This window comes from Panthera leo, chromosome D2 (assembly GCF_018350215.1).
Source record: "Panthera leo isolate Ple1 chromosome D2, P.leo_Ple1_pat1.1, whole genome shotgun sequence".
Classification (NCBI taxonomy): domain Eukaryota; kingdom Metazoa; phylum Chordata; class Mammalia; order Carnivora; family Felidae; genus Panthera; species Panthera leo.
In genome coordinates, this window is record NC_056689.1 from 23,565,017 (window position 1) to 23,621,438 (window position 56,422).

The 56,422-nt window shown below is 41.4% G+C and overlaps 1 protein-coding gene and 2 pseudogenes across 2 annotated transcripts; 2 read left to right on the top strand and 1 right to left on the bottom strand.

Moving 5' to 3' along the window:
* Nucleotides 1-6,868: 6,868 nt before the first annotated feature.
* LOC122201796 lies at nt 6,869-9,943 on the bottom strand (annotated as a pseudogene).
* A 630-nt stretch (nt 9,944-10,573) lies between these two features.
* On the top strand, nt 10,574-11,127 carry LOC122202416 (annotated as a pseudogene).
* Nucleotides 11,128-26,314: 15,187 nt separating this feature from the next.
* ZNF365 (zinc finger protein 365) lies at nt 26,315-49,643 on the top strand. Of its 2 annotated transcripts, XM_042908998.1 has the most exons (4): nt 26,315-27,060; nt 40,376-40,556; nt 47,436-47,473; nt 48,211-49,643. In XM_042908998.1, exons 1-4 carry the CDS (start codon nt 26,318-26,320, stop codon nt 48,470-48,472), a joined length of 1,224 nt encoding a protein of 407 aa, XP_042764932.1. In that variant the 5' UTR covers nt 26,315-26,317; the 3' UTR covers nt 48,473-49,643. The 2 variants fall into 2 exon arrangements, 1 of the variants encoding a protein (XP_042764932.1); XR_006194741.1 differs by lacking the exons at nt 26,315-27,060; nt 40,376-40,556 and adding an exon at nt 44,018-44,296 and having other exon boundaries at nt 48,211-48,259.
* The last annotated feature ends 6,779 nt before the right edge of the window (nt 49,644-56,422 follow it).

Consider the following 56,422-nt stretch of genomic DNA (forward strand, 5'->3'; position numbering starts at 1 on the left):
GCTTGGAGGTGCTTAAAAGAAGTTCTTAAAATGGCCAATTCATAAGTAAAGGAAATATGTGATGCTAAAACCCATTCATAATTTAAGGATGCAACTGAAAAACAATATATTTTATTAATTACATTGTTTGTAGTTAGTAACTTTCAGGATGAGAATTTGTGTGTGGAAAGGGATGGGACTCAGGGCACTATAAGCTTGTGGGAATATACATTTAAACAACTTTTTGGACAGCATTTTGACAATATTATCAAAACTTGAAAGGCATATTATTTAAGTCAGCACTTCCACTTAGAGGAATTTTATCCTCATTCCAATTAGTTTTAATTTTTTTTATTTAAGTATAATTAACATACAGTGTTATATCAGTTTCAGGTCTACAATATAATGATTCAGCAATTTTTTTTTTAATTTTTTACTGTTTATTTATTTTTGAGAGAGAGAGGGAGTGTGTGGGGCGGGGTGGGAGCGAGCAAGGGGCAGAGAGAGGGAGGGAGACACAGAACCTGAAGCAGTCTCCAGGCTCCAGGCTCTGGGCTGTCAGCACAGAGCCTGATGCGGGGCTCGAACTCGTGAACCCTGAGATCATGACCTAAGCTGAAGTGACCTAACCCACTGAGCCACCCAGGCGCCCCAGTGATTCAACAATTCTATACGTTTCTCGGCGCTCATCAAGATTAAGTGCATTCTTAATCCCCTTTATGTATTTTATCCATCATCCTCCACCTCCCCTTCTGTATTTAAGAGTACATTTTTATTTTTCTTTGTTTGTTCATTTGCTTTGTTTCTTAAACTCCACATGTGAGTAAAATCATATGGTATTTGTCTTTCTCTGACTTATTTTACTTAGCATTATGTCCTCTATGTCCATCCAAATTCCCCTTTTAGCACACTCCCTGTATTTAATGATCTTTTTGTCTCTTGAGAAAAAAGAAATATCGAGTTGTGAGATAAGAACTGTTTGCAAGTAAGTCATATTGGGAGAGGCCATGCTTCCTTCTTAGAAAGAACTTCACATGTTTGCCACAAATTGAACATTCAATGATTATAGAGTTTATGGAAAATCTCTGTTCAAGAAACTAATCCAGCATGCAGTTTAATATAACTTTAACAAATTATAATGTGGGACTTGGGACACCCCAATGATTCCGACCTCAGGAAGGTAATTAGAAGAATGAAAACCTACTTGCCCTTGGAAGGTACCATTCGCCTATAGACAAAACCTTCCGTGATCATCTTGGTAAAACATGGTGAGTCCAGATAGCTCAGATATTTGAAAGAATTCTGCTCACCCAAGCAGACTGAAGCCAATGTAGAAATATCTGAATGTTAAATATGTTGCTTTGAGTGGAAAATAAAGATGTTGTATAGTAACTCTTTTTTAACTCACTGTTGAGTCTCTTGGGTCTCTGAAATTTATGTCCCATTACTTATTATAACCAAAATTAGGACTGACTTATAGGGTAATCCTTGATTATAATTCGGTTTAAATTCATGTAAGTATGAACAGATATTGGTACAGGACTGATCATTGCAGTATTGTTTGCAATAAAAAGGGGGAAACAGCTCTAATCAGGATTGGTCGCCTGAATGATATACACCCATAAATGGAATGCCAATGTACGTGACCATTAAAACGAAAATGTAGACGTACATACTTGTATGGAAAGATGTGTAAGTTATGTTAAGTGAAAAAAGAAAGATGCAGAACAGTATGCAAAATATGGGTTCATCGAAGTAAAATAAATCTATGTGTGTATATTTGAATACCGGCAGAAATTTTCTGCAATGGACTATGTGAGAAATTTAACAATGGTCACCTCTACAAAGAGTTTGGGGGAGTTTTACTTTTAACTATATTTTTCTTAGTATTTGATCTTTTTTAAAACAATACAAGCAAGCATTGCTTTGCTAATGTTTATTTATTTATTTTGGGGAGAGAGAGAACATGCGCGGGAGAGTGCACAAGTGGGGGAGGGGCAGAGAGACAGGGATACAGAGAATTTGAAGGGGGCCCCAGGCTCCGAGCTGTCAGCACAGAGCCCAACATGGGGCTTGAACTCAGGAACCATGAGATCATGACCTGAGCCGAAGTTGGATGCTTAACCGATGAGCCACCCAGGCACCCAAGCATTACTTTTTTAGTTTCTAAAAACGAATTTAATGGCAAAGAAATAAAACCATTAGCAAAGAAAACAAAAAAGAGCATTTTAAAGATAATATGTCCTAAAGCAATCCCATATGAATGTGGTTAAATGATCATTTTAATCTGAAGCGCATGCAATTGATGACTTTATTATACAGAAGAAAGAATGTAGAGTTTGGAGCCAAACTAAATCCCAGCTACCCAGCACTTAGAGTTTAGCTTTAGGCAGGTCACTTAAGCTTGCAGAAACTCAGTTTTCACATCTGTCTAATGGATATAATCATACATTCCTTACAATTATGTTGATAGAATACCTGGTATTCTGCTTGCCAGTATTTCCCCAGTTAAGGGTTGCTCCCAGGCTGTAATGTCTTAAAGTCTCAACTCTTGTTTCCACATCTGAAAACAGGAAAAGTTAGTACTTATTATATGAGCTATAAAGAGGTGGGCTCAGGCAATTGGAAAATGATACTTTTAGTATCTCTGCCCTAATGTCCTAAATACTGCTTGGGAGTGGTTTCAAACTCATGAAATAGAGGAAAAATATTAGTTTACATTTCATCCATCACATGGTCAGTCTCCAAAAGCCACATCTAGTTGAATGTCCTCCCAATGGCATTTTCTTCTTATATTGTGTGGCTCACAGCCTTGTTAGCTGATTCCTGTGTTGAAGCTGCTGGCTCACATCCCTGGGCACTGATGACAGCTTACATCTTAGCAAACTTATTTTAGTCAGAAATCTCACCTCAGTCAGACCGTGTGTTTTGTGGGTTTTTTTTTTAAATAAATAAACAAAAATTTTCTTATGGGTTTTATTAGTCGGGGTTCTCTAGAGAAAGAGGACCAGCAGAATATATATGAATATGCATAAGAGATTTATTGTAAGAATTGGCTCATACAGTTATAGAGGCCAAGAACTCCCACAGTCTGCTGCCTGTAAGCTGGAGAAGGAGGGAAGTCAATGGTGTAATTTAGCCTAAGTCAGAGGCCTGAGAATGAAGGGAGCCAATGGTGTAACTCCCAGTTTGGAGCCAAAGGCTTCAAAACCAGAGGGCCACTGGTATGAGTTCCAGAGTCGGAAGGTCTAAGGACCAGGAGCTCTGATGTCTGATGGCAGGAAATACGGATGTCCATGCTCAAGAAGGGAGGAGGGACATCATCCATCCTCCTCCTTTTTGTTGTATTTGGGCCTTCAATGGATCAGATGATGCTTGCCCACGTTGGTGCAGGTGGATCTTCTTTACTCAGTCTACTGAATCAAATGCTAATCTCTTCCAGAAACACCCTCACAGATACACTCAGAAATAATGTTTTATCAGCTATCTGGGTAACCCTTAGGCCAGTTAAGTTGACACATAAAATTAACCATTACATGGATTTTTTTAGTTTATTCTGAAAATGTTTCCACCCATCCACAAGTATATATACTGGATTATTTTTTTTCCCAAAATGTTTGTTAATGTGTGTAGAAATAAAAGGAAAAACTATCTATTAGTGGTTTTTTAAAAAATGCAGGTTTTGTCTATGTTTGCCCAAGGCCTGTCAGAGGCCAGCTCTCCATGTCAACCAACTTGATTTATTTATCATGTGACAAATCATATCTTCGCCAATCATGTCTTCATCATACCTTTGTAAGTAGAGGTCTTGGTATAAAAATCTTAAAGGAAATATATTTCTCAGTCTTCACGATTTACTCTATGAGAAATTCTATAAAATGTTATAAAATTTAACCCATAAACCCTTTAGTCGGTATATCTAGTAGATATTACCACATCCAACAAATTTAACAATGATTTCTTAATATCATCCAACATATAGCCTGTATTCCAATGTCCCTGGTGTCTTAAAATATATTTTTTCAATCAGAGTAGAAACAAGATCTGTATACTGCATTTGGCAATATGTCTCTTAAATATATAAAACAATACTTACAGACCTAAAAAGAGGAATATGCAAGTCCACAAGGATAATGAGAAAATTTACATACTTCTTTCACTGAGTGGTAAAACAAGCAGTCAAAAATTCATCCCTGTAGAATGTTGGTGAAAATGTAAATTGGTACACCCGTTATGGAAAACAGTTCCTCGAAAAATTAAAAATAGAGCTACCATATGATCCAACAATCCTTCTCCTGGGTATATATTCAAAGGAAATGAAATCAGTATCTCAAGAGATATCTGTACTCCCATATTTACTGCAGGATTACTCACAATAGCCGAGATATGAAAGCAACCTAAGGTCCATGGATAGATGAATGGATAAAGAGGATTTGATATATATATATACAATGAAATCCTATTCAGCCATGAGAAAGAAAGAAATTTTACCATTTGTAACAATGTGGATGAAACTGGAGCGCATTTTGCTAAGTAAAATACGCCAGAGAAAGACAAATACTATATGGTATCACTTACAGGTGGAATCTAAAAAATTAAACTCATAGAGACAGAGAAGAAGCTGGTTTCCAGGGACTGGCAGTGGGGAAGAGGGGAGATGTAGGTCAAAGAACACAAACTTTCAGTTATAAGGTGAATGAGTTCCAAACGTCTAATATATAGCAGTGACTATTGTTAGCAATATTGGATTACATACTTGAAATTTGCTGAATAGGTGTCAAGCATTCTTACAAAGAAAGAAAGGAAAAAAGAAAGAAAAAAGGAAAGGAAGGAAGGAAAGATTAAAACACTCATTAAATGTAAAGATTTAAGTAATAGGATTAACAGATTTGACCTGAATGACATCCATAGCATACATAGAATACTCAGCCCAACAGGGAAAGAATTCACATCTTTCTGGATGTGTGTGGAATAAACCTTTATGCTGGGGCATAAAGCACGTCTCTACAAATTTGACAGGATTGAAAACAGAGAATATGCTCTTTGATCAGGGTGAGATTAAACCAGAAATCAATAATAATAAAAAAAAGAGGAAATTAGAAAATAGCCCAGATTTTTGAAGATTAAGCAAATACATTTACATAAATTATAAGTCAAAAAAGAAGTCACAATGGAACTATCTGAAATGTAATAACATGAAAGAAGAGTTTAGTAAACTTGAGGGGGAAGATTTCTTGAATAGGAAACAAAAAGCACTCATTACAACCGAAGCAATGAAAAATCAAACTACATTAAATTAGAAGTGAAAAGTGTGGCTCGTTTTGGGCCAAGGGTGGGAGTTGGTGACTGGGGAGAAATACAAAGGAAGCTTCTGGCAGGGGTGTGCTGGCAATGTTCTATTTCTTGATTTGGTTAGTATTCTCTGTGTATTCTGTGTTAATTCATCAAGCCACGCATTATGAGTTATACTCTTTCCTATATATGAAATTTTACAAAAACATTATTGTAAAATGTAACATGTCTAGGAAAAAATCTAACAAAGAAAGCAATGTCTTTAAAGAGCAAAAATTAAAACTAAAGTAAGTAAAAGGTGTAAAGACAACTTAGAGAGCTATACTATGTTAATAGTTAATCAGTTGAAAGATTTACTATGTGCAGATATCAAGGATATTGACAGGTTTATTTAAAAATTGTATTTGGAGTCGGTTAAAGGTCCAACTTCAGCTCAGGTCATGATCTCACAGTTCGTGGGTTTGAGTCCCGCGTTGGGCTCTGTCCTGAAAGCTCAGAGCCTGGAGCCTGCTTCTGATTCTGTCTCTCTCTCTCTCTGCCCCTCCCCTGCTTACAGTCTGCCTCTCTCTCTCTCTCAAAAATAAACGTTAAAAAAAATTTTAAATTGTATTTGGAGAAACATGACCTAAAATGAACCCAGACACTATGTTTTCACTTATTTTTTTAATTGCAGATAAATACACAGAACATAAAATTCTTCATCGTAACCACTTTGACATGTACCGTTCAGAGACATTTGGTACATTTGCATTGCTGACCAGCCATCATCATCACCTATTCCAGAACATTTTCATCACCCCAAAAGGAAATCCCAAACCTATTAAGTAGTTAATCCCTACTCACCTTTCTCCCACCCCACCCCCCAATCCCCCACAAGTGTTAACCTGCTCTCTGTTTCTATAAATTTGCCTATTCTGGGTCTTTAATATAAATGGAAATATAGAGTATGTGGCCTTTTGTGTCTGTCTTATTTCAGTTAACATAATGTTTTTAAGGTTCATCCATGTGGTAGCACGTGACAGGGCTTTTCTTACGGCTGGATGATATCCCATTGTGTAGGATATGCTGCATTTGTCTGTTAGTTTCTGGGTTGATAGTGCTGCTGTGGACCCTTTTGCACAAATTCATTTGAAGATCTGTGTTGAGTTCTTTTGGGTATATACCTAGGAGTGGAATCATATGGTAATTTCTGAGTCATACAGTGATTCTATTTTAACTTATTAAAGACATACCAAGCTATTTTCCACACTGGCTATACCATTTTACATTCCTACTGACAAGGTGTGAGAGCTCCACTCTGGGCACACATGTAGCCTTCTAGATTCTCAGGTGTATGTAGAAGATTTTTGAAACTCTTATTCCTCAAAGTATCTCACTTCCCAGCCTTTCTCTCAGGCTTTTTTTTCCCCCCCAACAAAAGTGACTCAACTTTATTGCAGGGACACTAGGGAAGAGCAGAGCTAGTGAGGGTCTCAGCAGGAACTCCCATCACTGAGCAAGACTGCCAGACCCCAGGTCTGTCTGGAAGGCAGAAAAGGATTAGTGTCCTGCCCTCTTTGGTCCATCTTGGGCCCAGGGGTCCACACCCTTGCCCTCGCTACTTAGGGCAGAGGTAGGAAACAGCCTTTCCTGTTTTCCCCATGGTCTCCAGCAGAGTGTCTATGCTGTGCTCAGAGTTTATGCAAACCTTGTTGGGCAGGGGAATGTCAGACTCAACTCCTCCCAGCTAGTTGAGCGCCCGACTGACTGCATTAGAGTAACCTTCACAGGTCACGTCCACAGACAACTCGTGCTTCAGCAAGACTGTGGATGTGGTGGTGGAGGCAGCGGCTGCAATGACGCCTCTGCCAGTTCCAAGCGCAGGTGCGGCTCTCTCCCAGGCTTTGTGGAGTGTCAGTTGTTTGCCTCAACTGATATCCTTAGTGCCAGAAAGTAATAATTCTGCCTGTAAATGTTTTTGAAAAACTCCTCCATGTTGCAGCTTCTTTGCCCTTGAGAGAGTTCCAAGTCAGGCAAAGGAAAGGCAAACTTTTGTCTAGACCTTCAAGAACAACCACAATTCTTTGAGAACGAGGTCAGCTCTGCTCTCTCCATGGGCTGAGTCCTCCAGAGCACCACCGAGCAGGGGAAGTGGGGCAGTTTTACCCCAGGGGCAAGGGTAGGTTAGAAATGCCGCAAAGATTTCCTACCAGGTTTCAGTTGCTTTTTCCTGATTAAGTGTTTGCTTGGTTGCTGTAAGCCGTTGACTGCTTTCCAGAGTTCCTATAAACTTCATTCTGACATTTTTTGTCAGTTTTCAGTGTTTCCGTTGAGGATCAGGGCCTTGAAGCTCCTTACCGTGCCATTATCCCTGATAGAATACAATAGAAATAGAATAACATGGGGGCTTTCCATAAGTTACGAAGAGTTATTATAAAGCCAGAGTAATGAGAGAGTGTGGTTTTATTTTAGGGTTGGTCCAATTGATCAGTAGAAAAGAAAAGAAAGCGCATAGGTGAGCGTTAGTGATATTGTTAATGCTCCACTTTTTAGTTTTGTTGATGGGTGCTGACTCTTACGTAGAGTCTATTGAATGTATCAGATATTACATAATGAAATGTGTTTACATTCCAACCACTTGGACACTGAGAAATACACTTTTAAATAATCAATGGATTTCAAAACAAATTATGAACTGTTTAGACAGCAATACAAGGAGACCACTTTACATCAAATCCTATGATGGGCACCTGGGTGGCTCAGTCAGTTAAGCATCCACCTCATGATCTCAGCTCAGGTCTTGATCTCAGGATTATGAGTTCAAGCCCAGCACTGGGCTCTGTGCTGGGCATGGAGACTACTTAAAAACAAAACAAAACAAAAAACAAAACAAAACAAAACAACAACCTATGAGACACTGCTGCAAAAGCCACAGTAAGGAATGAAAGTATAAACCTTAAATGCTTTCATTATTAAAGAAGAAATAACAAAAAAGGAGTAGATTCTTAGCATACATCTTAAGAATATTAAAAAGTTCAGCAAAATTAACAAGAAGCACTAGAAAGATGGGATTTTAAGGTTAGGAAAGAAAAAATTAATAAATGTAAAGCTAAAAGTTTTTCAAAGGACAAGTCTTTCAAAATAGAAAAGATCAATGAAATTAAATTCCTCTTGAGTCTAATTGAGAAAAAATAATGTAGATAAATCAGGTTATGCTCAATTCTAATAAGGAAGCAAACAAGGTCCTGTGATGAAAAATTAACTCACTTGAACTAATAATGATAGCATGGGGGGGGGGGGCAGTTTTCCTAATTGAAGGATGAGAAGGACTCAAATGGTTTAGGACATTTGGGGATGGCGATGGGAAGACTTCTAGACTGTTCTCAAGGTTAGATAAGAGCATGGTATGCTGAACTCTGTTTCCATATCCAGGACTCAGTAAACCAGGAGTAGTACACGGGGTAGTACAATGCCCAAGAGAATGAATGATGTTACAGAATCTTTGTTTGCAAATAGCCACAGGTTGGTAATAAGACGGAAAAATAAGAAATACATTTCATTGTTAAGATATATACTATTAAAATATTATATGTAGATACAACTGGATAATCGAACCCTGGAAAATACCCGAAAACTTATTCCAAAGGGGAAAATTTTTTCTTTATTCCTTGTAAGTTTTCAAATCAGGGAAATTCTACTTGCTTTGCTTATTTCTTCGTGCACCTTAACCCCTGTGTTAGTCACTTCCTGTGTGTCCCATCAACTGAGTGGATAAATTGGATCCCCAGCAACCAGGAAGTATATGAATAATTTCTGTGAAGCTCTTACTCACCACACATTAGCAATTTGAATACTAATTAGTGTTTGTAAAGTAGGAGGAGAAATACAAGTGAAGTGGTGGTTGATTTTCATTACCTGATAGTAATGAACATACCATAATATTATTGTAAAGAATAACATCCTACTGACCTTTAATCTTACCAATTTAAAGAAAATGTCTTTACCTACTCTACACGGAAAGATTTGGAACAGACAAGGATCATTAGAATGTGGCCTTCAAAAGGCATAAAAATAATAGTTAAACCTATACTTCCACTCCTAATATTTTCCTAATTGTCAAACCTGCATATATAAGGACTTATTCAGTAGATTCTGCTAGATGTCCACAACTCAAACATGTTCAAAATGCTAGCCATCATCCTACTCTCAGCTCATCAAGTGCACCATGGAATTCTCCCTCTTGCCCTTCAAATGCACTCTTCCATGTTTTCTATCTTCATATTCAACACAAACATCTACCTGCTTCCCCAATTCAGAAATCTGGGAGTCATCTTATCTCTTCAACTCCTGCCACATCTGTAAAAATTAAATCTCCCTGTCCTGTTGGTTCTTTAAGTCCCATATTTCCTCCATCTCTGCTGCCACTACTTCAGTTTAGGGGCTCATAACAGCTTTCAGATTCCTGTGATAACCTCTTAATTGTCTCCTGACTCAACTCTTACCCTTATCCAATGTATTTGGTACATATTAGTGCCAAGTGATTCTTATAAAATGTAAATCTCATTGCCTTTCTCCCTGGTTTAAACTTCATCATTGTTCCTACAGTATGTTGGATTATATATAAAATTTTTAGTTTGGTTTCTAATGAACCGACCATTGCCTTTCTCTGATACATACCTGACACAACAGCCATGCTGAGCTACTTGTATTGACCTACATACCACACTGTTTTATTCCTCCTGGCCTTCTGACATGCTGCTATTCCCTTTGCTTGAAGCACTTTCTCCCTTTCTTCTCCTCTCATGTCTCCAACACTCCCCAAGCCTGGCTAAATTGTATCTGACCATCAAGATTCAGTTCCAGCATCACTTTCCCTGGGAATAAAGTGTTCTCGATCTCCCACCTCCAGTAGTCTGAGTTAAATGGCCTTCTTCTTTGCATTTGCACTACCCTGTAGTAAAGATTGGGGATTTTTTTCTGAGGAGGGCTAAATAATTAGTATTTTAGGTTTTGAAAGTATAGGTAGCCTAAATGGCAGACCCTGGAGAGATCCATATCTTCTTTTTCTAAAAGTTTATTTATTTTTGAGGTGGGGGACGGACAGGAAGAGAGAGGGAGAGAGAGAATCCCAAGCAGGCTCTGTGCTGTCAGCACAGAGTTCAACATGGAGCTCAATCTCAATGGTGAAATCACGACCTCCACCAAAATCAAGAGTCAGACGCTTCACAGGGTGAGCCACCCTGGTGCCCCAAAAAGATCCATGTCTTCTTAAAAAATTTTTAAATGTTTGCTTTCCGGACCTGGCCGAGCAGGAGGCACTATTATGGGAGTCGACATCCACCACAATAAGGACCAAAAGGTTCTGCGCAAGGAACCCAAGAGCCAGGACATCTACCTGAGACTGTTGGTCAAGCTGCACTGGTTTCTGGCCAGACGGACCAACTCTACCTTTAACCAAGTTCATGAGTCGCACCAACCGGCCACCTCTGTCCCTTTCCCGGATGATCTGGGAGATGAAGCTGCCTGGCCGGGGAAACAAAACCTCTGTGGTTGCCGGGAGGGTAACCAATGACGTGCGGGTCCAGGAGGTGCCCAAAGTAAAGGTGTGCGCGTGTGCGCGCCGCATGTGAGCAGCCTCGCCGGGAGCTGCATCCTCAAAGCTTGAGGCAAGATCCTCACCTTCGACCAGTTGGCCCTGGACCCCCCGAAGGCTGTGGCACCGTCTTGCTCTCTGGTCCGCGCAAGGTGTACAGGCATTTTGGCAAGGCCCCAAGAACCCCACACAGCCACACCAAACCCTACATGCGATCCAAGGGCCGGAAGTTCAAGCGCGCCAGAGGCCGCAGAGCCAGCTGTGGCTACAAAAACTAACCCCAGACCCTGCCTTGTTATTAAAAAGATTTTCACTGCTTAAAAAAATTTTTTTTTAATGTTTATTTGTTTTTGAGAGAGACAGAGAGAGCGCAAGTGGGGAGAGGCGGAGAGGGAGAGGGAGATACAGAATCCAAAGCAGGCTCCAGGCTTCAAGCTGTCAGCACAGAGCCTGACCGGGGCTCAAACTCACAAACCGTGAGATCATGACCTGAGCCAAAGTTGGACGCTCAACCAAGTGAGCCACCCAGGTGCCCCAAAAAGATCCATGTCCTAAAGCCAGGAACCTGAGAATGTTACCTTATTTGAAAAAACGATCCTTGCAGATGTAATGGATCTTACGATGAGGAAACCATCCTGAACTAGCTGGGTGAGGCCTAAATTCAATGACAAATGTTCTTGTAGAAGACACACAGAGGAGAAGACAGGGAGAACAGGAGGAAGCCATGTGACCACAAAGACAGAGATTGGAGCAATGAAGCCAGGAATTAAGCAATGCCAAGAGAAGCTGGATGAGGCAAAAACTGGATTGTTTTCTAGAGTCCCCAGAGGGAGTGTGGCCCTATCAACACCTTGACCCTGGACTTCTGACCTTCACAACTGGCAAAGATTTAGTTTTTGCTACGTTAGCCACCCAACTTGTTACAGCTGCCGTAGGAACCTGTCTAGGTAGGGAGCTCCACGGTGCCAGCCACAGCCATGAAGCTCTGCCACAGTAGTGTCACAGCAGTGTGGACAAGATGTGAGCACGTGGGCATAATCGTGTTCTAATAAAAACTTTATTTGCAAAAGGGATGCTAGGACAGGTTTGACCCACAGGCTGTAGACTGACAACCCATGTTATGAGGTGGTGATCGTCATACCTGATCATCACCCTCTAGAACATACGTGTACTGAAAACAAGGGGTATGTCTTATATCTTAGAATCTATAACTGAAGGGTCTCAAATTCTAATTCTAATAGTGACCAGGCAGGTAAATTAAAGTAATGAAGTGGCCTGGATGAAACAGTGAAAGTGTCATCTAACGAGGGCAACTTCTACTCAGCTCCTGGCGATTATTGCCATGTAACCCCCCCACCAACTTGGCCAAATAAATAATATCTGGGGTTCAGATTTAGTCTCTGGGCTACAATCTTCCAAGTTAGCACAACCAATGCCTGGCACAGCACACAGTAAATACTTTGTCAAATGAATCAATGTACTCACAAATACCAACTTTCTAAACACCAAGTAATGAGGATATTGTAAGTATATTTGTAGGCATATAAATTCAGAGACAAAAATATTAATGGTTGTAAAATTGTACACTTTAAATATGTGAAGTTTATTGTATGTCAATTATACCTCAAGAGAACTGTTTTTAAAAAGAGATAAACTAAGGGCAAGAGTATAAATGGAAAAAAAGCATTAATGGTACAAACCATAAAAATATAAAAATGAAGTTTCTGTCTCAAGTCAAACTCTGAGCTGGCATGGTGGCTCTGCTCACTGAAATGTGGGGATGAGCCTCCCCCCCTTTTCCTAAGGAGTTGCCTTTGTCCATGTAGGACAAGAGGGCACACTACCACGTGTGTATCCCAAACTCTGGACGGTGGAAGGAGGGAGGCAAGAACAGATCCTTTTTCTTTGAAGATACCACCGGGAAGTTGTCCACAAAATTTCTTCTCACATTCTAAGGGAAAGAAGACCTACACCTCTCTGCAAAGGAGGGTGGACAATGTAGTCTCTACTCTGGGAAGACATGTCCCAGGTAATGGTTGAGGAGGGTTCTTTCACTATGGAAGAAGGGGAGAATGGATGCTGGGGACAACAGAAAGTATGTAGTGAAACCATGACATAATTTACATACTGAGAGCAATAGAAAAATCTGGCTTAAAAACTGCAGCAAATCAGACTTCTGTTTCGCACTGGGACATAATAGGTCATGTCAGGCTAACGCTCTACCACAACACCTAGAAAAGGCCAAATAAATTCTAAAAATCAGATTTTTAGAAACCTCAGTGAACCATGGGAGCAATAAAGACTGCATTAGTCTGCTCAGGCTTCCATAACAAAATACCTTAGACCTGGTGGCTTAAACAACAGATATTAATTTTCTCACAGTTCTAGAGGCTGGAAGTCCAAGATCAGGGTGCCAGTATGATCAGGTTCTGTGAGACGTCTCTTTCTGTCTTGCAGATAGCTGCTTTTTTGTTGTGTGGTCACATGGCCTTCCCTTGGTGCATGCTCATGAAGAGGGAGAGGAAGAGCAAGCTCCTTGGTGTCTCTCCTTATAAGGGTAAAGTAATCTCATAATGAGGGTCCCACCTTCATGACATCATCTAACACTAATTATCTCCCAAAGCCCCATTTCCAGATACTATCACATTGGGACTTAGGGCTTCAACATATGGATTTTGTGGGGATCCAATCATTTGGATGATAACAAGGACTATGTGAATAGGATGTATTTATAGAGAGCAAAGAAATTTCCCAGATGACTGCCAGCCACCAGCTCTCCTTTCCTTGGAAGCATTGCTGATCCTGGGTTCAGGATAAAGGTCTGGCTTAACCAAAAGGAGAGCCTCTGCTCAGGGAAAAGGAAACGAGTAAGCCTTTAAGATCACTCAAGCACTTAGCTGGTTTCCACATCATAGATATTTGCTGTACTTTGAACAGGGGTCTTCTTCCAAGGGTGATTCCTGAGGAGGGACCAAACTATGTTCTGTCAGCATGAAATACTCCCAGCAAGAGGAAGGTAAGTATCTCCCTTCTCAAAGAAGAATCTTGGTATTACACTACACCTGCCCCCCCCCCACAATAGAAGTTAGAAGATTATTGATGAAATCTTCAGAGAACTAACATAAAATGACTTCTAACTTCTAACTCTATATTCAGTGAAAATATCTTTTAGCAAGGATGATGAAACAAGCACATTTTCGGACTAACAAAATTAAGGGAATTTGTTGATAGAAGGCATTCCCTAAAGGTAAATTAAAGAAATATCTCCAGGCAGAGAGAAAATGATCCCAAATAGGAACGTGAACATGCAGAAGGGAATGAAGAACACTAGAAAGGGAAACTAAATCAGTAAATACAAATATGAACTCTGCAAAATCATAATCATAAATCACATGAGGTTTGCATTATATGTAGAACAGTAACACAAAGTGAGAGATAGGCAACAGTCAACATTACAATTTGTATTAGTCTATTGTAAGGTAAGAATGTATATCGGATATCTAGGAGAATCACTATATGAATAGTTAATGACAAAAATTACAAGATAATAGAAGGGATAAATGGAATAATACTTTTTAAAATGTCTGATTAGTCCCAAAGAGGGAAATAAAATAGAAAAAGAGTAACATATTACAGCTTTAATAGAAAATGAATGGCATCATGGTATATATAAATTCAACCATGCAAGTAATTACATTAAGTATAAATGAACTAAATACACCAAGGTTTATGGTTGTCAGGTTGGATTAGTCAACAACTATATTTTGCTTAAAGAGTCACACTAAAGATAAAAAGAGACCACAGAACGCAACAGAAAAGTTGACAGCAAAAGAGCAACAACAACAAAAAGCCACGAAAACACTCAATGAAAGGTAGTATATCTATACTAAAATCAGACAGAGTAGATGTAATGCAAAAAAGCATTACCACAGATAAAGACAGAGATTTCATAATTATAAAAGGGTGAATCCAGCAGGAAGCTATTACAATCCTAAATTTGTTTGTACTCTGTAACAGAACTTCAACTATTGAAGCAAAATGGGCAGAATTAAAAGAAGCAATGGACAAATCCATACTCTTAATGCAAAACTTTAGCATACTTCATTAGCTCATAAAATAGTCTAACAAAAAAAAAATCTGTAAAAACATACCACAATTGACCAACTTGATCTAACTGGCTTATATAGAATATTACATCAAACAATGATAGAATGCACCTTCTTTTCAAGTGCAAATAGATCTTTTATTGAAATCATAAAGAAAGTCTCAACGAATTTGAAAAAAAATTAAAGTCATTGATAGTTTGCTATTTTTCCACAATAGCATCAAAGTAGAAATCAATAATAAAAATATAACTAGAATAATGCCAACTACTTGACAATTCAAACACTTCAACAACAAGTAATTTGACAATTTAGGTGAAATGTATAAATCCCTAGAAAAATACAACTTATCAAAACTGTCAGAAGTAGAAAATCTGAATGGTTCAATACCTATTAAAGATGGTCAATCCATTATTTAAAATCTCCCCCAATGAACATTCTAGGCCCACATGGTCTCACTTGTAAATTCTTGAAAAAATTTACGGAGAAGAAATAACACAAACCTTGCACAAACTCTTCAGGAAAACAGAGAGACAACTGTTTTTCAAATGCAACTTTTGTAAAACCAATACAACCACAATTGCAAAACCTGACAAAGGCATTTCATGAAAGGAAGAGTTACAGGTCAGTCTCTCAAATGTCTCTCAAATGATCTGCCTCAGATCTTTAACCAAATTTTAGACATTTGAATCTAGTGACATATAAATTAAAATTGTTCTGGAATTCCAGATTAGTTTAACATTTAAAAATTAACCCACCCATATTAACTAAAAAAAGGAGAAAGTTTATATGACTATTTCAATAGTTGCAGAGAAACAATTTGACAAAATTTATCTCTCCCTCATTTATAATATATTAAAAAACAAACAAACTCTGAGCCTGGGTGGCTCAGTCAGTTAAGTGTCTGACTTCGGCTCAGGTCATGATTTCACAGTTCATGGGTGGGTTGGAGCCCACATTGGGCTCTCTCTGCTGTCAGCACAGAGCCTGCTTCAGATCCTCTGTCTCCCTCTATCTCTGCCCTTCCCCCACCTGCGTACTCTCTTTCTCAAAAATAAATAAACATTAAAAAAAAACTTCACAAACTGGGAATAAAAGACAACTCTGTCAAACAAATAAAGAATATTACAAAAAATCAACAGCAAACATCATACCAACAGGTGAAATACTGAAAGCTTTCCTTCTAAGATTGGGAACAAGACAAGAATGCCAGCTATTACTACTTGTATTCAATATTTTTCTGGAGGTCCTAACCATTGCCATATATTTTAAAAGACATTAGAATTTGAAAGGAAGAAAACAGGCTGTCAGTATTTGTAAACTGCATGGTTATATTCCACGAAAATTCAAAAGAATCCATAAACCATTTGAACTAAGAATTGAAATCTGCAATGTTGTTGGATAAAAGATTGTTTAAAAACCATTTGTATTTCTATATACCACTCACAAGGAGGAAATTATATTTTAAAAAGTATTATTTATAGTAGTATCAAAATATAAACTATAGAGGAATAATTCTAACAAAAGATTTGCAATGCCCAAATATTAAAAAGTATAAATATTCTTGAGGGAAACTAAATATATAAATACATTTAGAAATTAACTTTTAGTATTTAAAAAGCTCAATATTGTAAAGATGTTAATTCTTCCCAAAATAATCTATAAATTAACACTATCACAGGGCACCTGGGCGGCTCAGTTGGTTAAGCATCTGATGCTTCATCTGGCTCAGGTCATGATCTCAAGGTTCCTGGGATGGAGCCCTGCATCGGGCTCTGTGCAGACAGTGTGGAGCCTATTTGGGATTCTCTCTCCCTCTCCCTCTGCTCCTCCCCTGTGCTCTCTGTCTCTATCTTTCTCTCAAAATAAATAAATAAACTTCAAAAAACAAAACAAAACAAAACCACTATCCCAATTAAAATCCCAGCAGGATTTTTTTTTTTTTAAGAGAGGCTAACCAGCTGATTCTAAAATTCAGATGGAAATGCACAAGGCCAAAGATATCTAAGGTAACTGAAGAGGAAGAGCAAAGCTGGAATATTCATCGTATCTGAGAACAAAACCCATCATTAAGCTACAGTAGTGAAGAACTCATGGAATTGACACTAAGTTATATTAAAGTAACCAATGAACTAGATTAGAGAGCCCACACATAAATGGTCACCTGATTCATGACCAAAGCCATAATGCAATGGGTGAAAGAAAAAAATTTTCAATAAATTTTGCTGGATGAATTGGAGATGTGAAAATATATATGTATGGACTCCTTTCTCTACTATTACTCAAAAATTAATTCTAAATGGATCTCAGAATTAAATGTGAAAATTAAATAAAGCTTTTGGAGGAGAGCATAGGAGGACATCTTCATGACCTTGGAGGGGGTGGAGATTTCCTAAGCAAGACACAAAATGCACTAACCATAGAGAAAAATCCCACATGTATGTGTAACAAAGGACTCATATCCAGAACACACGCAAACTTCCATTAATCGTAAGGCAGACAACCCAAGGGTGAAATGAAGGAAAGATATGAACAGATGCTTCACAAGACAATATCAAATATCCAAAAAACGTGTGAATGAGTGCTTCCACCTAGCTGGCCACTGGCGCTTGGCAACTAAACCACAATGAGGTTATCACTACTGTGAAGCGCACAGAGGCCGGCCTAACCAATGCTGTTAGGATTCAAGATGCTGGTTACCCCCGGGGGGGAAAGGATGAGTACTTGATAGGACTACAAAGGAGTGTTCTGGGGAGAGGGAGTTGCTGTTTCTTGATCTGGATGCTGGTCACATGAGTGTATCTACTTGTGAGAATTCATAACGATTTACACTTACAATATGAAAAATTATTACCTGTCTATTCATCTCTAATAAAAAGTTTAAACTAATCTAACAACTCATTTTTAGAGAGGAATTACACTAGACAGTAGAGACTGAAAAACACTACTTATTTTCACCTTATAATAGTCATGTTCCAAAGAAGCTGTCTTTTTAAAAAAAAAAAATGTTCATTTATTTTGAGAGAGAGAGAGAAAGCACAAGCAGGGCAGGGGCAGAGAGAGAGAGAGAGGGAGAGAGAGAATCCTAAGCAGGCTTCATGCTGTCAGCACAGAACGTGCCTGGGGGCTCGATTTTACGAACCATAAGATCATGACCTGAGCCAAAATTAAGAGTTGTACGCTTAACTGACTGAGCCACCCAGGTGCCCAAGAAGCTATCTTTTTAAATGACCTTATGATTACGAGCCACCTAGTAAAATACATCTTTTAGCATAACCTGGGGAATCAGTCCTGTATTCCTGGGGTTGGGGGGGGGGGTGGAGGGAGAGGGCAAGGAGGGAAGCAATCCTTCCTTATAAGAATTATTTCTATAGCCAGGGCACCTGCGTGGCTCTGTCAGTTAAATGTCTGAATTTGGCTCAGGTCATGATCTCACTGTTTGTAAGTTTGAGCCCTACCTTGGGCTCTGTGCTAACAGCTCAGAGCCTGGAGCCTGCTTTGGATTCTGTGTCTCCCTCTCTCTCTGTCCCTCCCCTGCTTGCTTGTGCGCTCTCTCTCTCTCTCTTGCTCTCTCTCTCTCTCTCTCTCAAAAATAAACAAATATTAAAAAAATTATTTCCATAGCATATATTTTATTTTCAAGTTCAATTCTCTCTTGCCTATAGTTATAAGTGCTCTCTTTTCCCTCTTTGCTTCTAAAAACAAAATTTTGCCTAAAATTGTAGAATAAAATTGCCTATGTATTCTAGCTCCTAGAAAACAGGCCCTATTTTGACAGAACATCAGTTCCATAATTGATCTGTCACATAATTACATAATTCAATCTCATTATCTAACAATCACACTATTTTAACTGTATCTTTTTCTGTATATTTTATTCCATAGCAACATGCTTTCTAGCTCTCCCACAACCATTTCACTTAAGGGCAATGTCTCAAAGGTTTCTCTTCACATAATAAACTACCAAGAAAAAAAAAGGGCTTTGGGGCGCCTGGGTGCCTCAGCTGATTGTGTCTGACTTCGGGTCAGGTCATGATCTCGCAGTTTGTGGGTTTGAGCTCCACCTCAGGCCCTATGCTGACAGCTCAGAGCCTGGGAGCCTGGTTAGGATTCTGGGTCTCCCTCTCTCTCTGCTCCTCCCCCACTCATGCTCTATCTCTCTCTCTTTCTCAAAAATAAATAAACATAAAAAACTTTAAAAAGAAAGAAAAAGGCTTGAAGCATTCAGGCACTGAGAACCTTCTAGCATACTAGTCATTTATTGCACATTCAGCAATTCGTTTTTGAGAGCCCTCAGGGTGCCAGACAATGATGGAGGCACCAGAGATACAATGGAATGGTGGGCAAGCATGTCGATTCTGTATTTAGGCAGTTCCAAGTTTGAATACTAGCTGCTTCTGTGGAAATGATCTGTGTACTTTACCTCTCTATGACTCAGTTTACTCATTTATAAAATAGGGATACCAGTAATGCCTTTCTCCTAGGTTTGTTAGGAAGGTAAAATAGCATATTATGTGAAAATCACTTAGGGCCATCCTTGGCACAGTTGATACATTTGATACTTGTTAGTAAGCACTTGGTAAGCACTTGATAAATATGACATGTTATTACCAGAAGAGATGTCAACTGATGATTTTTGCCAAATTGCCTGTTGACAAACTTCACTACCACCATGACTGCCTGCCATGTCTTCTCCCCCAGCCACCCAACCCATGTTAGCAGGGAAATGACCAACACATTGGACTAGCAGCCAGGACTGTGGCACTGGAAAGTCCTTAATCCATACCAGCTCCCTGTCCTTTATGAATGAGGACACTAAGCCCAGAGATGTTGCCCAGCTTGAATAGAATCTCACACAACTAATTAGGGGGGTGAAGTTGGCATTAGCCCTTGGGTCTCCACATTTCTAGTCCAGGCAGTGGGCTGGAAAAACCCACACGCTGGAAGACTGGTGCATTCTCTCCTACCGCTCACGTTTTACCCCACCAAGGGGAGCAAGTAAGTCATAATCCTCCCAGGTGGTGGGGGGGCAGGGCACCTTGCTGTAAATTGTCTATTTTTAGCCTCTATATATGGCCTCCTCTCGGCACACTCACTCAGGCTAACCGGCTGCTGTGGGATTTAAGGCACTCTCCACAGTGTTGCTTGGTGGTTGCCATGCCAACAAAATTTAACAGAAATAGAGTTTTCTAGTAGATTATTCTGGCAGAGGCTTTAAAGCCAGATTAGAGCTCCAACTCTGAAGTTTTAATGATGCAAGCGATTAGTGATGGAACATAGTAGGCATGCCTCTATTATAGCTGTTGAAAAACAGAATACATAAATGCAATGAGATGCATTAGGGAGATGCAAATGTAGCAGCAGAGAACTTCTCTGCTACTTACAGTCAATACTTAAAGTCAGTCTGGAGCAAGTTTACTCATATCATCCCTCGATTTTCATAATTACTTGACACACCGTGTGAAATGATTTGTCTGATGGCAAAGGACTGCCTCTGATTTCAGGCCTCTTATTAGCTCTGCAACTCAGGGGCCCAACTGCACACAGATGCTTGTTGCAGACATGGAAAAGGTAACAGGAATCTGATCTGGGGTCCTGCTTTTATCTGGGCAGCTTATTCACATTTGAGACGGTCTGTGTCTGGTCCTTCTAAAGTCACTTTTTGGCAAATGCAAGCGCTGTATTTAATAAAATGCATTTTTCATTTAAAAAGCCTCTGTGTTTCGACAACCCTGTGTTTGAAAGGCTGTCCCTCTGGCCACAATGAGTGAATGCTATTAGATAAAGTGAGGGGCAAGGCAGCTCGTAAATCTCTATTCCATTCCCAGTAAATTCCCACTCCTTTGCGGCAAAGATTCTCTGACAACCCAGCCAGATCGTAGTCTCTTTCCCTTCTCTATGAAATCTGTTTTCCTTATTACTCATTTGGCCTTATTCCCTCATTCCTCCTTGCCTATTCTTCCATTCTGCCCATCCTCTTTTCCTCTACCCATCCCTCCCTTCTTTCACAGTGGCACGGAAAGAGTACAGGCTTTTGGAGTCAAAACAATGCAATTCCTTATTATCTCTGATACTTATCAGTGGTGTGACCTTCAACAACTTTCATTACATCTAGAGCAGCATTTCCCCTTGTGCTACCGATGTCTGTCTTGAATGCTTATTTAGTAGTGGATTGTGTCTCAGACTTTAGTGGACATAAGAGTCACCTGGAGATAGGTGCAGATTCTCAAGACCCATGCCCACAGAGTCCAAGTCAATGGGTCTAAGTCCCAGGCATCTGTGTTTTAGCAAGCTTCCCAGACTTCAAGGGCCCTACTTTGAGAAACCCATTGGATATGCTCATAAACACTTAGTAGCATGAGACATGTTGTAAATATTCTAAGGTTGGATGCCATATGATCATTATTCATTCAGGAGACATTCATAGAACATCTACTGTGTACCAGGCAAGATACCAGGCCCTATAGATATGTCCCTTTTAATTTCTCTTACTATGAATTTAACTTGTCCTATATGTATGCCTTGTCCATCCCACTAGTTGTAAGTTTCTGAAGGACAGAGTAAAGCAGCATAATGTGGTATAAAAGGACATAAATATTAGAAGACATGAATTCTAATCCTGATTCTATTATTTACTAGCTATATGACTTCAGGCAAGTCATTTTATATCTCAGAACTTTATTTTCTTCTTCCGAAATTGGAAAGGCTATGAGAATAGTGGCTAAAAGTCTGGAGTTTGGAGTCCCGGCTCTAATACCCTCTAGGTGTGTGATCTCAGGAAAGTTACTTAACTTTTTTGAGCCTCAGTTTCCCCTTAAGTAGATAAGGAATTCAACATTCATTCCTTCAACAAATAGTTACTGAGCACTTTGTAGATGACCAACACCATGGTAGGTACTGAGAATACACTGGAGAGTAATTCAGATGGGGTCCCTGACTCATGTAGCTTATGATTCAATAGAGGATACAAATATTAAATAGGTAACTATACAAAAAATTCCACTGTGATAAATTCTGTTGTGATAAATTTTACTAGCAGGAGCTAATCCAGCAGGATCAGGGAGGACCTCCCGGGAGAGGGGACACATAAGCAGAGTCCTGAAGGATAAGTAGGCATTAGCCAGAGAAGAAGGACCTGAGATGGAAAAACTGGACTCTCGGAGAAGTAAAGGGATGTCAATGCGCTTAAACTGAGTGTACAAGGTTCCCCCTCCCTCACAGGTGTTGGAAAGATAAAATGAGATTATAAAGTGCTCAGCACAGTGCTCAGCACAAACATAATGATCAGGGAGATAACACACCTTTTGGTTTGTAGATAATGTATGAAAAGTACAGTGTAAACGAGAGGTTCTCAAAACTAGTATTCATCAGAATTACCTGTAGGACTTGTTAAACCACAGATTGCTTGCTCCCACTTGGGAATTTCTGATTCAGAATGTTTGGTGTGAGGCACATGATTTGCATTTTGCATTTCTTTTTTATTTATTTATTTAAATGTTGATTTATTTTTGAGAGAAACAGAACATGAACAGGGGAGGGGCAGAGAGAGGGAAACACAGAATCCAAAGCAGGCTCCAGGCTCTGAGCTGTCAGCACAGAGCCTGAAGCGGGGCTCAAACTCACGAACCGTTAGATCATAACCTGACTGAGCCACCCAGGAGCCCCTACATTTCGCATTTCTAACTAGTTACCTCAGGCAGCTCAGGCTGCCATTGGACATGCAAGGACACCCCCTGAGAACAATTGGTGTAAACTAGAAGGTCCCAAATGCCTTCCATCAAAGTTGAATCTCCCACAATGCTCAGCTCTACATCCTGTATAGTACAACCTCTCCACAATTATCTGATACTATTCTGGGCACTTTTAGGGTGAAAAAAGGACCTTGAAAATCCCCATCCTTTTATTTTTACAGGGAAGGAACTCAAGAACCAGAAGCCAGAAAGCTGCCTGAGAAATGGGAGGAGCCTGAACCCAAGAGATTTTTTTTTTCTCAAGAGCTACTTTTGGCACATTTTGTTGTGGGGCGCTCACAAGGCAGCCCCTGAGAGAGGCTCACCTGTATTTCCCTCGCATCAGCTAGATGACCAAGATGACTCCGCTTTCACTTACATGCACATTTATTTCATCCTTACAAATATTTTACTAAGTGACTCGATTTTGGGGATAAACATATTAAGAGAGTCACCAGATAAATTCAATGCAATATAACCTTTTCCAGAGAGAACAAACCCCAGCACAACCGCCTCTATCACCCTTTAGGTGGAGATGAGTCCACATTCGTTCCCCTTCTCTGTAGGCTCCTCTCTTGTAAGTGAAATAGCAGCACTGATTTTATCTGTGTAGGGTTGTAGGTCTGGGTCAGACAGTGTGCTCATCACCTCGTTTCAACCTCATCACCATATTCAGAGGTAGGTCCTCATTATCTCCATCTCACAGATGAGAAATCCAAGGCACAGAAAAGTCTAACTTGGTGCAGGTCTTAGAAGTCAGGCTTTGAGTCCTAGAATTAGAACTTGAATCATGTCTGACTCCAGAGCGTGGGTTCTTAAATACACTGATGTGATGATTCGTTTGCCCAAAGTAAATAAACAAAATCTAAGATACTTACGGAGATGTTTACAATGCAAATAAAATAGGCATGGAAAGCACTAAGTAAGCGCCCATAACAGAGACACCCTTAGGAGTCAAGAAGATGCATTGAAATAACTCTACAGATGAACAGAATCTCTTTGCGACAAGAAAACTCAGCAGTAACTCTTATCCTGGTTTCACATTTCAAGAATTTGCCTAGGAATACACCAAAACAGGCTTTAAAAAAAAAAAAAAAAAAAAAGCTGAGTCATCAGGGTCTTTCAGAAGGAAAGAAACCTCTTTAGGTTGGGAAATTTTGGCTCCTGCGGGGAGGGGCGAAGATTGAGTGCCTGGGGACTAAGGAGGGGAGGAGGCGTGTCCATCAGAGATTGGGTGCGGGGCGGGGGGGGCTTCTCGCCTTATTTCTTCACAACATTTATACTTTACTAGATTTAGTTCTGCCGGTTAACTTAGCACCAGGATGCTCGGCTGGTACCGCTAGAGTAGATTAGGTTATTATTTGGGGACATCCTCGGCCCCGTTGTTTAGGAAGAAGAGGTCCTAAAACGAATACCTGGACCTTCCTGCGGGCAGATCCGCGAACATACCCAGCCGTGCCTCATCTTCACCCACAGTCTCCCGCTCCCCAGTAACTGTAAAGTGCAAAAAAGCTTGCCAGGGCCTGCAGAAAGCGCAGCGCCTCGGAGCCTGGCACGCTTTTCCCCTTCCCTCCCCCGGGGAGCGATCCCAGCAGCTCCCCGCGTGATGTCAGTGGGATCCTGAGCCCCATCCGCTCCACGGCTGGGGGGCGGGCTGACCGTGATCCCGCACGCCGGGCAGAGCGCTCGAGGCCTCTCCCCCCGCCCCGGGGTCCCCGGCAGCCGCGCGCGCCGCCCCCGCCGGCCCGCGCCACGCTCCGCCCTGGACGCCGCTGGTCCCGGCGCGGGGGTGCGCGGGGGGTGGGAGCGGGCCCCGGCTCAGCCTGATTTACGGCTCTGCTGAAAACCGCTTCGCTCCCGCAGCAGCAGCACCGGCCGCGGCGGCAGCAGCAGCGGCTGCAGCTGCAGCAACAAGTCGGGTAAGTGGCCGCAGCTGGGCTTCTGCGCCTGCGGCCCGGCCCGCAGGGCGCGGCGGAGGGGGCCGGCGGAACCGTCCCGGGCTGGGGAGGGGGCCTGTCGCCTCCACGCGGCCGGGAGTTGGGCGCGCGGCCCCCACTTGCGGAAACTCGTGCGCGCATGTATCCACTCTGGCGCCTGGGGCCGGCCCGCGGCGGAGCGGGGGCGGGGGGAGCCGGGACCCTCCGTGCAGCGTCTTTGCCAGCTGCCCGGCTCAGGCAGAGGAAATTGGGGCTTTTCGGCCAACCCTGTGGACTGGGGTTCCCGCTGGGCCCTTGAAAGCGGGAGTACTCCCAGAGCGCGTGATAACCCGGTTCCCCATTCAGGGATGCCACCACTTTCCCATTGCCACCTGGAATCCAGACTTCCCTTTCCTGGGCCTTTTGGGCCAGGCTGTGCATCCTGTGTCCACAAAACTGGTCGTTAAACAGCCAGGTGTAGCACAGGAAGAGCTTCCCCTCTCTGGGGGGCCAGAGGCTTATTAACCTGGAGGCTTTGCCTAGCTGGCTGGGGACCATTTACGCCTCTGCTTTTGAGGAGGTTGAGGGCCCAATAACAACACTTTACAGTGTTGACCCTTAGCTGAGCTTCCTCTCTTGGGGGCCCAATGCTTGTTACATTTAAGCAGAAACTACTCCTGGAGGGAATATGTGTGCCCTGTTTGCAGAATAGGGTTGCTACCAGTCATCTGTTGCTAGGGCTAAGATAATAAATTCCTTCAACGAAACAAGAACTCACTAAAGAGTTACGCTGATACCTGCATGGTTCAAACATTGGTCATCTCTAGAGGTTATCCTATGAAAACAGGATCACAGAGAAAAATCCATTGAGAGCACGGTATTTTTATAAAGGCTTGGCCACGGCCATGGCCCCACTTGGGTCAAAACATATCTGATATCTTGAGTTCCCAAATGTCAGTAAATCTGTAATATGAAGGACGATGATAACATTTTGGTTTATGTCATCACAACAATAACTAAAGGCGAAATCTCAGGTTGAAAAATTTCCAGCTCATTGTGTGCTTAATGCCACTGCGTCTAGCTTGAGTGATATTTTTCCTATGCTTGAAGAAAGATCGCTGAACTTGCATTCTCAGGACAAATGTTGACAACTCATGTGAGTTTTCCTCACGTTTGGAATTCATGCTTATCAGGATTGTATCCATAAAATAGGGCACAGGTTTGCAGTTAGTGGTACTAAATTCAGGAGGGCAGGAAACTTGAATTCCACTTCTGGATCTGTCATTTACCATCTGGCTTTGAATTAATTACTTTACCTCCTTGCTTCAGTTTTCATATCTGGTAAAAGAGAATGTTACCCACCTTTTTTTTTCCTTTTTTTTTTTTTTTTTTTTTAATCCTGGGTGGGGTTGGCAAACTCTTTTTGTAAAGGTCAAGTAGTAATTTTGGCTTTACCAAAATAGTCTCTGTCTCAACGCCTCACTCACCTTTGTCTTTAGTGCAAAAGCAGCATTAGACAATACAGAAATGAGTGAATGTGGCTGGATTTGGCCCACGGATCACAGGTTTTTATTTTAATATAAGATATTATATGCAAAAGTAATTTGAAGCCAAAAGTCCCTGCCCTCATGGACATGGGTGGCAACAGGCATTTTAGTAGGCATTTTTTTTAACAGACATGTAAGCTACCTGTTTCATTTGGCCCTGCCCAGGACTTGAAGAGTAATGCAACAGAAGGCTTTTGAGGAAAGCAGATACCCCTGGCAGGAGTCCTTTGAGAATGTTGCTGTGTGCCTGCCATTCCGCTGTCCGAGGTGTGGAGACCATACCAGATTTAGAAGCCTGTCTTCGCTGAGGGCCCATCTGGAATTCAGTCACAGCTACCAGGAAAGAACCCTCTTGACAAAATGCAGCCTCTTTCCATCCCTCAAAGACACAGACCTAGTCACTTCCGCAGAACCCCTGAAACAGGGAAAATTGCAGAGCACTGGCAACGTGGTGAAGCAGAAACCGAGCTATGTTAACTTGTATAGCATTTCACACGAACACTCCAAGGACAGGAAGCCATTTGAGGTGGTGGCAGAGCGGCCAGTGTCCTACGTGCAGACCTACACCACGGTGGACCTGTGTGCGGACTCACTGGAGGGGCCACGGGCCAGTCCCGGCCTGCCCACCTCGGACACCAAGGCTGCTTTCGAGGCTCACGTCAGAGAAAAATTCAACCGGATGGTCGAGGCCGTGGACAGGACCATCGAGAAGAGAATCGATAAACTCACCAAAGAGTTGGCCCAGAAAACTGCCGAACTGCTGGAAGTTCGGGCAGCCTTTGTGCAGCTGACGCAGAAAAAGCAGGAGGTGCAGAGGCGGGAGCGGGCCCTGAACCGGCAGGTGGATGTGGCCGTGGAGATGATTGCAGCGCTTAGGCAGCGCCTGACCGAGTCGGAGGAGGAACTGCTCAGGAAGGAAGAGTAAGTGGTGCTGTGCCATCGCTCTAGGCACCTCCCCCCAGCTTACAAGCACATCTAAGGCGAGGTTTGGTTTTTATTACTTGAAGGTACCTTGGCTGCATTTCTCACTGATACAGTTGAACTTGGGAGGCACAAGGCTTTTTGATAGTATATACCCTCTCTGTGTAGAGCCTGCAGCCCAGCAGCAGGAAAGTCAAAATACTTAGTTCTTTCTCGCCTTAGAAGCTACAGAACATTTTTAGCGAGAGCAGTAGCACTCTATCCATGGTGGGATCCAGCACCAGCTGGGGAGTGGGGGGGAGTTGAACATGAAGGCAGAGAGGGGCCCTAGGGGAGCCAGTCCTCCTTGATAGGCTCCATGCAGTCGAGTCAGGAACAAGAGATGCTGTCTTACTCAAGTGTAAAAATATGCTGTAAATACCAGTGGTTCTGGCTTCTTTGCCATTTTGGATTATCTGCTAGTGTTAATTAACTGAGAATCCATTTAATTATAGTTTTTATTTGGAAGAAGCAGATATTAGGAAACCCAGAGGAAACTTCCTGATACTACTGACTTCCATGAGTTAAGTTTGAGAATTTTCTTTTTGTAAAATGGTACGTGATACTAGAGTAGGTCAGGCCTGCTTGCAAAGAGTTGACAAGCTATTACTTTAAAAAACATCATACTTGGGAAAGCATTTCCTTATCATTAATTATGGCATCCACTCAAACTAGAAAAGCATACATAACAATGCAGTGTATTTCCCAAATGCGGAGTGTTGAATTTAATTTTAAATGGAGGTTCAGAATTCGTAGAATCAAAGGGCATACAAATTGGTACTCTAAGACAACCTAGAAGGAAGATTTCAAGTAATTTAGATTATATTATAGAGATGGACTTAATTTCATACTCTCTTTGCCCACTGGCACTCTTCTATCATGCATTGCCTCTTAAAGTGTAGTAATTAAAGCTTCTTTCATTTGGCAAGAGGATAAGAAACCGTGTGTATTAAAGAGATCATCACCCGGTATCACTAAATGCCTACATTTGACCTACAGGGAAAGCCTGCTCTGATCAACTAGAAATTTTTTTAATTACAGAGTGAGGACAGATTTGAGTTAGCCACTGATTTATTTGCTTTTAGGGAAATGATCTCTAACAAAAAGTTTCTCTCTTGGCGTGGGGAGTTTCCTGGTGGGAAGTTAGTGCCAATACCCATTATGGCCACCAGGGTGATTAATACTGCGTCACTGGAAAAATGGCAGATGGGTTCCCCTATGTGCAAAGAAAAGCTTAGAATTACATTTGTGGTATTTCTGTTTGATTGACGAGCAGTGAATTTAAAAGTAAAACAAACTAATTGCACATATTTATTGTCATGTTTTATTTATTAATTACACAAGTCAAAATGAATGTGGGATTTGGGCCGATGGTTGCCTGGAGGGAAGACAGAATGATGGCAGGGAGGATCAGATAGTTAGATCTAGGTTGTTGGCAAGGTTCTAACTTTTATTTTGGGTTGTGGGTTCAAGAGTGCTTTCTTATGAAAAACATGTGGTTAACTGACTTAGTGGGCCATGCATGGATCAGTTGTAGTAATGTTAATCCAGTGTGGTCACCTGAGGACCAATTGAAAAAGTAATCCATACTTGTAAAAAAAGATTTAACAGGGTGGAAATGCATGTACTAAAAGTCTCCCTCTTCTCCAAGCGTACCCTACTCCTTCCTCCAGAGACAGCCACTGTTTAGCTCTGTGAATGTCCTTCCAGCCCTTTCCTGTGTACACACAGCCCTTTGTACTTTATATGCAGAGAGAATTATTTTCCCAAACGGAATCATGGCACATACTGTTCTACCACTTATGTGTGGAGTTTGCTTTTAACATAGTATGTTGTAGGCATCTTTCATGCATTAAATATAGGATTATGTCATTCCTTTTGGCTATTGCATGGTATTCTGTGGTGTGGCTGCTTCATGGCTGATTTCATCAGTTTGCTATTAATGAATACACAGTTTTGTTCCATTTCCCTGGTATTAAAAATAATGCCTCCCTTAACATCCTTGTACATACATCTCTGTTCACGTTTTTGTGAATATATTTGGAGATAAATTATGAATTGGTTTTTAGTAGGTCATTTTGGACTATCAGGGAAAAAAGCAATAACATTAAAAAAAACTTTAAATGAAAATACAGTGAAACTGCCTTATACTCTTAAACATAAAATTAACAAAGTCGTCATTTTTTTTAAGCTTTTATTTGGTCTGTCGTATCAGTTTCTGTATTCAGGCCTCAAATAATCACTCTTTCTGTACATAAAATAGCACTGAAAGGGTCTTGTTTCCAGAAAGGACACTGGAGCTCTTGGTCTGAGAGGGTGACTGTGGCCAGCCCCCTCGGAGTCTATAGTAGTGTTCAGCCTCCCTGATGCCCACCCCTGCCCCCAAAATGGGGATGCAAGCCAGCTGCGCAGCTGCCATACCGCTGAAACTGCGTTAATTTGACTGGATTTGCCTGGCTAGGATGTGTGCCTTCCCTCCTCACCATCCCTCACAGAGCTGTGCCTTCCACCGGAGACGTGACCTTTTAGATATGAGAAGATCCTATTTGGCCGTGAACTAACCAGGAACTGCACTGCCCTGCTAACCCCCTCCGAATGAGCTCTCAAGACTCATTTGTAAGAGGAAGTAGGCGGTTACAGTCCGATTCGAAATTGCCTTAAACTCTGGGGACCCTTCGAGACACAGATGGTGTTTTAAAAAAATGCAAACATCTACATGAGGCTCTCTTGCTAATGGATTTCACATGAGGCTCCTCTGCTTACGGATTTGTTCTCTCAACTTTAAAATCCTCTTTTTTTTTTGAACTGAAATAAAAGACTCCAGGGCTGCTTCTGCCCTGCAGCCGTCGGCAGGCTGAACCCCTTGGACTGTGGAAGTCCTGTGTACACTCGATGACAGAGGAGATTGTTTGAATAGGCAGCATCTTACACTCTGGTGCTGGTGAGTCTCATCACACGTCTGTAGAGAGGTATCTGTATGTTTCTGGAGTGCACATCCAAAAAAGTGTGCCTTGTCTTCACAAAGTCTCTGCCACTTTAAAAAGTCCTATTGAAACAGGTACTTACTTATTCAGGAGTATTCAGAGCTATAGGGTAGCACTGCCTGTAATCAGGTAAATCAATCCCAGCCAACCTTGCTGTAAGGTATCCCTTAACAAGAAAGGATAAACTTGGATACTAGCTGATTTGTGGCCGAGTTGGTCACCCAAAGTTTGGAGGACATCAGTGGAATAACAGTAATCCCAAGTTTTCTTGTACCTCCTCCTGCAGGTAAGGCTGGAAAGTCCTAATTGAGTACCCGTGATGTGCCCAGCACTGTGCTAGGTGTATATAGGGAATATGAAATTCATGCTCTTTTCCCCTGAGGGGCTAACACTCTTCATGGGAAGAGTAAAACGTATCTGTGAACATGTCTGTGTTCAGACCCAAGGTAGTTTGAACAAATGCTTAAATACAAGCCATGGTTTCAAATTGATAAACTATTAGAGATAAACCATTTTATGTGGCAAGGCCACACTGGGGAATGAGGAGGAAGGCGAGTATTTGCATTGGTGGCCGGGGTGACCAGGGGAGATCGACATTGAAGGGAATAGCAGGGAGAAGGGAGACTATTGGAGATGGCCCCGAGGAGATCATGTGATTTTGGAACTAGAAGGTACTCCTCGTCTCCTTCAAGATAACGCTCTCATTTTATAGAGGCAGAATATAAGGACCAGCACAGTGGAATGACTCACCCAAAAATTTAGTGGTGGAGCTGAAATTGAAACCAATATTCCCTGTGTCTCTGCTGAGTGCTTTTTTCCATTAATTCACTGTCTCAGCCAGACTTTTGAAAATGTGGTATTTGCCCAAAGCGTCAAGACTTATGTAATAATGAAGCTGGTCCATTTTGGAATGAGCTTGCTTCTTTGCTGTTTTGAGAGAGCCGCAATGGTGACATCATGTATTTTTCTGATGAGATTAAAGGAAATGTCAGCTGGCATCAAAGGTGGTGGGAAATAGGGAAATGCTAGCGTCATAAGTGTGGTTATGATATTAAACTTCTGGAGCACCAGCCCAGGGCTTTTAACTTGCCACAAGGGCTTTTAACTTGACTCTCTGGATGTCCGAGGCCAGTCCAAATGGAGCATGTGCCCCTGCCAGCCCTTGATTATGGTGAGGGGCCTCTTTGTAATTCTACCTAATTTCCATCCTACTCCCTTGCAGGTTACGATAGATATAATCTTTCCCTTCTTCCTTCATTATTTGCCCTGTTCTCGGCTGGGAGTTGGCCAGAAGACAAACCTTCCACTAAGTGCCTGCTGAATGCCAGGTGCTGTTCTAGGTCATACAGTAGTAAACCAAATGAGTCCAGTTTCTCCTTTCATGGCAGGAAGAGACCAGGAGGTAAAATTACACATTTTGATATGATAAAAGAGGCATACAGGGGTAGCCTGAGCCAGGTAATGTGCATTTAGGTTTCTATCCAAATAGGTTTCTATCCCAAAGCTGGCTGTGGGATGCTGGCCTTTTAAAAGTAAGTTTGGGGGTGCCTGGGTGGCTCAATCGGTTAAGCGTCCGACTTTGGCTCAGGTCATGATCTCACGGTTTGTGGGTTTGAGCCCCGTGTCGGGCTCTGTGCTGACAGCTCAGAGCTTGGAGCCTGCTTTGGATTCTGTGTCTCCCCCTCTCTCTGCTCTTCCCCCACTCACGCTCTGTCTCTCTCTCTCTCCTTCTCAAAAATAAATAAACATTAAAAAAAATTTAAAGGTAAGTTTGACTTGGTAACTTGCTTTGCACAGCTACACCCTCTTGCCACTTAATTACAACATTCCTATTTTTGATCAGCTAAAGCAGTGAGTAGACAACTTGGTCTCCAGATGGATCCATTGCTAGGAAACAGGCCAGGAAAAATCATGTTACACGTAGGGTTCAGTGGAACAGGAAGGGGTCTGTTTGCTCCACATTTTAATGTGTTTAGATAAATGAGGTCCTCTCTTTCCAGGCTGTTTCCCATGAAGATTTACAAACTAATATAGGAAAAACTAGATGTCAAACATGTCCTTTTATGGATGGTAAAATTTGGAGACCAAGGAAAATATTCAGTTTTTCTGTGTGTCTCACGTTAGTGCATCTTTTTTCTCTCTCTGGACTGAGGGGCTTAGAATGTAGTGTTGACCTACTTATTACCAATAAGAGTAATTTGACTTACTTAGGTAGATCTTAATGAGAACTATATACCTTTTGGTTTAGTCAAAGAAGCCGAAAGAGAAAGATGAGGCAAAGGGTCACCAAAAGTAGGGATGACGTGACTTCAGATGGGCTGTGGGTGCGGATTCCACCCTATGGGGGGCTCCTTGGGGTACATCGGAGCCAACCCTGAGCTCCCAAGGTTGCAGCCAGGCTCCCAGCATTGGAAAGGGGTTGACTCCAGCTTCAGGATTTGCCTCGTGGCTGACATTACGGTCTGTCTGAAGTGCTCTGTGATCAATAGCTAGACTATTTTTAGCTAGAGGTATTTTTACCATTTCACATACCTCCAAAGAGGTTCATAAATCAGTAATGTAAAATGAAATTTAAATAACTTGGTAGGGCTTTGCCTTTGGGAGGAGAATATGATTTTAAAGTGTTATTTAAGAATAGAAGAGAGGCATCAATTTTAGATCCCACCCTCAGCCTTGTGGGAGGTGCCTGTATTGTGGATTACTTTTTGGTTTTATGCCCCAGTACTTGTTTGGAAAAAGATAAAAAGAAACCTCAGGATCTATTTGTCAGTTACAGAGTTTCAACTAGAGATGTAGTTTTACATTTTGTGCGTTCAGCAGGAATTTTTTGCACCCGTATTGTGTGCTGGGCTCATGTTCGATACTGGGGTAGCACAGCAGAAGGGCAGGCAAGGTCCCTGACCTTACAGATCTCACAGTGGAATGGGACAAATGGCATGACTAACCCTCTCTATAGTGTGCAGTGTGATAGGGGGCAGCGTTCTGCGGGAGAACACAGCAGGAGAACACAGCAGGTTACCTACCCCGCACCTAGGCATGTGTGGGAAAGCTTCCTAACAGGAGAGCCCTGAGGTTAGAAGGCTCCTGAAGAGTGGGGACTAGGGAGACGCAGAGGAAGGGACCCCAGTGGAAGAACAGCATGTTCAGAAATAAGAATCTGGTTCACAGGCTGAATGAAGGGAGTTCCCTGGTGCTGGAGCAGAGAGGGAGGTGCTGTGCATTTATGAGGCCCAAGGGGAGCGTGAGGCTACAGGGTGGCCATGAAAGCTGGACACATAGGGAAATAACTATAAATTATAATACATGATGTGATCAGTGTGTTGCCTCTTATTAACAACGCATGGTTCAATGCCTATGTAAAATTGCAGTGAACACTGTGGTGCATTAATGCACATTTCCCTCTATCGCTACATCTGCTTCTGATGTTTATTTTTGAGAGAGAGACAGAGCATGAGTGGGGGAGGGGCAGAGAAAGGGAGAGACACAGCATCTGCAGCAGGCTCCAGGCTTTGGGCTGTCAGCACAGAGCCCAATGCAGGGCTCGAACTCACAGACTGCAAGATCATGACCTGAGCCAAGTTGGACGCTTAACCAACTGAACCACCCAGGTGCCCTTCTTTACACCTGCTTCTAGAGTGGGTTTGTCACATGATAGTATATCTTTGATTTTTTTTGAATTATTTTGCCTTTAACCCACCTCAGAAGTAACTGAGGGGTTCAATCTGTAAAAAAAAATGAAATATTATCTGTGTCTCAGACCTTATGGCCACCCTGTAAATGAATGAGCACATGAGGGAACAAATAGTTTTTCTAAATAAAGCTTCGATAGCACTGAAAGGGCTTTTTCACTCATTGCCTCTTTCTGAATCTCAGGATACTGACAGATTGCTTAGCTCTGTGAATCATTCTGCAGTAAGCTTCAGGCCAGTTTCTTATCCCGTGCTGATACTTTTTCCTTTAGTATCAAATAGTGATTTAAATAAGCGTATTTTCTGCAGAAGCCTAAACCCTTGTATCCTATCATATTTAACTTTTTTTTTTGAGAGAGAGAGAGAGAGAGAGCGCACACAGGCATGCATGTGTGAGCAGGAGAAGAGCAGGGGGAGAGAGAATTCCAAACAGGCTCCCTGCTGCTAGCTCAGAGTCCAATGGGGAGCTCGGTCCCATAAACCATGAGATCATGACCTAAGACGAAACCAGAGTGGGACGCTCAACAAACTGACACACCCAGGTGCCCTATATTTAACTTTTTAAAAAATATGTATATGAGAAGCTAGCAATGGGCCTGTAAGTGGCCTAGAGTCTGCTAGTTTCCCTGAAGCTGGTTTGTATCCACAGCTTGACTGGATTTCACTCAGGTTTGCCTTTATCTTCTCTCCCATCTGGCCTTCCAGCCTTCTCACTGTTCTAAGTCACAGGGTTTAAGAACCTAAAATAAAACCACACAAGTCTCTTCTTCTTCTTCTCTCTGATGGCATCGTATTATTCTTTTTCTTGGTTATTCTGCTCAGCTTTGTAATTACATATTTATTTCAGTATTTGTTTGCTTCTCCCAGGGCGCCTGGGTGCCTCAATCGGTTAAGCTTTTGACTTCGGCTCAGGTCATGATCTCATGGTTCATGAGTTCAAGCCCCATGTTGGGCTCTGTGCTAATAGCTGAAGGTAATCTGCTTCAGATTTTGTGTCTCCCTTTCTCTCTGCCCCTCCCCTGCTCGTGCTCTCTCTTTCTCAAAAATAAATACACATAAAAAAAAAATTTATAATGTTTGCTTCTCCCACCATATCAAGGGTTAGTATACCACCAGCCTGACCCAGCCTGCTAGCTGTTTTTGAGGAGCTTGTGAGCTAAGAATTTTTAATTTGAAAAAAAATGAAAAGAAATAGAATAATTCATGACATATGGAAATTATATGCAATTCAAACTTCGGTGTCCAAAAATAAAGTTTTATTGTTATACAGTCTTTATGTATTTTTTGTGCTAGGTGGAGTTGAGTAATTGTGACAGAGACCATATGGGCTGTAGAACGTAAAATATTTACTCCCTGATCCTTTGCAGAAAAATGGGCTGACCCCTGGGTTAGGCAGTAAGCTTTGTGAAGACAGTCATGGGTTCATGAGTGCCTCACCAGTAAGCCCAGTACCTGTTAACATTCAATAAATGCTTGTTGAATTACTGAATAGTGAAATAAATAAGTGTATGATCTGTGACTACATCTTACTAGTGTTCTAGCCCTCGTTGCCCACCCTCACCCGAGTTCTGAGGTTCAGGATCACATGTACAAAGCCTGACAGCACTTCTCAAACTTTTTGACACAACTTCTCCTTATACTGCTAAAAAAAAATATCTGAGGACCTTCAAAAGTTTTTGTTTGTGTGAGTTTTATCTATCAATATTTCCTTTATTAGAACTTAAAACTTAGAAATTTAAAAAGACTTATTATTTAAAAGTAGCAATAAAAAAACCCATTACTGGTTAACAACTATTTTCCAAAAACAATTTGGCAAAGAGAGCAGCTTGGTTTTACGAGTTTTGCAAATATTTTTAATATCTGGCTTAAATAGAAGGCAGCTGGACCTTGTTCCGTATGCATTTAGTCTGTTGCAAATTTGTTGTTTGGTTGGAGTAGATAAAGGAAATCCATCCTCTTGTGTGTCTGTAGTAAGAAGAGGGAGGGGTACTTTATTTTATTTATTTATTTATTTATTTTTTAATTTTTTTTAACATTTTTTTATTTTTGAGACAGAGAGAGAGCATGAACAGGGGAGGGTCAGAGAAAGAGGGAGACACAGAATCCGAAACAGGCTCCAGGCTCTGAGCTGTCAGCACAGAGCCCAACACGGGGCTTGAACCCACGGACCGCGAGATCATGACCTGAGCCGAAGTCGGACGCTTAACCGACTAAGCCACCCAGGCGCCCCGAGGGAGGGGTACTTTAATAGCTTTTTCAGAGAACAGAGGATATTCTGCTTCGATACTGTGCCATAAGTCAACAATTGGTAGTTTCTTCAAGAATACTTGAGATATGGAACCTGTACTCATATTAGTGCATATTTTGTTCTCCCTTACATTGAAATCCATTGGTCTTCCTTGCACTTTGAATGGATATTTTACTGTTTGGGGTATAATTATTTAAAAAAATTTTTTTAATATTTTTATTTGTTTTTGAGACAGAGAGAGACAGAGCATGAGCAGGGGAGGGGCAGAGAGAGAGCGAGACACAGAATCCGAAGCAGGCTCCAGGCTCTGAGCCTGACGTAGGGCTCAAACTCACAGAGGGCAAGATCATGACCTGAGCCGAAGTCAGACGCTTAACTGACTGAGCCACCCAGGCGCCCCTGGGGTATAATTATTAAAGAGACTACAAACGCGATATAGTTAAGCCTCTTCCTTTTTCATTCAGGAAATTCCCAAGATTCCTTGGGGAAATATGAGGTGTTTCTGGATATTGTTAATCCAGATTGAACAGGATGTGAAAGGGGAATCTGAACTTGTGCACACATGCTATACCATAATTAGCCACTGGGTTTTGTTGCTGTTTCTATCTAATACAGACACCCAAACATATTCTTGGTATGAGGAACTTTTCCAGCCATTGTCTTGTATAACCTCTGATTTAAAATTAAATCATCAGACTTGTTTTAACTGTCTTTTCTTTTTCTTTGTCTTTCTTTTTTTTAGTTGATGTGAAACATTCATAAACTGAAATTAAGTTAGTATTGGTGCCAGGTTGGTTGAAAAATACAAAGGGTGTTAACTTCTCAGCTTCAGGGCACAAGGTAATTGGGTGAGGGAGAGGTTAGAAAAAGATGCTTCTCTTTTACAACTTAACATAACACTCCAGGATCAGCTAGGAGCATTAATGTTACTTTGCAGGAGTTTTAAATAGAACCAGTAGCAAAACATTACATGATTTAAAAATACAGCTACAGTCATAAACTATATTGCACTTAGATTTGTTTTCTTGCTTTTGGGATGTTAATCCTATGGGATTAAGCTGTCAAATATTGCTGTTTTACATTTTAAGCTTTATAGCCTGAGAGCCCCAAAATAGTACATATGCATAGAAAAAAAAAAGACTAGAAAAGATATACAAGGATATTGATAGCAGTTACCTGTGGGTGTTGGGATTATGGGTCATTTTTTGTTTCTTCCTTGTCCTTTTAAAATATTCATTACAACAAATATATATTGAACATTATGTTTCATGTATTATATTGAATGATGGGCTTAGAACAGAGAACAAAAAAGCTGATTCGGCCCTTGCTGAGTTAGATCTTCTAATTGGTCAACTTTTATGTTTCCCATAATAAATGTAAAATATTTCTGTAATGAGATAGATATAGTAAATATTATAAACCAAAATGAATTGAAGAAGAATTCACTGGCTCATTCTCTGTGTTTTTCTTTTGGATGGTGGAGAGGGTTGTGGGTTTTGGTTGCTTTCCCTAAAAGTACAGTTTGGAGACTTGTGTCATGATTCAGGTATCCTAAATATCGCCTATGAAGTATCTACAGTGGGCTTGACTCTGAACGAATGGGCACCTTATTGTTAGAAAGAGGAAGGAACAGACGTTTCCCGGGCTGTGTTTTCTAGCGATACTTTTGCGCTCCATCTCAGCCATTCCTAGGAGCTGTGATGGATATAGCATGTAGCATGCTGGATGTAGAACCTGAATGGACCTTCCATTATTTTGCTGCTAGTTAGGGTTACTTAAGAGGCAGATCAAAGCTGAATGAGCCATGGTAGAGCTTGAAAATTCGCTTGTGTCCGTGGCCTGAACAGCTTGGAAAGTGCACATCTTCCGTTCAGGCCTCATACAGAAACATCTGGAAATAAACTTGAAACTTGATGATGGAAGAAAACTCCTTTCCAAAAGGACTCATTTCTTTTATGTGAATATTTCTTAGCTACTGAAAGATAATAGAATTATCGTGGGATTGGGGTTTATATTTGATCCTGGATGGGAAACAAGAAAAAAAGGGGCTACTATAATAAGCAATTCTTTGATGCATCATGTTAGAACCTGTCTCTTTTCTATTTTTATAAGTATATAATTTCCAAGGTTTTACAGAGACGTTTGACTCTGTAGGAAATGTGAGAAAAGTTTCAGTATGACCAAGTGTGACATATTTGTGAGAAAAAAAATCACAACTAATTGTAAAAGTGAGTCACTGACTAGTTGTACAGAATAAAGGAGCTGGAAACCACTACCAGCTCTTTTGTAAAGATCTTCTACAAAACTTCCTGGGCCAGACCTACCTGAAGTTCTACTCTCAAGAAATTATGGCACTGAGTGGAAAGTACAGAGAAGACAATGAATTTCATCAACTGTCTAGAGCAGCTGCATGAGGTTAGATTTATTTATTTATTTATTTATTTATTTTGAGAGCAGAAAGAGACGGAGAGAGAGAATCCCAAGCAGGGCTCCAACTAATGAACAGATCATGACCTGAGCAGAAATCAAGACTCAGACCCTTAACCGCCTGAGCCACCCAGGCACCCTGAGGTTACATCCTTTTTAGTGGGATTTCTTAATCTAAAATGAAAGAGGCTGGGAGGATGATGATCAGTCTTCAGAATCTTGGTTCTGCATAAGTTGAACATGGCCAGAAAAATGAGGGGGCACTCCTTGAAGGTCGAGAGAGATTCTGAAGACCTATAAAAGAAATACTATATCCAACAGGTAGTAAAATTATAGAAATTCATTGCCTCTTGTGGGCGTGGCAGGGCATACAAAGGGAAAGGCTGAAAGGATCTTCATAATTTCTCACTAAGTAAGGCAAATTGGATGGAGTTGTGATAATAAGCACCTGTTGGTCGTGTGTGTGTGTGTGTGTGTGTGTGTGTGTGTATTTGTAGAGTTGCTCATGAGAATGGCTACCAAATTGTTACATTGTTTCAGAATAATGGGGTTTCTTTTACATTTCTGATGTGTTTGAGTTTGTATAAAAAACTGATTTATTATAAATCAAAAAAAGTATGGTTTTCATACATGCATTGGAAATAAGAAGATACAAAGTAGTAATAAGGTTATTAAATTTTTCTTTGGATGGAACTAGAGTATATTATGCTAAGTGAAATTCATCAGAGAAAGACAAATATCACATGACTTCACTTATATGTGGAATTTAAGATACAAAACAGATGAACATAAGGGAAGGGAAGCAAAAATAATATAAAAACAGGGAGGGGGACAAAACATAAGAAACTCTTAAATACAGAGAACAAACTGAGGGTTGCTGGAGAGATTGTGGGTGGCAGGAGGGGCTAAATGGGCAAGGGGCATTATTAAGGAGGACACTTGTCGGGATGAGCACTGGGTATTATATGTAGGGGATAAATCACTGGAATCTACTCCTGAAATCATGATTGCACTATATGCTAACTAACTTGAATGTAAATTAAAAAATTTTTTTCTGGATTTGTGAATCACAGTTATGTGGATAACAGAATGTTGTTTTAGGTATTTTCCTCAGCTTTTTAGGGAAGGGCACCCTGCACGTTGATTGTCCTGTGTCCTCTAAAATAGCTTTCCCAGCGGTCCTTGCATCTGCCTGGGGATGGCATGTCTTGGACTGTTTCACTTTTAGCTGAAACACACAGTTGGACAAGGTGACTCATCTTATACACTGAAGTGCTCAGCCTGGCCTTTTGTTTCCTCTCTGTACTCTTTTCTCCCCCACAACAGCTAGACTTTTAAAATGTAAGTCAGAACATTTCTCAAAAGCATCCAGTGGCTTCTGATGTCATTTATAAGAAAATCGAGCATCCTCATGGTGGCCCCTACTTTGCCTGTCCTCCCCCTTCCTCCCTGTGCTCCAGCCACACAGGCCTCCTTGCTGTACCTCAGTCCTGTCTGCATGTTTCCACCCAAGGCCTGGCTTGCTGTCCCTGGATATCTGCCTGGCTTATTCCTTGCTTCCTTCAGGTGTCTGTCTAAATGTATCCCCATCCAGGTCATCCCTGACTCTGCTTTCTAAAATCTCACTCACACGCTCCCTCCCTCTGTTACTTTCTGTCCCTTTGCGTCCAATGTCCCTGTTTTCTCCCTAGCACTTACCACCACCTGACATATGTATTGATTTGTATATTTTATAATGACTGTCTCTTTCTACTAAAATGTAATCTCTAAACTTAACCACGGAAATGTAGCATTATCTCTTGTCATGGCCGTGAGCATACTGCCAAGGGCAGTACCTGACGCATAGTAAGCACTCAATAAATATGTGCTGAGTGAATGAATTCCTGTCTCATTTCTCCGCTCTGTGTTCTGACATTTTTGCCTTGCAGAGAAGTTGTTACATTCAACCATTTCCTGGAAGCAGCAGCTGAGAAGGAGGTTCAAGGGAAAGCTCGGCTCCAGGACTTTATTGAGAATCTGCTGCAACGGGTAGAAGTGGCAGAAAAGCAGTTAGAGTACTACCAAAGCCAGCAGGCCGCTGGCCTCTGCCGGGACATCGGTGAGCACATGGTAAGTCACACAGATCCAGCCACCAAGCTGTGGTCCTTGGATATGGCGAGACTGGGTCCAGGACAGAGGAAGAGGGAGCTGGGGAATGACTTACAGGAACCTTCTAGGCGTCATTTGAAAGCCCTGCACCAGCCATGCCTGTGTTACGAAGTGACACCAGGGGATCCAAGACGAGATCTGGGATGCACAGTTGTCTTCAGCCTGCGACTCCACACCGAGATAAACAGGCAGGAATAGTTTTATATTACAGAGTAACAGAGTTGGAAGTGTCCAAGCAGATCATCGGTGTCAACCTGGGCGATCAAGTAGATTGGAAAGTATGTCCCATTTTGGAGCTCATCTTAAGAAAGCTTTGGCCTTTTTAAGTAACAGTGGGATCTAGCCACGTACCTCTTTTTTCTTTAACCGGAAGGACAGCACCTTCCGATAGTCTCTATAGTTGAAACATTCTTTAAGTAGATTTTGAAAAGGTCTTAGAAAATTTCACAAGTGACAGTTCTATAATAGATTTCTGCATACAAGTTTACGTATCGTTTCAGGGACTTAAGAGACCCCCAGAGCCCAGATGAGGACCGTGCATACGGCTGAAGGTCCAGATTCTCCTCAGTGGCTTGATCAAGATTCTCTGGTGTCTTTGGGGGTGGGAGGAGATACAACACCCGTGCTCCAGATGAGGGAGATGGTTGGGCAGATTTGCCCTCCAAACAGTTTTTTTTTCTTATAAGCAACAAAAGCCAAAGAAAGGATTTTTGAAACCCCAGAGTGGTTTACTTATACTATTTTCATGATCTATTCAACCTTATTTATGCTTACCCCCTTCCCAAAAGATTTAAAAATGATTCTTCACTTCCCCACACGTGGACTGTCCATGTCAGGAGAAGAAAAATAGGAAACATTTATGCTAACCAGAATGTTGGAAAAGTTGCTATTGGCTGATTAAAAAGTTTAGTTTGAGAATTCTGGAAGCCAAGAGTAAAAGGAAACATGTTAAATAAAGAAGGAATGAGATGAAAAGCAGGTGGAAAAAGAAGGCAAGAGGGAGAGACAGACAACAGGAGAAAAAGGGAGAGAGGAAGGAAGAAGTGAAGAAACCTGCCGTCTTACTGTAATGTACACTCAGCCTTAGAGCAGTGAAACAATGGGAGCTCTAGAAGTTTCCGGTCAGGAACAAAAATAGACTGGAAAGAAGTAAGTTTGTTACTTCTGTGAGATTTCAGTTACTGTAATCAAAGCAGTTGCAGTCGTGTGCGTGTTGATTATTTTCCTGTTGGTGTCTGTGGTCTGAGAGGGAGCCTATACTTCCCTCCTCTGTAGAGTCCAGTCATAACTCATTGTGGCTGGAAGGACACACTGAACCCTTTCCTGCCTTTTTCCCATCCTGCCCTCTATTGGGAGGGAGTGCAGCATGAAGTCACGGAGCTCACATGTGAGGTGAAAAGGCCTGGCTTCCAGATCATTAGCTCCCCTCTCCTGACTGGATGAGACCATTTGTCTTCCTGGACCTGTAATTCTTCTATAAAATGAAGCAGTTGGGGGTGCCTAGGTGGCTCAGTCAGTTAAGTGTCCAACTTTGGCTCAGGTCATGATCTCATAGTTCATGGGTTCGAGCCCCATGTCGGGCTCTGTGCTGACAGCTCAGAGCCTTTTGCCTGCTTCGGATTCTGTGTCTTCCTCTCTCTCTGCCTCTCCTCTCCTCACATCTGTGTCTATCTGTCTCTGTCTCTCTCAAAAATAAATAAACATTAAAAAAGTTAATAACAAACTAAACTAAAATGAAGCAGTTGGACTAGATGCTCGCTAGGGTCTTGCGCCTCTTAAATTCTCCGATCATCACCTGACTTTGGTGGTTAAGAATTCTAAAATAAAAGTGTAGCATTAACAGCTTGACTATTTAGGCTTATAAGTAACCCAGAGCTAAGAAATGTGTAAAATTTTACTATACTAAGCCAAGAGGATCTTAAAGAGAGAAAATAATGGAAGGCAAGGAGGAAGAGAGGAAACCGAATAGTTCTCTCTCTTACTTATATTTCTGTGCTCACTTTCCTCTGCTTATTTTTCCACTTTGAAAATTAAACATCTTTTCAAAGACATTGCTAGTCATTATTTTCATCACAGTGGCACCACATAGTCACAAGTTGGACAGCATCTCAGCGGCTCTAGTCAGCTATGTATATATGAAGTTACGTGCGTGTGTGCCTGCCTGTACACACACAACACACACGTATGACACATAAATACGTAGATCTACAGGCACACATTTGTGTGCATACATATATATACAGACACAGCAGGAACTTGATACATAGTTGTGTTTATGCCTTCTGTGTCCTAAACATGGCATGATCTGCCTTCATCAGACTTGATCTACCTAAGGAAGAATTGAGTAATGGAAAGAAAGTAAAATGCAGTCAAGATGATAGTGGGGAAGATAGAAGTGAGCACTGACTGTGAGTAGGACATGGTCAGGCCACAGTGAGGTGGACTGTGGGACTCCCGTGGGGAGGACACATCGCCCTGAGAAGACCAGGAATGAGGTGCTTTGTTTCTGAAAGGATTGAGTACTTTCCCTGTTTTCATGGAAGTCCTCTCAACTCTGCGTTGGACCATAATGCACCGCATCACAGTGCAGTCTTCGGTCCTTCAGACCGTTTCTCCCTTTTCCTTTCATCTATGTCATCTTAACACTATACATGCACCTGTGAAATTAGGAACAGTGTCTTTGATGTAAGGCACATGCTAAGTCTGGCCTCCCAGGGTTCCTGTGGTTGTTGTACACACACAGAGGAACTTGGATGCTTTTGGCAGGAAAAGCTCTGAATCATAGCTTTATTGACTTATTTGGCCCACCTTAGTGAAGGTACAAAGCACTGACCAGCCCAGGCTTCTGGAGCCTAGCCCCACCCAGGAGAGCTCCTTGCCCCAGTGCACCCTGGGAGGGAGCAGAACATTCTGACCCATTCCCTCCACACCTCAGCTTATGACAGCCTGGCATGCCACCCCAGTTAGTGCCTTTTCTGAAATAATGTTTTCAGCCTCTTTGTTTTCCCCTTAATTCCCTTGAGCATTTGTGTTCCTTTTTCACCTGCCTGATTTCTAAAAATGTAACATGCTTACTCAGATCCTTTGTCTTTATGCTCTGAAAAATGCTGTTGAATTAGACCTAAAGTGACCTAATATCCCATCTGCCAAAAACACGCACAGAACTGCCCAAATGGAAGGTCATGAAACAGCTTGGATAATCTTATTTTAAGTGTTGCATTTATTTCCGGTAGGTTGCTAAGTTAGGACTAGCTGCCACCCATTTAATACACGTTTATTGGGGACACAGCTCTTTCTGAGTGCCGAGGAAACTGGGTGAATGAGGTAGGTGAGGTTCCTGCTCTCATGAGGAAGGCGACGGCATCATAAACAAGTAAACATGCAACAAAGATGGTTTCCTGTGGTGACAGCCCCTTTAAAGGAAAAAGTAAGATGATGTGTCTGAGTGGTCCTTATGGTCAGGAACAGCCCTGCACGGGAGGCCACATTTAGACTGTGACCTGAATAACCAGAGGAAGGCAGCTCTGTGCACACTGGGAAGTGGCTTAGAAGGGAACAAGCTTGGCATGTTTGCGTGAGAAGAGTTGAAGTCAGAGATTCAAGAAGGATCCAGATCATGCCGGGGTTTCTGGGTCACATAAGGAGTTTGGACCCATTCTAGAACAGAGAGAAGCCATTGATTGGACAGTTGTGAGCAGGAGGTGAGCTGTTTTAGCACAATCACTCTGGCTGCGGGGTGGGGGAACAGATAGGTGCAGGACTGGGACACAGGTTAGAAGGCTGTGGTGGTGTGGCAGATGGTAGCTTGGTGAGAGCAGAGATGGAGAGAAATGGCAGGTATGGGGTGTATCGTGGGAATAGAATTGGCTAAACCAGTTGGCCTTGCTGAAGGATTACTTTTTTAGCAGGTGAGGGAAAGGGAGGAATCAAGAATGGATCTAACGTTTTGGCCTGAACAGTTCAGTTTGCAGTGCTGCTATTTACACCAAGGGAGGTTGGAGGAGAGCTGGGTGTCCAGTTTCTCTAACCCAAAACAACCCGAGACACCACGTTTGAGTTTTAGAAGTACATAGGTTGGCTCTCAGTACAAATTTATTTATATTTTTCCAACCTGGAACCTTCCTTGAGGACTCTCTCGATCCCCATCCCCAAACTCGCCTCTTCCTAAACAAAAAGAAGGCAAAATAGTTTGACGAGGAGAAAACAGAGACAGTGAGGTGGGTTAAGGAGGAAGAGCGTTCCTGTCTGCCTGCGGCTGTATGGCCAGAAGGAACAGTGGCCTCTTGTGTTCACAGGGAGGAGAGCATGTGAGGTTCTGTGGGGACTGTGATAACCGCCCTGCCTCCACCCGAGGCCCCATGATCTATAGGATCACTGGAGAAATTCCAGCCCAGCTATGGATTCCACGAAACTTTTGTGTACAAACTGCACACTTTTACACAAACACATACTCTTTGAGAAGGCTGTGCCGAGTGAAGTCTTGTTTGGACTTGGAATGTGCTCACTTGGGTTTGAAGCCCAGCTCTAACACTGGTAAAGATTGAGGCTTCAAACCAGCTGCATCACTTTTTGGCCTTGTTTTCTACATCTGTGAAAGGGGGATGCCAATGCTTGTCTCATAAGGTTGTTTTGAGGGTTAATTGTGGTTATGTAGTCCGTATTTTATCCAGTGGGTGATGTACCGACATGCACAAGTTATGGTACCTGTACATGTGCGTATATGTGAGGCTTATGGCTCATCGGCACCCACACTTGTGCATTTCCCTTTATGTAATATACAGTAAATTCTTTTAATTTCCTGAGGTCCCAGCAGGGTCCATCAGTGACATTCATAGGCACCAAGGTTTTGGTTCTTAAAACGTTTTGGAAGTCAGGGACCTCTTTGAACATTTGATAACATTGTTCGCCTTTTCCTCAGGGAGGGAAGTACGTATGTGTATGTAAACACACACACACAGTTTTACATAAAATCCCAGAGTATTACATATACATGTACAACATATCATCAAACTATATGCTTACATACATAGATATAGTAAAGTGAAAAAAATTTGTTATGCCTTAAGAATAATTTTAAAAAGTAGGAGGCACTTTATTTATTTTAAAGTTTATTTTTTGAGAGACACAGAGACAGCGTGAGTAGGGGAGGGGCAGAGAGCGAGAGAGAGAATCCCAAGCAGGCTTTGCACTGCCAGTGCACAGAGCCTGATGCAGAGACTGAACCCACAAATCTGTGAGATTGTGACCTGAGCTGAAATTGAGTCAGATGCCTAACCCATTGAGCCACCCAGGTGCCCCAAAGTAGGTGGCAATTTAGAGGAAGAAAAACCCTACACGTTTTTGTTTGTTTTTACGGTTTACGCATATACTAATGTCTATCCAAGGAGCCGGGCTGAGAAGCCCTTACTGGTGGCTGTGGGGCCACGGCTCATACTGCTGCGGTTCCCAGAAGCTGCCAGCCTAGTGTTTGTCTGAGCCGTCTGTCCTGTCTTCTTTGTATATTGCAGAACCTCATGACCCTCATGCAGGCAAGGTGCCTTTTTCTGTACACATTGATTAATCTCGTGTTGAATCCAGCCAGTGTGAGCAGGGTCAACCATAAAGCTTACTTTTGACTGAATCAGAAGGCAGATGCCAAGAATCCCATCTTGCCCTGCTGGGCACATGACCCTCAAAGTTTTAAGAAAGCTGCTTTCTGGGGTGCTGGGTGGCTGTTGGTTAAGCATCCAACTTCGGCTCAGGTCATGATCTTGCAGCTCGTGGGTTCGAGCTCCGCATCAGGCTCTGTGCTGACAACTCAGAGCCTGGAGCTGCTTCAGATTCTGTGCCTCCCTCTCTCTATGCCCCTCCCCTGCTCATGCTCTCTCTCTTTCTCTCTCTCTCTCTCTCTCAAAAGTAAATAAACATTTTTTTAAAAATTAAAGAAAAAGCTGCTTTCTGATTTGCTTCTGACTAAAGCTCAAGCTGCAAACAGATGACCCAGGGTAGTGACCCTGCTATGCTGAACTTAGTTTCTCTGATTATTTGAATACAGTAGGGACTCGTGTGTTGGCCATACTGGGCCCCAAGACCAAGATGGCCCTTACTACATATTTTCTTTGTCCTCCTCTTCTTCTGTTTGTCTGCCTGCTGATATGACACCACTACTTTGAGTGAAGGCTACCCCAGGGAGATCAGGAATTGAAGGTTGGGAATACGCTGGGTTTGCCTCTAAAGTGGATGGTGACATCTGGATCACAAAATGATAGTTTTCAATTTGTTTGGCAAATGATATTTGAGCCCAACCACAAAAGTGCATATTTTATGGGCAGTGGAAAATAATCTCAGTGATAGATGGCCTCAGGGACAGTTGTGGAGTTGGTCTTCATATGCTCTCACTTTAGAAATGATGTATTTTAGGCAATAAACATTTTATGCCAATTTTCCCTTTAGTTGATACACTGTGACCAACCACAGCTGTGGTAAATTAGCTGCATATGCAGCCTGAATTAATCAGGAAATAATGGCATATCATTCTAGTTTTATAAAACATGTTTCTTCAAATGTTGCTGTATTAGAGGGCTCTTCAACATTTTGAAATTTCTTAGATCTACTGATAATGGCTTCTTGGAAATCTCAGAACCGGGAGCACAGAGGCTCCCAGAGTCAGCTGAGGCTGAACACGAGACAAGACGTTCTCGTTCAGTGCTGGGATAGCAGGTGCCATGGGCCGTGTTACCCATAGCAGTTACTGGCTTCCTTAATGGGAACAATTTCTTAAAAATAGAAGCGAGAAAGATTTTTAAAGTCAGTTCCAACGTTCAAGCGAAGTAATGTTTCTTCTTATTTGTTTTCCTTCAGCTTACAGATATCTCCTCAAATAGGAAACCCAAATGCCTGTATGTATATCTTTTTATACTTGGGCCATTTGATAATGTTTGCATAATGTATTTTCCTGTTACGTTTTATATGGTATCTATATTATAAGTGGACTTGGAAGTCTTAAGTGAAAATGTACCTGCCCGTGTACCTAATTTTGTAAATTGTGGATATGATTTTTAACGATGCTGATAGCCTTATAGCAAATGCCATATGGCAGTATGATAGTATTACTGGAGTACTTTTACAGTATTCTATAGTGTAACTTTCTCTTATTGAAGTACAGTTATAGTCATAATAGCTCTACAGTGCTATTAATGTGTGTGTGCTACATTAGATATCTATAATATAAACAGATGTGTAAATTTATACTATGATTCATATACTTTGTAATTGCTTTGCTACTACTATATACAGTCACTTAAAGAGTCCAGGGCTATGGATTCTGGTCCCAACTTTTCCAGAGACCAGCTGTGTATGTTTAATCCTAGAGAGTCACTTAAATTTTCTATGTCTCAGTCTTATCACTGGTGAATACAGCTAGCAAGATCTCCCTGGGAATTTGACGTCATGAGGTCGTTTCGTGAAGGCCACAGGAATTTTTGAAGGAAAAATACCAATTTATATTTGACTTAACTGGTGGCATTACTGCCACTCTAGCATGCAGGAGTGATTGTGCCAGGGATGGGTTTTTTCTTTAAAGGTTCTAAACAAAATCTTTCTTTCTGCTCATCTCCCTCTGTGCGACCATCTGTAGAAGTCGAGGGCACCCACATTCTGTGTGTAACCACGCTGATCTCAAGATCCATTTTCATCCAAAGGGAAGGAGCTACCTGAAAAAAGCCAAGGATGATAGAGCCAGCATGCAGCCCGCTAAGTCCATTCACGAACAGGCTGAGTCCCCACGAGAACTCTGCAGACCATCGAAGAAAGGGGAGCCTCTGGGGTTTTGCCGAAAAGGCAACATCAGGCCCAAGGTGGCCAAAAAGAAGCCCACAGCAATTGTGAACATCATCTGAAAGGGGGGTGGCCCTGGACCACCATTGCTGGACTTTGTGGAATGTTGTTCTAGGGGCCAACAATAATGCCCTTTTGGATACATCCCATAGTAAGACACATTGGGAAAAAGAAGGGCATAACACATTTATTTTGTGTCTGTACAAGCACCTGGATTAACCAGAATTTGACAAACGGGAATCTCGGGGAACCAGAGTTTTATTATAGGCCCCTTTTAGAAGCAAGAGGCAGATTACAGAAAGAATTGAAAAAAAAATGAAAGCAGTTTTATTCCAAAATGTTAGTAAAAGCTCCAACTTGTAAAATAATTAGACCACTCTCCAGTAATTTCTGTACCTGGGTTTCTGTGCAGGGGTGATTAAACCTAGGACCCAAGGCCACACAAACCAAGTATTCTGGTTAATCAAGATTTCAGTGTTTGGGTTGCTTCAGGGACTCGTTCAGTTAGACTTCAGTTCTCATTTCTACTTTGTTCGATTCAGGTTTGTTATTTCTCTGGGAGCACGTTTATTCAGATTTGGGGGAGCCTCTGCTTTCTTCTTTGGCTGCGTATTCTGCACCCAAGACCAAGCCACAGCCTCTGTCTTCATAGCCGTTATTATTGCCTGTGGTTGGGGCTGAAAAGCCGATTAAAACCGTAAAATCCTTTGATCAGCATCCGTCACTAGTTCAGGGTCTGAAGGTTGGAATGTCAGCAGATGGCACGTGTAGTGCATTGAGAGCCAGCCTGGGACACTGTTGATGTTACTCAGCCTTTCCCAAGACCTATTTCCCTGGTCGTGTGGGCAGCCTCCGTGAGCTGCAGGCATGACTTGTCTCCTTGCTGGCCTCACTCTTCACCTCCTGCTGCCTCTGTGCCCTTTGATGACTAAATATACGTCCTTCCCTTTCAACCAGGTATTGGAAGTGTTCACTGAACACTGCTTTTTAAAGTAGTTTCTGAAACAAACAGTGCACGTGGGATCCACAGTCTGAGACTGTCCCTCTTCCCTCCCTAAAATAGCCTTTGTTTCCACAAGGAACCATCTGTTAAGAACCTTCTGCTTTATGATTTCCCTCAAGAATGAATTTCCATTTTCCCTTTTTTTTTTTTTTTTTTTAACGTTAACAATATCATCAGGTCTTCTGCAGAGTTTACAAGTGCTGACATCCTTCTGGAAGAAAAGAGTAGTTATGTCCACAAATATATACATATATATATATATATATATAAAACAAAATATATATGTCAAGTATATTAATAATTTATTTTTAAATACTCATGCAAAAGGTGTGTGTTTGTGGTGGGTGGTTTTTAAACTATATACATTAGTTCATGTAAGTTGAATTCTCTTCTTTTAAAAATTAAAATTGTAACCTAATTAACGTTAGTAGAATGATTGTTATTACAATAAGCATCAGATTAGCAATGCATTAAAAATAGGCATAAAGCAGTTACTTAAAATTCCAATAAATTGAAAAGTGTAACTTATCATTATACAAACATTTTGAACCTATCATAGTGAAAATGTTGATTTTTGAACCTTCACTTTGACATCTGGCTCACGGGGGTGGGCCATTCGTATGATATACAGGCAACTATCAAGTGGGGAAAAAACATTGCTGTGAAGTGAATATCACTGTTTAGGCTAACACTGTAAAAATTGTAATGTTATAATTATTGTTTATTTGGAGAATTAATCTCCTCCAAAGTTATTTATTATTGGTGTTTATACCATGATTGCACTCTAGCCTTTTACATACTAAAAAACTGACTTGTTGTATTGCATGCCCTTTGTCCCGTAACACGTGTGTGCAATGACAACAACTTGTTTTTAAAGGTAGTATAGCCAGATTTGGTTTTGTTTATTTAATGTGACCTACATTTTCGATTTTTATTTAATATGCCTAGAGGGCATGGCAGCGCTCTTTGACAGTGGTACTCTGTGATCTCCAGAAAGCACCATAATGTCATATCTACTGTATGTACATTACATAAGACAGATGATTTTAAGATTTATTATATTAAAAAATTCTTTTTAATTCCAACTAAATTCTGACCTTCATACAATGAAATGCATTATAGATGTTGTGCTTCCTTAGAGACATAAATTTGCTGTTGAAACATGGGAGCTGGCTCACTCCAAGGGATATTCCACCTACATACCATGGCCCAAGCCATGTACTGTGTCCAGCTGGGGTCTTATTTTTAAATATATATATTTTTTGTCCACATGGGCAGTCAACCTGTGAGTTGATTTTTGAAGAAATTACCAAAGTTTCTGGGAAAACATGTTCAAGGTTAAACTGAAGAATGGATCTAATTTTTATGATTTGTTTTGTAAGGAAGAAATTTTTCTTTGAACTAGTCTTTCATTCTTTCTTCCCAAAGTTATGGATTCTCAAATGCTAAATTCAGGTTGCTTAGACACTGTTTTCCAGTATTCTGCAGGGTAGATCAGTTGTATGTAAGTTGGAATGTTCTTTTCCCAGAATTGATAAGAAAAAGTTTTTAGATTATGAAATATTATAATAATAAAGCTATATTTATGACTAATGTGTTGGTATGTTTTGTCTAGTTGAAATGTTTCTGGGGAGCCAAGTGTACTGGTCCATTAATAGTGAACAAAATAGTTTTTAGTGAATAAACTGTTCACTGCACATATAATCACCATGATCTTGTACCTATAAGCTTTCTTAAATTTTTTTTTTAACATTTTATTTATTTTTGAGACAGGGAGAGACAGAGCATGAACAGGGGAGGGTCAGAGAGAGAGGGAGACACAGACTTGAAACAGGCTCCAGGCTCTGAGCTGTCAGCACAGAGCCCGACGCGGGGCTCGAACTCACGGACCGTGAGATCATGACCTGAGCCGAAGTCGGACGCTTAACCGACTGAGCCACCCAGGCGCCCCCCTATAAGCTTTCTTAAAAACTAAGCTTGATTGTTTTTGTTGATCACAATGCCTATATCAAAAAGTTATTTTTACATATGTTCACCCTGAGAAGTCCTCACTGAAAACCCATTTGGTACTTTTCTCCCATCTTCCTCCACACTATGAGTAATTTTCCTACACTCTATTTTTAAACTTGGCAACTCTTAGCAAAAACCATGAACAGATTTCACAGTGTATATCCCAGCTTATATAGGCTATACATCTCAGTCATCGCAAGACCCAAGAGCGATTACAATAGATAACAGAGAGAAGTACTGTATATCATTGGGAGATTACTCAGCCATTTGGTCTTTTAAGAACCATGGAATTAGGAAAATCGAGAGGGTGCCATTTGTTTAGGAGTTGTTAGAGCTTTTAGGGAGATGACCTTAGTCTGTTCTTCTACTTATTCGTGTTAAGGTTGATGGATTCACCAGGTCATAATATTCTTGAAAAATAACGGTGACATTCTTCATGATCTCTGGGCAGGAGAAAACATAAATAAATCCCAGTGTCTCGATTCTGCTTAGGCTGGATCCTTGAAAAGTGAATTCCAGAGATGGCGTACATGGAGGGATAAGCACAAACCTTGGAACCATTTCAAAATTTAAGTAATGGAGAGCTTTAGATTGTAGGATTATTTTTTGTGGATTTAAGGTGGTGAATTTTTTTCTTTTTTTCATTCTTTTCTGTCCATGTTCTGTATCAATAAAATGGACACATCTGAAAAGTTCATTTAAGAACGGGATCTTTAATCTGTAGCACTATGATGTGTTTACTCTGCATTTGTAGCCATTATTCTAAGATATTTCAAGCCGTTCCAAAAATGAGTTTTTCTCTTAGAGGAACCTCACATAGAGGCGGGCCTGGCTCTCCTACCCACACTGTAAGGGGATACTGGTAAAGTTTGTATATGTAAGGATAGGTGTGTGGGAAGGTGAAGGAGAGCTTTTTGGTACCCATGATTGCTATCCCAGAATATCTGAAGTGCTGTCACATGCAAGAATGCTTCTTTTGTGTGGCTTTCAGTCAGTGAAAGTTCTACAAAAGCAGACTTTTAAGTCATTGAACGAAAAATGTCTAAGTGCAACACAGAATAGGTCACCTTGTTGAAAAGTGAGCTCCCTGTCTCTGTGCCACTCTTTCCTTTGTGGTTGATGGGACTCTGCTTTGGGTAAGGAATTGTACTGGATTCTTCAAAGAACATTGAGCCCTGGGATTCTATCATATGTATTGATACTACATTATTGTAAATGTTGGCTGCATCAAACTGAATGTTGATGTGATAAATTGATTTTGGAAATTTTACTTCATTGACTTGGACTTGGTGACGTTTGCTGTGAACATGTTTCCACAGTTAACCTCAGAAGATGCTTTTGAGGTAGGTAGGGATGAGATATCATTTTCTTCTCTTGGCATGTGCAGAAACAGCATCAGGGGAAATGGGAGATGTACACTGACGTTGTTACCTCAGTCAGGACCATGTGACTCTGGGGAAGCATCTCACTTCACTGAATGTGTTTTCAGGGTTTAAAGAGAAAGTATGATTTTTTTGTTACAACATGGCTCCTGAATACAAGCCAACTACTTCATCTGATGTTAGTTGCGTCAATAGCAATTCTGTCCAAATTGGGGGGAATTGGCAATATTTGACTTAGTAAGGGATGACGTGTGACTCCAGTATCATACCTTTCTCAAGCATTTTTCAGGTAGTTTTGATGATACTTTTGCCTTTCTTTTGATAATACTGAAGAATGTGACTTCACCATATTTTACAATGAAGGTGGGGCTTAATAATTGTTGGGAAGAGTTGCCCATGGCCCAAGACCTCCTTCATGACTGAGCGAGAGTGGGATTCAGAATACCATCTTCCTGAATCTCAGCCAGTGCTCTTTTCACCACATTGTGCCATCTCCTTGACAAGAGTCCCAGAACATGGCCCTAAATGTGTGCATTTGTTGATTGCACAATGGTTCCCAGTGTCCTAAAATTCAGTTTAATATTTATTGTTAATGATTGCACCTATTTCATGCAAGTTGTTGTGAGGGGATATAAATATCACCACTTGGCAATCTGTAGATACTCTCCTTATAATAGAGCCACCCTAGGTTGGCAAGGAATTCCTGAGTTTCAGATCTTTCAGAATTTAGGGCACACGTTTTTGGACGCTTCAAACTTGCAGTTTGCAAACTGATGAGAGGGACACTGCATTTACCTCACTGGATGTATAGAGAAACAACTGGTTATATATCTCAATCCCTGGTCTTTGTTCAAGGCAAGGTGTTCATTTCCCTCATTGTCAAGAATGCCCCTTTTAATTTCATCCCTATTTAAGTCTACCTGTAACTTGACAGCATAGTTGAAATTTCTTATATAATCCTAAACACAGGGCTGGTGGAGGGAACTAGGATTCTTATTGGGTGAGGGGTAACCTATCATAAACACAGAGGTTTGAGGTGACGGGGTGGGTAAGAGCAAATGAGTAGGGATGCAGTAACCAGGATGCAGAACAAAGCCCAGAGCTTGCCTTCGTGCCCTGGCTCTGGCCTCCCTCTCCTATTTCCTCTAGCCCTGCAGTGCTGACTTGCCCCATGCCAGCCACTGACTCCCTTTCAGAGCCTCTTGAAAACCTGCTGTCCCCCTACACAGCAGTTATATCCCATTATGCCCTCTGCCTGGAATGCCCTTTTTCTTCTCCACCTGGTTAATTTCTACGTAGCTTTTAGATTGCAGGTCAACTGTCACTGCCCCAAGGCAGCCTCATAACTTTTACAACACCATGTAATTTTGCCCTATAGGACTAATCCCAGATGCCCCTTTAGACCTAATGGAATGATTCCTTGACTCACATCTGCTGACTCCACTAGTCTGTCATTCCATGAACAAGAGGCCATGTCTACATCTTTTATCCCCAGTATGTCCCCAGTGCCAGGTGCAGTACCTGGCACAGAGTGAGTCTTCAGTGAGTGAGTATTTGCAGAGCGTGTGAACATTAGTACCCTCAGATATGTTTTTTTTAAAAGCAAAGAAGAGTGAGAAGGTACATTTTCTTTTAGCTGGGAAGGATCAAAAAGGAAGTGGCATTTAGAGGATGAGTACGATTGGGGGCAGCAGAAGAGAGAAGAGCATTTTAGAAGTGTGAGACCAGTGAGCCCTGGGAAACAATGTTATTTCACCTTCTGTGGCCATGTTTGCCTGGCAAAATCACTTGAATTTATACACATACAACAATCCATCCATCCATGCATCCAACCAGCCACTCACCACTATTCACGGGGGACTGTGAATAAGCCAATCACTGTAGTAGGTATAAGAGATATAGGTTGCCTCCTGACCACATATATTTGAGGTAGCTGGTGAAGTGTTCTGAACTCAATCAGTCACTGTGGCCTCTGGAATGGTGTCTACATTACCCTGACTGGTCTTAGGGCTTTTGTAGTCTTCCAGGACCACAGTACATAAACAGAATCCCAGACCCAGCCATTCTCTGTCCTGTGACACTGTTTATCTTCTTCATGACATCGATTGCTATCTGAAATTATTTAATTATTTATTGTCTGTCCCCTACTCCGGCCTCATGGGAGGGCTTTGCCTGTCTGTTTCACTGAATACTGCCAAATTCCTGATTGATGATTTGTTCAATGAACAAATAAATTGACTCTAGAGAGAATCCTTCTCAGGAGATCTGATTTGGAGCAGGGCTAAGTAATATATCTCTCCCTGTTGACTGGGAGGTTACAAAGGAAGAAAAAAGACTTGGAGGAATCCCTCCAGTATGTAGAATAGAGGGAGGAATCTTTGGGGTCCCACATGTGGTCTGAATGTTCTTTCTTAGATGTCAGTATTTCATCGCTAATGTTGTTTCTCTCTGGATAGCCTAGGCTTCTGCAAGACGGAAACCGGGCTCACAGCTAGGCCTGTGTCCCCAGATGGTAACAAACTCTTCTGAGATTACTCCACAGCAGTGATTCCTAAACATTGGTGGGAATCATAATCACTTGGGGAATTTGGTAAAGATACAAAGGTGGTCTAGGACCTATCCTACTTAAGCAAGCCCTGGCATCTGTGTTCTCTATCAGCTCTCTAATTCTAATACACACCAAAGTTTGAAAACTAGTGCTCTGTATGGCTGCATTTCCCAACGTTTGTTCCAGGAATACTAATTTCTCAGAATGTTAATAGTTAAATAAATAAATAATCAGGTTAAACATGTTACCCTACTGCAGATGGTTCAGAATCATTAAAATGCAAATGTGCATTGTGAATCTCCTAGAGGGGGAAAAAGTATACAAATGCTTCTCAAACTTATCAGACCATGGAACTGTTTAGTTCTAGGGAACATGCATTAACATCTTTTGCGACTGCAAAAATAATGAGTGCTCAGAATATACTTTATTTTTTTATTTTATTATCATTTTTTAATATGAAATTTATTGTCAAATTGGTTTCCATACAACACCCAGTGCTCACTTCAACAGGTACTCTCAATGCCCATCACCCACCTTCCCCTCCCTCCCACATCCCCCTATAACCCTCAGTTTATTCTCAGTTTTTAAGAGTCTCTTATGGTTTGGCTCTCTCCCTCTCTAACTTTTTTTTTCCTTCCCCTCCCCCATAGTCTTTTGTTAAGTTTCTCAGGATCCACATAAGAGTGAAAACATATGGTATCTGTCTTTCTCTGTATGACTTATTTCACTTATCATAACACTCTCCAGTCCTATCCACGTTGCTACAAAAGGCCATATTTTTTCTTTCTCATTGCCACATAGTATTCCATTGTGTATATGAATCACAATTTCTTTATCCATTCATCAGTTGATGGACATTTAGGCTCTTTCCATAATTTGGCTATTGTTGAAAGTGCTGCTATAAACGTTGGGGTACAAGTGCCCCTATGCATCAGCACTCCTGTATCCCTTGGGTAAATTCCTAGCAGTGCTATTGGTGGGTCTTAGGGTAGATCTATTTTTAATTTTTTGAGGAACCTCCACACTGTTTTCCAGAGCGGCTGCACCAGTTTGCATTCCCACCAACAGT

Excerpts from the sequence above, each read along its gene's own strand:
- ZNF365 (XM_042908998.1), top strand. The coding sequence starts at position 26,318 with ATGCAACAGAAGGCTTTTGAGGAAAGCAGATACCCCTGGCAGGAGTCC. Across the intron at positions 27,061-40,375 it reads GAACTGCTCAGGAAGGAAGA|AGAAGTTGTTACATTCAACC; the intron begins GTAAGTGGTGCT and ends TTTGCCTTGCAG. Across the intron at positions 47,474-48,210 it reads AATAGGAAACCCAAATGCCT|AAGTCGAGGGCACCCACATT; the intron begins GTATGTATATCT and ends GACCATCTGTAG.